Source organism: Bombina bombina, chromosome 3 (assembly GCF_027579735.1).
Source record: "Bombina bombina isolate aBomBom1 chromosome 3, aBomBom1.pri, whole genome shotgun sequence".
Taxonomy (NCBI): Eukaryota; Metazoa; Chordata; class Amphibia; order Anura; family Bombinatoridae; genus Bombina; species Bombina bombina.
The window spans coordinates 552,601,913-552,674,001 of NC_069501.1; positions in this window are offsets into that span (position 1 = coordinate 552,601,913).

Consider the following 72,089-nt stretch of genomic DNA (forward strand, 5'->3'; position numbering starts at 1 on the left):
AATAAAAACCAAATGCTCTAGGCAGTTTTTGGGTTCTAAAGTTGGTGGCAGTGGGGTGTGAAAATAAAACGGCAAGGAAAACTGCCTTTACATTGCGGTCTATGGGAGCTGTGTGTTCCCTGTAAATATATAAATATAAATGTATATGAATATATATATATATATTTATATATATATATATATTTGTGTTAATATGTGTATATACACATATTAACACACAAATATATATTAAATAGTCATATATATTTAAAAATACTGCCCATTGTTGCGCTACTTAACCCTTTGCTGCGCTAGGTTTAGATGCCGTCTGTGACGGCATCAGAACGAGGCTCCCATAGGATCCTATAGAAGTGGGCTCTCATGAGCAATGTTCACCTTGCGATTTTACTTGTATTACCAGCGCACATTATCATGCGCTGGTATTACAAGGTTGAGCACTAGTATCGCTTGCTTGGAAGCGATATTTAGCGCTCCACTTGTAATCTGGCCCATTATTTTGTATGTTTTTGGTAACACTACTGAAAACATTTGTTCAATTTTAGATGCCATAAAAACCAGCTTATCCAGACATTTTCAATGCTGAGGGAGAATTGAAGTCCGCTTCTGATCCAGTTTAGAAGCATGTATGTTCTCACTCCTCCTTCCAAAATAAAGCCTCTGAGACGGTAGAATCTGAATTGTTTTAGAGTGCATATAAGCCAAAACAGATCCATGATTATATATATCAAAATAGGCATGGTCTGCAGACATTCCTGCGTTTGGAGTTCAGCACCACCTCACCTTAAGCAAAAGATACAATGCAAAAGTTCTCATCTGACTCAAGCATTACAGATGAAGGCAGGAATCAATACCCTATGAAGAATATTTAGAAATTGAGCCTTATACAGTCATATATAATGAGTGTAAAAAATAATGTGTGGAGTACTAAAGTTACATATATGCTTTATAAACAGTATGGCATTCCTTGTGCATTCTCCATTAAGAAAAACAAAGTTTGTATTAGCAATGTTCAAACTAGAAATTTCATAACTGCAGTCGGACAGTGTACAGAGTGCAAAGCAGCCGTGTATGTTTCTGTAGAAGAGGAGCCTGTTCTTGGGCACCCTCTAATCCTTCATATTAGAGCTACTGACGCAAGACCCATAATACATTTAAAGAAAAGTCATCTGAGAGGTGAGAAAAGAAGGATAATCAGTGAATAAATGTTACAAATTCTATAGTGCAACTGGAGACGAGAAAAACCTAATAAGGAAATTACATTTGAGGAAAGAGAGCCAACCAACATACCATCTTTAAGGATTTGTAGAGATGCAAGACAAGAAGCAATGCACAGAATGTTTGGTAGACCAAAGTTAAATGATCCTATTTTGTCGCTTGCAAAAATGAAAAGTACTCTAAAATATATAGGAGAATTTATATTATCTCTGATGATAATTTTTTTGGTGCATTATTGGTCAAAGGAACAAATATCAATTACAAAAGGTATTGCTCAAAATACTCTTTCCCCAAAATTGAAGTAGATGCCATGGGAGGTTTGCTACTAAAACGGGCAAATGGATTGTCTGCTCTTATTTTTTTTTTTATATGCGATTGTGATCAATTCTGGGATTACTCAATTTAGTGTTTCTCAAATATTGAGTGAATCTCAGGATAACCCAACTATAACTTTTTGGCTAGAGAAAATGCTAAAAGATTTACAGAAATTTCCTAAAGAATGTATCTGTGACTTTTCTCTGATCTTACTTGGTGCATTATGCCGAGCATTGAATGACTGCAGCATTAATATATATATCAGGAAGTCAATATCACTCCTAATTGACATAAATACTTTAAAATGCAAGCGCTATCCAAAAAAGGCAACACTTGTTAGAAAATTCTTCATTCGATGTGTTGGACTTATGATCAATTGTGCGTCATTTGACATTCTGAAACACCTTGTTCTCAGTACCCTTATCCTTGCCAAATTTGAGACAACAGGTAAAAATTATTGATGATGATGAAAAACTCACAGATAAAGAGGAAATAAATTATCCTCAGTCACTGTCCAAATGGCTAAATGACTTTCAGCTAGATTATGAGTTTGGCGTTAAAATAGCAGCGTTGTGGCCAATAACGCATCATTTTCCCTAACGCAGCCATTACAAGTCTTGTCAGTATAGCTGTACCGCAAGCCTTTTAGCCTGTAACGCAACGTCAGTACTGCACTCTTAAAAATGATTTTTTTCATGGGATTCCAATACTGGTATTAACACCCATAAACTACCTATTTACCCCTAAACAGAGTCCCTCCCGCATCGCAAACACTATAATAAATGTATTAACCCCTAATCTGCCGCTCCCGATATCACCACCACTCTATTTCGCTGCTCCCCGACATCGTCGCCACTATAATAGTTATTCACCCCTAAACTGCCGCCCTCCTGCATCACAAACACTGTACTAAAGTTATTAAGCCTTACACCGCCGCCACTATAATAAAACCATTAACCCCTTAACCGAATGCCCCCCCACAACAAAATATAATAAATTAAACTATTAACCCCTAAACTGAAACCCCCCACATCGCAATAAACTAAATTAAACTAGTAACTGCTAAACCTTACGCCCCCCCAAACGTTATATTAAAATTACAATTTCCCTATCTTAAATTAAATTAAAACTTACCTGTCAAATTAAAAAAATAAGTTTAAACTAACAATTAAACTTATATTAACCCTAAATTAAACTAACTACCAATTAAATAAAACTAAACTACACATTAAAAAAATCCTAACAGTACTCTAAAAATTAAAAAGTATCTAATTACAAAAAAAAGACTAAATTACAAAAAAAAAAAACACTTAATTACGGAAAATAACAAACGAAAGTATCAAAAATAAAAAAGAATTACACCTAATCTAATAGCCTTATCAAAATAAAAAGCCCACCCAAAATAAAAAAAAACCTAGCCTACAATACTACCAATGGCCCTTAAAAGGGCCTTTTGTGTGGCATTGCCCCAAAGATAATAGCTCTTTTACCTGTAAAAAAAAAATACAAAGACCCCTCCAACAGTAAAACCCACCACCCAACCATCCCCCAAAATAAAAAACCTAAATCTAAAAAAAACTAAGCTACCCATTGCCCTGAAAAGGACATTTAGCTCTTTTACTGCCCAAACCCTAATCTAATAATAAAACCCACCCCAAAAACCTAACACTAACCCCAAGACGATCCACATACAGTTTTTGAAGTCCCGCTTGAACGATCTTCATCCAGGCGGCCTCTTCAATCTTCATCCCGGAGGATAAGTCCTCATCCGAGCAGCGAGAAGTCCTCATCCGAGCGGCGAGAAGTCTTCATCCAGGCGGCCTCTTCAATCATGATCCCAACAGAGCGGATCCATCCTGAAGACATCCGGGGCAAAAAATCCTCTTCATACGGTTGCCACCGTATACTGAATCTTCAATGCAAGGTACACAATTCAAAATGGCATCCCTTGCATTCCTATTGGCTGAAAGATTTGAATCAGCCAATAGAATGAGAGATGCTAAAATCCTATTGGCTGTTCAAATCAGCTGATGCAATCAGCCAATAGGATTGAACTTGCATTCTATTGGCTGTTCCAATCAGCCAATAGAATGTGAGCTTAATCCTATTGGCTGATTGCATCAGCCAATAGGATTTTTTCACCTTTAATTCCGATTGGCTGATATAATTCTATCAGCCAATCGGAATTCAAGGGACACCATCTTGGATGACGTCATTTAAAGGAACCTTCATTCATCTTTAGTCGTCCGCGCCAGATGTCTTGAAGATGGACACGCTCCGCGTCTGTTGGATGAAGATAGAAGATGCCGTCTGGAGGACCACTTCTGCCGGCTTCGATGAAGACTTCTCCCGGCTTCATTGAGGACTTCTTGCCGCTTCGCTGAGGACTTCTCCCGGCTTCGTTGCGGATGGATGTCAGCTCTTCAAAACTTTAAGTGGATCTTCAGGGGTTAGTGTTAGGTTTTTTTAAGGGTTTATTGGGTGGGTTTTAGTTTTAGATTAGGCTTTGGGCAATTGAAAAAGAGCTAAATGCCCATCCAAATGCCCTTTTCAGGACAATGGGGAGCTTAGGTTTTTTTAGTTAGGATTTTATTTGGGGGGTTGGTTGTGTGGGGGGTGGGTTTTACTGTTGCGGGGGTTGTTTGTATTTTTTTTTACACGTAAAATAGCTGATTTCTTTTTAAATAGTTTAAATTTAGTTTTAAATAGGAATTATTTAGGTAATGATAGTAGATTTTATTTAGATTTATTTTAATTATATTTAAGTTAGGGGGTGTTAGGTTTAGGGGTTAATAAATTTAGTATAGTGGCGGCGATGTTAGGGGCGGCAGATTAAGGGTTAATAATATTTAACTAGTGTTTGCGATGCGGGAGTGTGGCGGTTTAGGGGTTAATATGTTTATTATAGTGGTGGCGACGTTGGGGGCGGCAGATTAGGGGTTAATAAATATAATGTAGGTGTCGGCGATGTCCGAAGTGGCAGATTAGGGGTTAATAAGTATAAGATTAGGGGTGTTTAGACTCGGGGTTCATGTTAGGGTGTTAGGTGTAAACATAAAATTTGTTTCCCCATAGGAATCAATGGGGCTGCTTTATTGCATGTGTTAGGCTTTTTTTCAGCCGGCTCTCCCCATTGATGTCTATGGGGAAATCGTGCACAAGCACGTAAAATCAGCTCACCGCTGACTTAAGCAGCGCTGGTATTGGAGTGCGGTATGGAGCTCAGTTTTGCTCTACGCTCACTTCTTGCCTAATAACGCCGGGTTTAGGAAAACCTGTAATACCAGCGCTGTGGGTAAGTGAGCAGTGACAATAACGTGCAAGTTAGCACCGCACCCCTCATAACGCAAAACTCGTAATCTAGCTGTAAGATAGCTACAATATAACTATTAGTTATATTGTAGCTAGCTTAGGTTTTATTTCATAGGTAAGTATGTATTTAGTTTTAAATAGGTATTATTTAGTTAATAATTGTAAGTTTAATTTAGATCTATTTTAATTATGTTAAAGTTATGGGGTGTTAGGGTTAATAGTTCAATTTAGGTTGTTGCAATGTGGGGGGCTGGCATTTTAGGGGTTAATAGGTTTATTTAGTGGTAGTGATGTGGAAGGCTAGAGGTTTAAGGGTTAATAGCTTTATTTAGGTGGCGGCGATACCGGGAGCAGCAGATTAGGGGTTAATAACTGTAGGCAGGCGTCAGTGATATCGGGGGCAGCAGATTAGGGGTGTTTAGAATTGGGGTTTATGTTAGGGTGTTAGGTTTAAACTAGGGCTGCAACTAACGATTATTTTCATAATTGATTAGTTGGTCGATTATTTTTTCGATTAATTGGATAAAAAAGGAAAATAAAAACACTGTACAATATACCATTTAATGGTTTAACAGAGTATTAAAACAAACTGCCTTTCTGCAGAAATACAAATAGTTAAACTTTTTTATCTTACCAAGTTCACTGTACAACTGTACACAACAAAAACTAATTTAAATTACACAACTTAACTTACAAACTTTTAAAAACTTAGCAGAGCAAATGTTGAAAAGAGGTGGAGTATCTCTGTTCCAGAAACGTTGCATTAGAATATAAAAATGTTAACATGTCCACGTGATCTGGACTAAGGCTGGCTCTCTTTTTAGAAGTTATGTTGCCTGCTACAGAGAAGAGTTGCTCTGATGGTGTGGAGGTGCCTGGTATGCACAATTTCGCTAGTTTTGCCAAGGCAGGATATTTTTCTTGGTTACCTTTCCACCAACTCAAAGGGTTTCCTTCCTTGGCAAGGGGCTTCTCCGCAAAATAAGTTTGGACTTCATTCCTAACTTGTATATTAATGTCCTCTCATGTTGCCCCTCAATAGTCTCCTCTTCACTGCTGCCCCCAGACTCAAGGAGTGAGTCAAGTAGAGATGCTGCAGATGTTGAGGGCTCAGCAACTGTACTTCCAGGCGTAGCTGGCGCACCATCTCTCTTCTTACAGCAAGCGCCTCTGTCTGCACTTTTACATGTACAGTTATAATTTGCTCTGTCGTTAAAAATTTCAGTCGGCTAAATCTTGGGTCCAGGGCAGAGGCAAGGATTACTGAATTTGGGACCTGTTCAAAAAGGATCCCCTTCCATCTGGTTTGGAGCTGGTCTGCTGCAGTGGCTTTGAAGCTCTTCAGTGCATGCAACTCAAAAGAAGCACCCTCATTGGACCACAAAAGCCCCTTCACAAGTGCAGGCACAGAAGACAGAGTGACATATTCTTGGCCACTCATGTATACGGTAGCACACTCAAATGGCTTGAGAGCAGTGGAGAGTTCTTCTAGAATACTCCACTGATCAGGTTTTAAGTCCAGATAGTGTTTGTCTCTTTGAGTGACTGATGGATCTGATAGAGCTGCTGTTACCGGCCACCTTGACCATATAGTAAGTGCTATTCCACCTTGTGCTAACATCTTGAAGAAGCTTGTGCTCAGATGTTCCCATTTGCTTCTGCTGGCGAGTTCACTTTTTAAAAAATGTTCTACTAGTCCTCTTGCAGCACTGACGGCTCTCTCAATTCCAGAATTCTTTAATGCAGCATTGATGACCAGCTGCAAGGTGTGACCAGTGCAGCGGATACTGGTCCATCCATGCTTGCAGCAACCACAATATTTAAATCATTGTCATGCACAATGGCAATAATTTTTTGTGCTGGAATTTCAAATTTTGCAGCAACCTCCTCCAACCATTCTGCAATGTTTTTTGCAGTATGCCTTTCTTCTAAAGGCATGGTAGTGAGGCAGATAGAATGCATTTTTCATTCAGCCCCAATGTAATGCCAAGGTAAGCCTCAGTTGCTATGTTTGTCCATATGTCCGCAGTTAGGGCAATTCTGCTTTCATTAGCGGCAGCGCTGATGGCACCCTTTACATTTTTAAGTGCCTCCTGGTACTTCCTTTCCACCAGTTTTATAAAATGAGTTCTTGACGGAAGCGTATATCCAGGGTTTAGTACACTGACCATGTTTTTAAAACCTTTGTCTTCGACCATGGACAATGGCCGCATGTCAGTAACTAGCATTTTCAAAACAGAGTCTGTTATAATTGATGCTTATTGTGGAGTGCACGGGGGGTTTCTCTGCACAAACTCTGTCATGGTGCGCTGTTTCTTTCTGAAAAGAAAGAAGATAGATATGATCAGATATGATCATCATCATGATTATTGACTCAGTTGACTGTCAGTGTCTATTCTAATTTCTAGAAAAAGCTAGTTCAACCTAGTTGGGTTCTGTCATTGTGTAACTATAACTCAATCAATTACTCAAATATATCATTTTGGTATAACTTACTGTCCTGATATTTCGCCTTCCTCAGTGAAACCCATGTGTTTTCTTTTCATGTGTTCATGCATCACTGTGGTGCTTCCGTGCCACATAAGCTCTGTTTTGCAAATTCTGCAGGTGACCACCTTCTTTGCTGCATTAAACGTAAAATGCTCCCATGCTTTAGAGGACTTGGGTCGCACACTTCTTTCCACTGTCACAGCACACTCTGCCATAATGTGGGTTTTTTTTGGGCAGCTGGAGGAAAAAAAGTAAAGTAAGTGAAGTTGAACTTGAAGCGAAGTCAGTGTGTGGTCAGGTCGGTGTACAATTTAATTAAGAATAATAAATAATAATATTAAAGGGACACTAAAGTAAAAAGTAAACAAAGTTAGTAAACTTAACTTTATGATAGAGCATGCTAAGAGTGCCATAAAACATGTAGAGATCTTTGCATATCCTAAAAGGGCTAATTAAATAAAATACTAGTTTCAACTCAAGTTTACAATTGCATATATAATAATGTTTAAAAATTGTTGGGATGGGAAGTAAATTAAAATAATTTTCAAAAATAAGCAAAAAAATATATACTGAAAAATAGGCTAGCCATGCTGTCTGGACAGTGTGCTCCACTCCTCTTATCAGTGACTGTTGACACAGGCATTGTATATAATTCAACTAGTTTAGGCATGTGCTGTAGAAGATAATCCCTTCATTTGTGTGTACCAAAAGTCCAAAACAATAGCAAAGCAATACTGAAAAACTAAAATAGTAGATAATACCGCCACAAAAGGAATTGTGTGGGGTGGAGGGGAGTTAGAGGCTAGAGCTGTATTCAGATTGAAAATTAAAAGAAAGGGTTATGGCAACTTGGCGAGGCACGATAACATTTGCAGCGCAGGTAAAGTAATTATTCATTAATTTATATGTGTGTATAAACTATTACACAGAGTGCAGTCACAATGTCATATTTTATTTCTCTATCCCATTCCCAACTTCTTTGTTTATGTCCCTTTAAGACACTTATTTGAGGTTTGTTTTCGTGTACTGTTCTATTAAACACTTTCACACTTTCTGTGGAACAAAATCCCACTGACAATGAATGTGGGCAGGTGGGCACTGGGTAGGAGTAGGTGTTTAATTAATTAAATAGTCATGACTGTAGGGTGGGAGGGATTTAAAAATTATTGGATGAGATTCAAATTTAGACTTTTTTTTTGTTGTTGGTTGGTTCAGAACTTCATAGTTACATAACCTCTGGTGGTCTCACTGTTTGATTTTACAACCCTTCCTGTGACTGCTTCTGTACTGGTGTTAGGAAGGATAGCAGTGACAGGGGTGTGAGGACTGAGGAGATCGTGGGCACCGGGTCAGGGAAGGGACTAAGGTGAGGGTCTGACTCTGTCTGGAATCTGGATCAAGTAAAAAAACTTGCTAAAATAAATTATAATAATAACCTCTGGTGGTCTTACTGTTTTATTTTACAACACACTCCTTCCTGTGACTGCTAGTAGCTTCTATAACTGTTAGGAAGGATAGCACACAGGGGTGTGAGGAATGAGGAGAAGGAGATCGCGGGCACCGGGTGGCATGGAAGGGGAGGAGCTAAGGTGAGGGTCCGAAATCCGGATCAAGTAACTTGCTGGGATGCGGAGCCAAGAGGATTAAGACATAAACTCTGGTCTCAGTGTTTTTGTATGCTTGCGCTTCTCTTGGCTAAGTTGGCTAAGCTTTGAGTTAGTTAGATAAAAAAAAAAACACACACTGAGAACAGAGATTATTTCTGTTATCTCCCCTTGGCTCCCAGCAAGATCCAATTCCAGACCCTCACATTAGCCCCTCCCCTTCCATGCGACCCGGTGCCGCGATCTCCTCACAGCTCACACCCCTGTGCTATCCTTAACAGTTACTGAAGCTAGCAATCACAGGAAGTAGTGTTGTAAATTAAAACAGTAAGACCACCAGAGGTTATATATTATAATTATTTTAGCAAGTTTTACTTCATCCAGAGTCGGACCCTCACCTTAGCCCCTCCCCTTCCATGACCCGGTGCCCGCGATCTCCTCACAACCCTGTGCTATCCTTGAATCCTTCCTAACACTAAGAAGCAGTAACAGGAAGGAGTGTTCTGTACAAATAGTGAGACCACCAGACCAGAGCTTATGTCTAAATCCCCTTGGCTCCCAGCAAGTTACTAACTTGAATTGATCATTCCGAACCCTCACCTTAGCCCCTCCCCTTCCATGCGACCGGTGCCGCGATCTCCTCACACCTCTGTTCTATCCTAATCCTTCCTAACAGAAGTAGTCACAGTGACAGCAGCAGTGATCTTTTCTTTTTAATATTAAAAGCTGTTGTCTGTTAAGGGTGTGAGGAGATCGCGGGCACCAGGTTGCATGGAAGGGGAGGGGCTAAGGTGAGGGTGCGGATCAAGTAACTTGCTGGGAGCCAAGGGCAGACAAGACGTCACATAAGCTCTGGTGGTCTCACTCTCGGTCTGACTCTTTACAATTACTGTTAGCTACTCTGAAAAACATTAAAGCAAAGAAAAAGTCACGTGCAAGCATAAAACAGGCAAAAACACATTATGATTATTCATTCAAACAGCTGCCTGTAATAAAAAACTTTAAGTCAAGTAGCAGCCAGTCGATAATATCTCCCTCCTCCATCGCCCCCCTCATTTGTCTGCGCTAGTACTAGTTATTAGTAACCCAACCCACCTTGAAGTTAGCAGATGAAGTCAGAAGCTCAGAACAGTCTATCGCGGTTGCACTTTTTTTTACACTTCCCTCTCTTCCCACACATCTTCTCTGATCTTCTCTTCTCAATGCTCAGAAATAGACACGCCTTCTCTAGTGTGGCTGCAGCAAGCAGCCCAACTAATCGATAGAACAACTAATTGATAATGGAAATCGTTGACAACTATTTCCATTATCGATTATTATCGACTTTATCGATTAGTTGTTGCAGCCCTAGTTTAAACTTTATTTTCTTTTTCCCCATAGACATCAATAGGGCTGCGTTACGGAGCTTTTCTTTCCACGAACGCAGGTGTTAGGTTTTTTTCTGACCCGCTCTCCCCATTGATGTCTATGGGGAAAGTGTGCACAAGCACGTCAAATCAGCGCTTGTTTTTGGTGCGGTATGGAGCTTAAAAACCCCATATCGCCTGCACAAGCCTGTTTTTTTTTAAACTTGTAATGGCAGTGCTATAGGGGATTAAATAACACCACTTTTGTTGCGTTCATTAATTTCCCTATAGTGCTCAAAACTCTTAATCTAGGCGATTGTTAAGGAAGTAGAAGAAATAAGCAGAGAACAAGGTGACCAACCAAACCCTTATTTCTGTCTGGACTTCTCTCAGAAACTAGTGCATTCGATGAAGTATTTCCCAATCTGGACATCTGTAATGCAACTACTATTTCAATCTCCTAATAAAACAGCCTTTTCTGCCTCAATTCGAGTTGACAGGTTTGTTGCATGTCATTTAACAGCTCTTTCTGGAAGCTCTAAAATAGCTGCTGTACTTATTCCTACAACAATTCGCTCAAAAACTAAACAAAAGGAAGATGTCTTCAACAAGTATGGACCAAACAAATGTTGGCAAGAAGATAAATGGATTATTTCTGAAGAAGAAAAAGAGGTATGTCCACAGTCACAGAGATTAAAGGTTACCTGTCAAACTCTGGAAGAACATGTAAAAAAAAAAACTATTTTAGATACCAAGCAGAAATAAGAGAATGTGCTGGAGCTTATGCAGCAGGAGTGTTGGAGGGGGGAAAATAAAAATCTTTCTGAATCAGAAAATTAATTAAATTAATCGTTTAAGTCCAAGGATTCTGTTGCCCAGTTTAAAAACCGCTTAAAGAAGACAGACATATTTAGCTCCATATTCAAATATTTATCAAATAATTGACAATCCTTTCTTGAGAAAGTCACTAGGTGTCCTGAGGAATGTAATTGTCTTAAACCCCATCAAAATAAATAATGGCATATATAACTTAAATAACACTTGCCCATTTGATGTTCTGCATCTCCATCTGTATTGATTATGAATTGTACAAAAACTTCATAAACAATTAAAAAAATCCTTTTCTAAATGTTAAATATTTTGTTGAAAATGGCCCTAATCAAAATATGTACAGAATTACCCACACTTCAAACTTCCTAGTGGAATTTTTATCTTAAATGCAGATTATATTGGCAACACTGTTCAACTTTAAAAAAAAAAAAAATATTCCAAGTGCAGTCGAAACATCAATTTGCGAAAATGCAGCAAAGTAAAAATGACCTGAAACATGGCTTTGAGTATGCATTGCAAAGTAACTTTTCTGCTCAGACAGCACTTTAAAGAAACCAACATATGTTTAAAACATCATAGAAAATAATGAGTATAACACAGAAACCAATGAAAACAAAGCTTGAGAAGTTAGAGAAAAAGTGACCAATCAGAGGTGTCCAAATAGCCATATAGTGACCAATATGTAGCAATTTCTCTTTGCTGCTCAGAGAGATAAGTATTTTTGGTTTACTCATCCATTGTTATTGAATATTATTATATTATTAGTTTTTCTTTCAATTGCACTTTATTTTTTCTTCAAATGTATTATTTGAATTTATTTTAGATTCCCTTATTGGATTCTTATTTCCATTTGTTTATTTCTTTTATATATATATATATATATATATATATATATATATATATATATATATATATATATATATATATATATATATATATATATATATATATATTATTTCACTTCTTTTATTATTTTCCCTTAATTCCCTTATTTCATTTTTATTCCATAGTTTTTTCTTCTATTCTTTTTCTTTCCCAGTTCCTTTTTTTTTTATTAGTTTTTTTTATTAATTATTTTTCTTCTAGTTTTCTATTGTTTATATCTTATGTTACACTTTCAGTAACGTTTTTATTTCCAGTTCTCTGCTTTCTTCTATTTGCTTTTTATTGCCTCCATTTAGCTTCCGCCATCTTGGATATCTGTCGCTGCCTAGTCATTACCGACCTTTTCCACGCCCATTCCTCTCAGTCAGGAGAGATTGTTACACAGCTGTTTTTGTCTCATAAACTCTCTCCTTTTAGCAACATTGTTTAAGGGTTTTTTTCCTTGCAAAATTGCTTTCTTTTTTTGCTGGCTATTTAATTTGTATCAACATAGTTATTTCTCCTCAGTAGTATAGTTTAACTTTGACTTTTAGTTTATAACGTTCAGTTGTTTGTTAAGCAATAATTTTTATAATTTATTAATTTATTATTGATTTATTATAACATGTCTGAAGAAAATAGAGGCATTATTTCAGAGAAAGTACAGACTATGATTAATAACTCATTTGAGCCTACTACAAATAATTTAAATAATCAGCAGTCTATTCCCAGAAAAGCCTTGCGTAAAACTAAACATTTCATTACCTTTAGATAAGGATGTTAATATTTTTTCTGACAAACATAAATATTTACGTCAGCACCGTTTTGAAATTTTCAGGCCTGCTCTGCACTGCACTACCATACAACCCTCTGACTCAGACTCTGATTCTGAATTTCCCAGAACTAAAAAATGTTCTCATAACCATAAACTACCTTTAGATTCGGATTCACATTCTGAATCTGAAAAGGGGGTTCTCTAGAGAGAAAACACAAAACAGAGCGCATCCACGATCTAAGTGTAGTTAGACAAGTCACACTTTATTATTATTAATAAAACAACAAATGCACACTCACAAAGGTGCCCTCAAACACATGAGGTATGTCTGTTCATTTAGAGATTTTACTCCAAAACTCCCTCCAGCGATATTGCGGTCTTCCTTTGGTCTCCCTCTGTGTATTCAGTACCAGTAGATTTTATTATATTGGCTCTGCAGGGGATATTGCTACCAAACACGATTATAAATACTGATTATAAAGGAGATCGTGTGATTATACAATTACACTTGAGCAATATTAGCCGGCTTTTTTTTTTTTGCTCACATTCACTTCTCCTAGGATTATGGGCGTGGCCTTGCGCGTTTTGCGGGCTCCTCCCGCTTCGTCAGAGGCTATGCCCATCCTATCCATAATCCGCCTTTTTGTTTGGTTTAGCTATACACGCCCTACTGCTTCTATTGGTTAGGTCTGGGGGCGTGTAACGGAGAGGAGTTAGATACTCCTCTCCGTTACACGCCCCCAGACCTAACCAATAGAATGTGAACTCAATCTGGTGGGTGCTGCTCTCGGTAAACATCTCTTCACCATATTGTCCAGTAGGTGGGTGCGCTTTGTCGATTTACTGAAAAACGTGGCCATTCCCTCAAGTGTTGAAAAAAAAATACTGACACTCTTGTATAGATTTAGCTGAATTAGAGAGCACCAGGTTTAACTTGTGGGCATAACAATGGATAAAAGTTGCTTGAGGTACTTTTTCTTTAATCTTGGCTTGCACCCCATTAATAGCTGATGCCATCACAGAGGCTCCGATGTAATAGAAAATGGGACGCTACAGAGGATATCATTTTGCCCTCTTCGAGATCTTTAGAGGCATTCTTGATGTTTCTTATATGTTCTTGGAGTCTGACATGTAATTTTCTGCTAGTCATCCCTACATAGATTTTAGAACAGCTGCAATGTAGTGTATATATTACATTTTCGGTAGAGCAGCTGATGTAATTTCTCATTTTGTGTATCTGGCCGAAACGATCATGCATGATGTTAGTTTTTTTAATGTAATGACATGTGGAGCAGGTACCGCATGGGAAGGAACCCGGCACTACAGCTGTTTTGGTTTTCCTCACTTGATAATGACTGCTGGATACCTTATCTTTAATATTTTGTGTTCTCCGAAAGCCAATCTGCACCTTGTCACCAATTATTGGTTTTAAATCGTCATCCATCTTTAATAGGTGCCAATTTTTGTTCATGATTTCACTTATTAAGTGGATTTGTGGATTGAATGTTAGTATTAGTCTGTTTACAAATAGACTTAAGTCACAGAAGTATGCTTCTATACACTGTTAGAGAAAATCATTTCCCTCAATGAATCAACACAGTGAATGAAAAAAAATGGGTTTAAAATTTAGCTTTTATTATGTTAGTATAAAAATGACAGCTTAGTTTATCTGTAAACTGCTGCCTTCACATACAATTAAAAACACTTCTCCAAAATGTTAATTATTGCTTACAATCTAAAGTGGTGTGGAGAACAACACACATGAGATTACTGTTTGATTGTATTTTCACACCAGTTGATGAATAATTAGTCTTAGCCTTATTATGGCTTGCTTGATACAACTGTGTTCAATCTTATATTATTTTAGTCCCAATAAAGTTTGTTTACTCTCCCGGAACTATTTAAGCTCTTGGCAGAGTTCTCGGCAGTGTCCTATTATAAGCTAAACTACACTAAAACAGAGGCGTATGCTTTAGGGCTGACCGCCCATAGGCTGGAACTCCTGAGAGAACAGTACCCCTTTAAATGGTCCACAGACAGTCTGAGACACTTGGGGATAGAACTGTCCCACGATCTCAAAGTCATTATAAAGAAAAATTATGAACCCCTCCTGCAAGAGTTTAGGAGGACCGCAGCAAACTGGAATGGACTGGAAGTATCCTGGACGGGCCGCACGGTTGCCCTAAAGATGATGCTACTTCCTAAACTGACATACTTCTTTCGATGCTTACCTGTAGCAGTTCCCACTTACTTGCTCAATCACTTCCAGTCAGTTTTCACCAGGTTTATCTGGAAGGGCCACCCTCCCAGAATCTCTCTATCACAATTACAGAAGCCGAAAGAATGCGGAGGTCTCTCTGTTCCAAATGTAACTCTCTACTATAAGGGAGCCATGCTATCGCACATTGCAGCCTGGGGAGTAAGACCTAATACCTCACAATGGTACCAGATTGAACAGGCGTCACTGCCTGCGGGGATCGAGCTGGCTGATCTAATTTGGATACCTGACCACGCTGATGTCCTTAAAGGAATCTATAGCTCCACCATAAAAACATGTCTGAGAAGCTGGAGAGAACTCCGCTCTCACAAATCAATAGCACCTCATCCTTCACCTATACATTCTATGAAGGCCATACTGCAATGCCTCTCTGATTCAAGGCCTAGACGCTGGGAAAACCTAGAAATTAAGCAGGTCTCAGACCTTTATAGAGGAGACCGCCTCATGTTACCGCCGGCCAACTTTCCGGTGGATGACTTCCCTAGGGATCTGCGATTTGAATATCTGAGAGTGACTTCTTTACTTCTCTCCTGGGGATTCCCCAAGGCACGACTGCGGACTCTTACGCTATGGGAGAGACGCTGGATGGCGGGCAGATCTATCAGAGGCTCTCTGTCCTTCCATTATAAGCTCCTCTTAGACTCCCGACATTTTGTCAAACCAGGGGCTGTGAAGGACTGGGAGAGGGATCTGGGGGTGGTGCACCGGGATGCAGTCTGGCAACGAGCCTTCCGAGATGTACAAATAGCAGTTCGCTGTTCAAACCTTTTTGAGCTATATATAAAATTAACCCTGCGCTGGCACTGGGTCCCGACCAGGTTACATAGAGTGTTCCCCCTAAGGAGCGCAGATTGCTGGAGAGGGTGTGGGCAGAGGGGCACCCATCTCCATGTTTGGTGGGACTGCCCCAAGCTGAGTGCTTTTTGGAATTCTGTCGCGGATTTGCTCCGCCAGCTTCAGCTGTTACAACAGTTGTCTGGAGAAGTTGCGCTCTTTCACCTGGGGCTTCATACACTCCAAAAACCCTCTAGAATCTTATGCATCATTATTCTGCTATCGGCCAAACTAACCATAGCTAGACAGTGGGCTAAGGACTCCCCCTTAACTCTGACCCCGGTCCTAGAAACGCTAGAATATCTGCAAAGGATGGAAGAGTATTCCCTGAGGGCAGAGGCACGATCTGATTTTTACTCCTCAGTTTGGAGCCCATGGGACGAGTATCAGAGAAACAGCTCATAACTGGGAAGTAGTCACCCTAATACTCTAGGCACACACATCGCCCTGGGGTGATTTGATAGAACTCCCAACATCATACAACAGCCCCCTACCCAAGGCCCCCCTACCTACCTCCCCCTCACCTTCCTTTTTCCATTCACTTTACCTTCCCCCTTCTCAATTTTTTTTTTTTTTTTTTTTTTCCCCCTTCCCTCCCTTCCTCCTTTACCACACCTGATGGCTTATAGAGAAGCTCCTCGGACCCTGCAACCAGTAACATTTCCTATGTGAATTCATTAAAGCAAAACCACATATATTCCCCCCTCCCTTGTCATTTTGCGACTCCTGAATTCCATTACCAATACACTGCTGTACATCGGGGGGCAAACACTTTGCTCCCCCGTGCACACTTAATAATTCTATGTGTTTACCTTGAAATGTATATCTGACTTCAAATAATTTTTTTTACTTGTTTTACGATGACTGTTAAGATGTTTGCCCATTGCATTGCACACTGTGCCTTACGACTTCCTTTTAATCTTAACGGAGGTCTTGGTCCCACAGTTGGATCTGTCTTGCATAGAGGTCAGTGCTTATTCAATAATAACAAAATGAGGTGATCTAAAATGTTCATACATGTCAGCCTGTTGTATATTGTACTGTGTTTAATCTCACAATATAATGTTAGTCTTCCCTGTACCTGTATTGCACTGTATGTCGACTGATATGTATTGTTTTTTTTGTTATTGCTTACCACCTCAATAAAAACAACTTTTAAAATAAAATAAAGTTTGTTTAACCACAGTGTATTGTGTAACTTTATGATACTCAGCTGAGATATATTGAATCTAACACAAAAGCTTAAATAGTCAAAACGTGACTTGTGATAACTTCAGTCAAATTACATAGGGCTGGCTATCTACTGATACCGTAATTGTTTAAGTTTAGGTGCCTTTGTATTATGTCATAGTTTATATCTGTTAATACCAGATACAAATATTCTTGCTACAATTGCCATTGATTGCCACTGCAGCCTGTGTGCTACGGTGACTACTAGTACCAGGTTATATCAGATGTTATCATCACTGAAAATCTAAACAGTAAATACCTGTTAATACCAGCTGGGCAATATCTTAGCTATGGTACCTGTTTATTCCTGCTATAAATATAATTCACTTACTCATTAAGTTCATAATAGGTAAACTGTGTATTCTACGGTAACACCATATACCGTTAATAGTATCCCCTGTCACTATGGAGAGGGCAAGTATCCTTATTTGTTACCAATTAATACAGTAATGATTGCAGTTTCTACCGTATATCAATGAGTTAGTCTTAATGCCTGTTAATACCGGGGTCAAGTTACAATAGCTAAGGTTACCTTTTATTACCAATGATGCCTAGGTGGCTGAATTAGCTGATATTACTAATTGTTGCCAGTAAGAAAATATATTTACTTTTAGTTACCGCTATGAATCTAGGTTGCTATCAATTGAAGTTAGTTCTGATGCAGCGTGTATAGATTATGGTAGCAGGATTGTTGTAGCTAGTATTGTCCTCTGTTTCTTTACAGAAGTCACGTTACCTATTAATACCATGGATTGAAATCTCTGCCCCGTTAGATTACACCGCTGATTATACCTGTTAATACCACATGTTGCTAACTCTTTAGTTGCGTATACTGATCGATCACTTAGATAGCAACACTAAATTCCTTTACTATGTTACCTTGTTTGTTACCGCTAAGAATTATTAAGAATTGTTGCCTATTTTGTGACCCGTTATACTGATCAAGTCTATTTTGCCCGTTTATAACTAAATATCACTGCTGTGTCTCAGTGATATTAAGCAGCTATTAAGCAGCTCGATACAATATATCTAATGTTTGGCTAGATTGTGCCATATTGATTATCATTCATTGTTGAGTACCTTTTAAATACCACCATTTACTTAGTGACTCGTAATACTATTACAACATTACTGGAGAGCAAGTTTAAAAATGTGGAACCCCTGACGCCACATTTCCCATACGCTTCCTCAGAGGGGGTTACGCGAGGCAGCAGATGAGCGTGTTTTTATTTCCGTTGAGAACACACCTCTTGTTTTCATTGGATGCAAGTGTTTGCAAGATTATTGGATCCGCTAACTGTCAATCCGGATCCTGATGCGATAGCAGTATTTTGAGTTTCCGTTATTCCTTAGCCGATGTCATAACAGGAATGTATCTGCTATTAATCATATTGGATAAGGATACTACATGTCTTTTAATAGGTCTATGTTAATTCTATTATTGAGTACCATCTTTTTTGGGAAAAGTCAACAAATTGTTTAAAAGATGAATTTATTACCGAATATTTTGTATATACTTAAATATTAATAAACACTCTTGTAATAAAAATGTTGAAACATAAAATAATAAATTGGCATAATTCACAGACTGACTTATATTATGAATTAAAGGTCAGTAAATAATAAAAGATTCAAATGAATAAATCGAACCAAAAAATTACAACTGAGGCATATTAATTGATATCATGCCTACTGAATGGATTCTAGATGTATTTGTTGGTTCATAAATTCCAGTTCTTGGACCTTTGAATAGTGCAGATATATGAGTGAGCAACAAATATACTTTATATATCATAACAATTTATTCTATTAGATTTAAAATATTTTTATATTTAGGAACTTTTTGTTAGGTGGAAAGAAATCTATGTGATGTTAAATGTGACCTTGATTTACAAGGAATAAAAAGAGTGGGGGGTGAGACAAACACTGATAAGTTAATTTATTGTGAGCAAAAATCATAATTTAGTGATAATTAAGGGGAATCTAATTACAATATTTCAAAAAAGTGAATATATATGGTGCATGTTTATATTTAGTGCACTATATGGTGCATATTATTAGCATTGAGTAACTATTGTGTGTGCAGTGCTAGGCTATTAGTGAGTGAAAACAAAACAATTTTAATGTTGTAACGTGTAGTGTGCTACTTGAAAAAAACTTAACCCAGTATGAACAAAATCAAAACAATTTTGACGTGAATTTATTGTCCTATGAATATATATATACAATATTATGCACTCTCCATTGAACCTCATTTTCAAGTAAAGTTAGTGATCCTTCGTTAAATTCTATTCTGTGATCTTATTACTTGGTTAATATAGGAACATTATTCACTTCGCCAGAAAATATTTGTTGTTACTTTTTCATCATAATGTTTCACCTTTTATGTTATTACTTATTTTGGTCTAGTTTTTGTTGTTATTCATAGTCCATATGTTAGACTTAAAATTGTGTTATTAATATAGATTATTGTATTATTTGTTATTTTACAGGTATACATTGTAATTATTGTTGTCATTCAGACCATATGGTTTAGTACTTTGTAGTAAATGTATCCATTTACATTCCATTTTTAGAAGGGTTTGTTCTATATTCCCTCCTCTTATTCCTAAGGTGGACTTTTGTAATACTGCAAATTTTAACAATTGATCATGACTGTTATGTTTTACAAAAAATGTTTAGCCACACTTGTAATTGTTTTGTCATTTTCTTGATCTTTTTTGGCGTTACGAATGTTCCTGCTGTGTTCCATGACTCTTGTCCTGACTTGTCTTTTCGTCATCCCAACGTAATAAAATTGACATGGGCACTGTAAGACATAAATCACACCTATTGATGTGCATGAAAAATGTTCTGAAAAGGTGTGTTTGTTGCCATATTTGTCTTTATCTCTTTTATTTTCCAAACTTTAGAACAAGTGTTACATGTTCCACAGGGAAACATCACTGGTGAGCTACTTGTCTTTTTTGGCTTGTGAATGTAGTGGCTTTTGACCAATGTGTCCTTTAAATTTTTAGGTCTTTTATATCCCACAGACACTCGTTCTCCAATTTGGGTGGCTAGAAGAGGATCATTAAGAAGGATATGCCAGTTTTCATTAATTATTTTTGTGATCTGATTCATTTGTGGATTATATGTAGTTATTAGTCGTGGTTGGTTATCCAATTTTTTAACCCGTGGTTTTACTAGGGTTTGTCGGTCCATTTTTGTCACCAATGTGTTGGCCTTTTTTATAGAGTGTTTGCTGTAGCCTCTTGAAGTCTCTCGCTTAGTTGTTTTGCTTGTTGTTTATATACAGATATATCAGAACAATTGCGTCTGAGCCATATGAATTCACCTTTTGGAATTGCTCTCAGAGTACTGGGGGCATGTGCACTGCTATGATGTAGCAGCGTGTTTGTGGCTGTATGTTTTCTATATAGCGTTGTACTTATTTTTCCCTGTTCGTCTATTTGAATCTCTAAATTCAGAAAGTTGACTTTTTAATAACTATGTTCATACGTTAATTTTAAATTTAAGTTGTTAGTATTGATCTTGTTCATAAATTCTTGAAGTTTGTCAATTGGTCCTTCCCATACAAACAGGATATCGTCTATATAGTGAATCCATAATGGGATGTGTTGCATGTATGTATCATTTGTGTCGGAGAACACTGTTTGGTTCTCCCACCATCCCAGAAATAGATTTGCGTATGTTGGTGCACACGCTGTACCCATAGCGGTACCCTGGGTTTGTAAGTAGAATTGCTCTTTAAAAGTAAAATAATTATGATGTAAGACAAATTTTAATAATTGTTTGATGAATAGGTTATGATCCTGATTATCTGTTTCATTTGTTGAGAGAAAATATGAGCTAGCCTGTTGTCCCAAGTTATGTTTAATATTGGTGTAGAGGGATTCTACATCAGCTGTTGCTAAGGTTGAATTTGGGAGTAATTGTAAATTATCCAATTTTTGAAGTACCTCCATGGTGTCTTTAACGTAGGATGGTAATGTGTACAAGTATTTTCGTAGTCTTTGATCTATGTATTGACTAGGTTTTTCCGTAAGGCTATTATTCCCAGAGACAATAGGTCGGCCAGGAGGTTTATGTATGTCTTTATGTATTTTTGGAATCAGGTAAAATGTAGCTGTGGTTGGATGTTGTTAAGTCAAAAATTGCTTTTCCGTTTGGTTTATAATTTGATCTTTATATGCTGTATCTATCATTTTCTAGATACATTTGGGTGGGATTCCCCAGCAATTTTTATAGCATTGTGTATTACCCAATTGTTTATTGGCTTCTTCCAAATACAAGTCTTTGTCCCAGAGGACTATATTGCCACCTTTGTCTGATGTTTTGATGATTGTATCTTGCCATGACTGAATTTCTTGTAAAGCACTTTGTTCTTGTCTAGACAGATTGGAGGTACCTCTAAATTGTGGTAACCTTTCAATTTTTTGGCATACAACTTCATTGAAGACTTGTATTTGTGGGGACAGATTATTGGGGGGGACATATTTGGATTTGTTTTTTATAGATTGTCTCCAATCAGCATCTATTTCCATATTTTGTGTATTCTCCTGTAAGGCTGATTGGTCTGTTGGTGTCCATTCTTCCCCTAATTCTTTTTTGGCATATAATTTTTTAAGTAGTAACTTTCTAGTAAATAAATTGACATCCTTAACTACTTAAAATTTGTTCAACATATTTGTGGGACAAAAACTTAAGCCTTTTGACAAGCTAGAAATATGATCTTGATTGAGATTATGATGAGTAAGGTTAATTATTTTTAGGTTCCCATTCTTATCTTGGAGAATGGGCTTGGTGGACGTCTCCTTGTTTCTCCTTGGGGCGCTGTTTGAGGTTTCCGTTTGTTTGGTCTTGATTCCTGAATCACATTGTGTATGTGTGACGTGTTTTGAGTGTTTATCCCTGATCCTAAAAAAGATCCTTTTGAGGTTGACAGGCTATCTTTGTTGCTATTTTCTAATGCCTGTGATTGAGACCTTGTGTATGTTCTAGGTTGTATGTTGATATCAGAAATAGTGTTATCTATGGAGGTGTCAGAGTCTGATGCTTCTATTTCACTATCATTGAATTGAATCAAATTTTATGGTTTATTAATATGGTGAGATCTAGTATGATATCTCCTTTGCCACTTATATACTTTCTTATTACGGTAATCTTCTTGATCTCTTTGATATTTCTCCTTCTTACTTTTTATTAATTCATTTTCCAAAGTATCCAATTCAGCCTGGTACTGTTTGTAAAGGTCATTAAATTTATCTAAATTTTCACATACTTTAAAATTCTCACTTTGTGTTTTGATTGTATCTTCTAACAATTTCACTTCATCCTGATCTGCTTCGATTAAAATTTGAATTAATGTCAGAGAGCATGTAGTGAGGGCTTTTTCCCATCTGTCTATGTGTTCCCCTTGGTATCATGTTTTCTTGTTTGTATTTCTGAAAAAAATGTAAATTCCACAATATTTTTGAATGCTTGTATAGTGTTTTGTGAGACTGGCATAATAAGTTGTTTATTTGGTCATCTCCTAGGTTTTGTGACTGTTCATCGGAAACATTGAATATAGTATTGAAGTCTTGTAGTCTTTTTTGCTGTCTAGTTAATAAATCATTATGTAAATTCATTTTTATGATTTCATTTGATATTTATTGTTTCTCAGAAAACCTAGTGTAGCCTAGGTATATATACTACAAATTGGAGCCAAGTTGGAGAAACAATTATCAAAAAAGAAAAAAAAAATTTAACTGTTTTTTGATATATACAGTTCAATTCTCCTTTGAGACCTTGACTTATTATGGTGCTTATTTTTGGGGTCTACTTCAGGAGCACTGCTTAAGCATAAAATAAACAATTTACAAATAGACTTAGGTCACTTGTATGTGAACTAAGTCACAGAAGTATGCTTCTATACACTGTTAGAGAAAATCATTTCCCTCAATGAATCAACACAGTGAATGAAAAAAAAAAAAAAAAGGGTTTAAAATTTAGCTTTTATTATGTTTGTATAAAAATGACAGCTTAGTTTATCTGTAAACTGCTGCCTACACATACAATTAAAAACACTTCTCCAAAATGTTAATTATTGCTTACAATCTAAGGTGGTGTGGAGAACAACACACATGGGATTACTGTTTGATTGTTTTTTCACACCAGTTGATGAATAATTAGTCTTAGCCTTATTATGGCTTGCTTGATACAACAACTGTGTTCAATCTTATATTATTTTAGTCCCAATAAAGTTTGTTTAACCACAGTGTATTGTGTAACTTTATGATACTCAGCTGAGATATATTGAATCTAACACAAAAGCTTAAATAGTCAAAACGTGACTTGTGATAACTTCAGTCAAATTACATAGGGCTGGCTATCTACTGATGCCGTAATTGTTTAAGTTTAGGTGCCTTTGTATTATGTCATAGTTTATATCTGTTAATACCAGATACAAATATTCTTGCTACAATTGCCATTGATTGCCACTGCAGCCTGTGTGCTACGATAACTACTAGTACCAGGTTATATCAGATGTTATCATCACTGAAAATCTAAACAGTAAATACCTGTTAATACCAGCTGGGCAATATCTTAGCTATGGTACCTGTTTATTCCTGCTATAAATATAATTCACTTACTCATTAAATTCATAATAGGTAAACTGTGTATTCTACGGTAACACCATATACCGTTAATAGTATCCCCTGTCACTATGGAGAGGGCAAGTATCCTTATTTGTTACCAATTAATACCGTAATGATTGCAGTTTGTCTTAATGCCTGTTAATACCGGGGTCAAGTTACAACAGCTAAGGTTACCTTTTTTTACCGTATATCAATGAGTTAGTCTTAATACCTGTTAATACCGGGGTCAAGTTACAACAGCTAAGGTTACCTTTTATTACCAACTAGTCCTAAAGCCCATTCACACAGGCCATTTTTTGCAGGGTACAGCGCTCCCACCCCTTGCGCTCTCTCCCTCCCCCTCTCTTTTGCTCTCTCTCCCCCCTCTCTTTTGCTCTCTCTCCCCCCTCTCTTTTGCTCTCTCTCCCCCCTCTCTTTTGCTCTCTCTCTCCCCTCTCTTTTGCTCTCTCTCTCCCCCCTCTCTTTTGCTCTCTCTCTCCCCCTCTCTTTTGAGCTCTCTCTCTCCCCCTCTTTTGCGCTCTCTCTCTCCCTCTCTTTTGCGCTCTCTCTCCCCCCTCTTTTGCGCTCTCTCTCGCCCCCCTCTTTTGCGCTCTCTCTCGCCCCCCTCTTTTGCGCTCTCTCCCCCCTCTTTTGCGCTCTCTCTCTCCCCCCTCTTTTGCGCTCTCTCTCTCCCCCCTCTTTTGCGCTCTCTCTCTCCCCCCCCTCTTTTGCGCTCTCTCTCTCCCCCCCTCTTTTGCACTCTCTCCCCCCCTCTTTTGCACTCTCTCTCTCCCCCCCCCCTCTTTTGCGCTCTCTCTCTCTCCCCCCCTCTTTTGCGCTCTCTCTCTCTCCCCCCCCCTCTTTTGCGCTCTCTCTCTCTCCCCCCCTCTTTTGCGCTCTCTCTCTCTCCCCCCCTCTTTTGCGCTCTCTCTCTCTCCCCCCCCTCTTTTGCGCTCTCTCTCCCCCTCTCTTTTGCGCTCTCTCTCCCCCTCTCTTTTGCGCTCTCTCTCCCCCTCTCTTTTGCGCTCTCTCTCCCCCTCTCTTTTGCGCTCTCTCTCCCCCTCTCTTTTGCGCTCTCTCTCCCCCTCTCATTTGCGCTCTCTCTCACCCCTCTCTCTTACGCTCTCTCTCACCCCTCTCTCTTACGCTCTCTCTCACCCCTCTCTTTTGCGTGCTCTCTCTCCCCCCCTATCTATCTCTCTCTCTCCTCTCTCCCCCTCCCCTCTCTCTCCCCCCCTCCCCTCTCTCTCCCCCCCTCCCCTCTCTCTCTCCCCCCCTCCCCTCTCTCTCTCCCCCCCTCCCCTCTCTCTCTCCCCCTCCCCTCTCTCTCTCCCCCCCTCCCCTCTCTCTCTCCCCCCCTCCCCTCTCTCTCTCCCCCCCCTCCCCTCTCTCTCTCCCCCCCTCCCCTCTCTCTCTCCCCCCCCTCCCCTCTCTCTCTCCCCCCCTCCCCTCTCTCTCTCCCCCCCTCCCCTCTCAATCTCCCCCTCCCCTCTCTCTCTCCCCTCTCTCCCCCCCTCTCTCCCCTCTCTCCCCCCCTCCCCCTCTCTCTCCCCCTCCCCCTCTCTCTCCCCTCTCTCCCCCCCCTCCCCCTCTCTCTCCCCCCTCTCTCCCCCCCCCCTCCCCCTCTCTCTCCCCCCCTCCCCCTCTCTCTCCCCCCCCCTCCCCCTCTCTCTCCCCCCCCTCCCTCTCCCCTCCCTCTCCCCTCCCCTCCCTCCCTCTCCCCTCCCTCCCTCTCCCCCTCCCCTCCCCCTCTCTCTCCCCTCCCCCTCTTTCCATTCACTGTGTTGATTAATTGAGGGAAATTATTTTTTCTACCAGTGTATAGAAGCATACTTCTGTGACTTAGTTCACATACAAGTGACCTAAGTCTATTTGTAATTTAGTATTAGTCTGGTTTGTTCATCCTTCTTCTTGACCTTTTTCTGTAGTAGGTCTGTACGGTTCGTATGTAGAGCACGGGATTTGGCTTTTTTGATACTTCTTCTGCTATATCCACTCTCCAATAGTCTATTTTCTAATTCTTTGGCTTGTGATTTGAATAATTGTATTGTACTACAATTCCTCCTAGTTCTAAGGAATTTGCCTACTGGAAGGGATTTAGTAGTAGCAGGTGCATGTGCACTGGTTTTATGTAGTAAACTGTTGGTAGCTGTTTCTTTCCTGTATAAGTTGGTTTGAATTTTGCCTTTGAGATCTTTGAATATAATTAAATCCAGGAAGTTTATCTCTGTTTGGCTCACTGTGTATGTCAGTTTGATATTTAGGTGGTTATTATTGAGTTCTTGAAGAAATCTCTCTAGATCATCTCTACTGCCTTCCCATAGAAATAGGATATCGTCTATGTAACGAATCCATAGTGGTATTTGATCTATTTCTGCATTATGGGTATCTGAGAAGACAATTTGTTTTTCCCACCATCCTAAAAACATATTGGCATACGTGGGAGCACATGCTGTGCCCATGGCGGTTCCCTGTACTTGTAAATAGAACTGATTAGCGAAGGTGAAAAAGTTAAATTTGAGGATAAATTCCAACAGTTGAAGAATACATTTATCATGATCTGGACTTTCTTGGGCTCCTTGCTCTAAAAAGAATTGTACAGCTCTAAGGCCTTTGTTGTGTTCTATGGATGTATAAAGTGATTCAACATCCACCGTTACCAGCCAGCGTTATCCAATCTTTGAAGTACATCCATAGTATCCTTGACGAATGATGGTAACATTTCTACAAATCCCCTCAGTCTGTGGTCCACATATTGACTGGCATGTTCAGATAAACTCTCATTCCCTGATACGATAGGTCTACCTGGAGGAGTGTCAATATTTTTGTGGATTTTCGGGATGAGATAAAAGGTTGCAATTTTCGGCTCTTTAATTGATAGGAATTTTATTTCATCCGAGTTAATTATTCCCTTGCTAGCAGCTTCTTTGAATAGGTTGTTGTAAATCATGCTGTAAGATTCACTCGGGTTGTTAAACAGTTTTTGATAGCACCGTTTATCTTTCAATTGCTTCTCAACCTGTTTGATATACATGGTTTTGGGCCAAAGAACTATATTGCCCCCCTTATCGGCCTCTCTAATTATCACATCATCCCATTCTTGAATTTCTTTCAAGGCCTTTTTCTCGTTGTAACTTAAATTTTGTGGCTGAGGTTTAATTTGTAGTTGTGAAATTTCCTTGCAGACTACTTGATTAAATATCTCCAATTGTGGTGACAGGTTATATTTGGGTACAAATGTCGAGGTTGCTTTAAATTTTTCTCTCCATGGTTTTGATTCTGTTTCATTTTCCTGCATTAGACTCTCCAAGTTTTCTAGTGCTAATTTATCCTCATTAGACATAGTGGGATCAGACTTTTTAGCAAATAATTTTTTAAGGCCTAGTTTACGCAAATAAAGTTGGATGTCTTTGATGGCTTCAAATTTATTAAATTGTCCTGTCGGACAAAAGGATAATCCTTTTGATAGTACTGATATGTGTGCGTTGGACAAAACATGAGTAGATAAATTTATGATTTTTAATGAGTTAGTCTCATTTGTGAGAACGGGCTGGGTGCCCTCCCCGGTGGGGTGCTCTTGAGTGGCCTCTTGTTCTGGTGGGCCTTTTGCTGATAATTTTCCCCCCGTCTGGAGGTTCTACCTCTTCTGACGTGCCCTCGTCTATGAGAAGGCAGACGTAGAAGGTTTAGGTGCAGTCATATTGGTTTCACTGTCCTCACCGTCTGAATCAGATATATCGCTCTGAATTATATTTGACTGTGCAGCCCTAGAAATATTTCTGTAGAAATTCCTTTTTCTCCATTTATATACTCTTTTTTTCTTTATAATCATGGATGTCCCTCGATAATTTGCCTTTTTTTGTGTCTCTCAATTCGTTGATGTACTGATCAAGTTCTTTTTGATAGCTTGTATACATTTGTTCAAAATCAGAATGTGTTTCGAATGTTTTTAATTGGTTATATTGTTCCTGAATTAATATTTCCAGTTTGTCATATTTCTCCTTGTCATGCCTGACTAGGATATTCATAAGCTTGGTTGAACATTCCGACAGGGCAGTTTCCCATTCCTCTGTCAGTGTCTGATTTTCGAATTCAAATGCGGGAAATAATTGGATTCTTAATCCCCTAGGTATTAGTTTTTGTTCTATGTATTTGCCAAAGAATTGTTGGTCCCACCAGACCTTTTCCTGTTTAAACATGTTTTTATGTACTTCTTTAAAGGGACAGTCAAGTCCAAAAAATGTTTTCATGTTTCAAATAGGGCATGCAATTTTAAACAACTTCCCAATTTACTTTTATCACCAATTTTGCTTTGTTCTCTTGGTATTCTTAGTTGAAAGCTAAAACTAGGAGGTTCATATGCTAATTTCTTAGACCTTGAAGACTGCCTCTAATCTGAATACATTTTGGGCATTAGATCACATGTTTCATATAGATAACATTGAGCTCATGCACGTAAAGTGACCTAGGAGTGAGCACTGATTGGCTAAACTGCATGTCTGTAAAAAGAACTGAAATAAGGGGGCAGTCTGCAGAAGCTTAGATACAAGATAATTACAGAGGTAAAACATGTATTATTATAACTGTGTTGGTTATGCAAAAGTGGGGAATGGGTAATAAAGGGATTATCTTTCTTTTTAAACAACAAAACTTCTGGTGTTGACTGTCCCTTTAACTATAGATTCAAGAGACATAATCGGGGTAAAATTCTCTGTTGTATTGCCTTTAAACATATTGTCTAAATCGTTTGTTCTCTTGCCGATCGGTCTTTCCCAAAATTATCTGCCATCTTAAATGTAGGATTTACTTATATTGATCTTTAGGACTAACTCCTAGGTATGGTTAAATTCAGCAATTGAATAAGATAAATGAAATATCAATATCTGTGTGTATCGATAAATATTTGTATTATCTGTGTGCTCTATCGTTATAGAAAACTGTTGGATCAACAGTAAATTGTAACAACCAAAAACAAAAAAAGGAAACCGATGGCACTACTCGTGTTGCCCTCTAAATGCGATTCATGCCTATAGTATAAATGACCAGGGTTAATATAGAAGGGTAATAGGGGCTAGGGGTGCTGTACACAAACTAGAAACAGAGACTAAAAGGTAATTTCACAATGCAAGGCAAAGGAAAAATGTGTGTACATAAATAGCACTCCACAGCACATAAACCACTGAACTAGAGGTTCCCAAAGGACAAAGAAAAAGAAAATCCCCCAGTACTAGGGGTAAAACTTAACTTATTATATAAAAATTAAAATAATGTGGTGTATTAAAAACACAGATGAGTAACACTGAGGCTTCAATATGGGGTAGGATCCTCCAGCACACACGGATAAACTCAATAGTTTGTGTGGATTACTGGGGATAGTAAACTGTATTGTGTCGTGCTGGTAGGATTAATGGTCAGGGGGGGCAAAATTGTGCCAGAGGTGGCTAATAATTGTAACCACGATAAGATAAAGAATTCTCAAGCTAAGTGAGAGAGTATATTGATTACCAATGGATTCAATGCAACACTATATGAGGGGGGAGCACTATGGTAAAATAGTGCACAGGTAACATATGTTTCTGTGTGTTTATTGGTGTCCTAGGTATATATACTGAAGTAGCCTGAAATAGCTGGATAATTAGGACCAATAGTAAGAGTAGCGTTCTATAGCTCTCACATCTCATTATCAGACGGAGATATCTGTAGTTTAAACCGACCGTAGTATTACTATACAGTAGAATTCTAACTTACAGTACTACTATTATTCCGTTGTGACAGTGGGAGAGTGTGTTATACATATGACCAATTTTACATACCATTTAGTAGCTGTGCAATATAGCTTTAGTAAATCTGATAACTGGAGAACATTTAGTATAACTATTTTCTACCCCAAGTCATTTTTTTCCACACCAAAATCGTAACTATTTATTGCCCCAAGGAACCGTGTATAACAAAATATGATATCCAATGATATGACCACACGTAACAACTAGTCATACGTTGTTGAATCATAACTGCTAAAGCTGGTATTATTATAAAGCGAATGTCACTCCATGATATTACATTTGCCCTATTTAAATGATGATGTTATATTCGCATAATAATATATCATAACAGTGAACATAGTTGTTGTAAAATAATATTTTATTATACCATTATTCACTCAGGCTCCTGGCAGTCAATACCATTATAGTGTCAGCAGGCAATATACTTATGTTAGAAAATGACCGCACCTCTGGGAGAGCTATAGAACGCTACTCTTACAATTGGTCCTAATTATCCAGCTATTTCAGGCTACTTTAGTATATACCTGGGACACTCACCAATAAACACACAGAAACACATGTTACTTGTGTACTATTTTACTATAGTGCTCCCCCTCATATAGTGGCGCACTATATGGTTTTAAAATATGAACCATTTATTGCCCAAGGAACTATGTATAAGAAAATATGACATCCAATGATATGGCCACACGCAACAACTAGTCATACGCTGTTGAATTATAACGGCCAAAGCTGGTATTATTATAAAGCAAATATTACTCCATGATATTATTGGCAACTTACATTTGCCTTATTTAAATGATGATGTTATATTCCCCAAAAAATATATCTTATCAGTGGACACAGTTGTTGTAAAATAACAATTTATTATACAATTATTCTCTCAGGTTCCTGACAGTCCATACCATTATAGTGTCAATAGGCAATATACTTATGTTAAATAATGACCGCACCTCTGGGAGAGCTATAGAATGCTACTCTTACTATTGGTCCTAATTATCCAGCTATTTCAGGCTACTTCAGTATATACCTAGAACACCAATAAACACACAGAAACATATGTTACCTGTGCACTATTTTACCATAGTGCTCCCCCCTCATATAGTGGTGCATTGAATCCATTGGTAAACAATATACTCTCTCACTTAGCTTGAGAATTCTTTATCTTATCGTGGTTATAATTATTAGCCACCTCTGGTACAATTTTGTCCCCCTGACCATTAATCCTACCAGCACGACACAATACAGTTTACTATCCCCAGTAATCCACACATCACTATTGAGTTTATCCGTGTTTGCTGGAGGATCCTACCCCATATTGAAGCCTCAGTGTTACTCATCTGTGTTTTTAATACACCACATTATTTTAATTTTTATCTAATAAAAGTTAAGTTTTACCCCTAGTACTGGGTGTCATGAATTTTTCATGACAGAACAGACTCCATGTTGTTTTTTTTGTTTTAAGCTTAACCAGGGCTCAGCTATTATTACATTGAATTTTGTTTTCCTCACTCTTGCTGACTGAGAAGTTTCATATCAATATTTCTTTCATGTAATTAGCAAGAGTCCATGAGCTAGTGACGTATGGGATATACATTCCTACCAGGAGGGGCAAAGTTTCCCAAACCTTAAAATGCCTATAAATACACCCCTCACCACACCCACAATTCAGTTTTACAAACTTTGCCTCCGATGGAGGCGGTGAAGTAAGTTTGTGCTAGATTCTACGTTGATATGCGCTCCACAGCAGGTTGGAGCCCGGTTTTCCTCTCAGCGTGCAGTGAATGTCAGAGGAAAGTGAGGAGAGTATTGCCTGTTTGAATTCAATGATCTCCTTCTACGGGGTCTATTTCATAGGTTCTCTGTTATCGGTCGTAGAGATTCATCTCTTACCTCCCTTTTCAGATCGACGATATACTCTTATATATACCATTACCTCTGCTGATTCTCGTTTCAGTACTGGTTTGGCTTTCTACAACATGTAGATGAGTGTCCTGGGGTAAGTAAATCTTATTTTCTGTGACACTCTAAGCTATGGTTGGGCACTTTGTTTATAAAGTTCTAAATATATGTATTCAAACATTTATTTGCCTTGACTCAGAATGTTCAACTTTCCTTATTTTTCAGACAGTCAGTTTCATATTTGGGATAATGCATTTGAATTAATCATTTTTTTCTTACCTTCAAAAATTTGACTCTTTTTTCCCTGTGGGCTGTTAGGCTCGCGGGGGCTGAAAATGCTTCATTTTATTGCGTCATTCTTGGCGCGGATTTTTTTGGCGCAAAAATTATTTTCCGTTTCCGGCGTCATACGTGTCGCCGGAAGTTGCGTCATTTTTTTTACGTTATTTTGCGCCAAAAATGTCGGCGTTCCGGATGTGGCGTCATTTTTGGCGCCAAAAGGCATTTCGGCGCCAAATAATGTGGGCGTCGCTTTTGTCTCCACATTATTTAAGTCTCATTATTTATTGCTTCTGGTTGCTAGAAGCTTGTTCAATGGCATTTTTTTCCCATTCCTGAAACTGTCATTTAAGGATTTTGATCAATTTGCTTTATATGTTGTTTTTTCTATTACATATTGCAAGATGTTCCACGTTGCAACTGAGTCAGAAGTTACTTGAGGAAAATCACTGCCCGGGGCTGGAGCTACCAAGCTAAGTGTATCTGCTATAAATTTTTGGTACCTGTTTCTCCAGCTGTTGTTTGTATTGCATGTCATGACAAACTTTTTAATGCAGATAAAATTTCCTTTAGTACTGTTATATTACCTGTTGCTGTTTCGTCAACATTTAATTTTCAGAGTGTTCCTGTTAAACATAAGAGATTTTATTTTTTAAATCCATTTAGAAGGCTATGTCTGTTATTTCTCCTTCTAGTTTACATAAAAGTCTTTTAAAAACTTCTCTTTTTTCAGATTAATTTTTAAATGAACATCATCGTTCTGATACTGATAATGGTTCTTCTGGTTCAGAAGTTTCTGTCTCAGAGGTTGATGCTGTTAAATCTTTTTATTTGTTCAAGATGGAATTTATTCGTTCTTTATTTAAAGACGTATTAATTGCTTTAGATATAGAGGATTCTGGTCCTCTTGATACTAAATCTAAACGTTTAAATAGGGTTTTTTAAATCTCCTGTATTTATTCCAGAAGTGTTTAATCTCCCTGATGCTTTTTCTGAAGTAATTTCCAGGGAATGGAATAATTTGGGTAATTCTTTTACTCCTTCTAAACGTTTAAGCAATTATATTCTGTGCCATCTGACAGATTAGAGTTTTTTGGGACAAAATCCCTAAGGTTTGGGGCTGTCTCTATTTCTGCTAAAATGTACTACTATTCTTACGGCAGATAGTACTAAATTTAAGGATCCTTTAGATAAGAAAATGGAATCCTTTCTAAGAAAAGTTTACTTATGTTTAGGTAATCTTCTTAGACCTGCTATATTTTTACCGGATGTTGCTGCAGCTTCATCTTTTTGGTTAGAAGTTTTAGCGCAACAAGTAACAGATCATAATTTTATAGCATTATTTTTATTCTATAACATGCTAATAATTTTATTGGTGATACCATCTTTTGATATCATTTGAGTTGATGTCAGGTATATGTCTCTAGCTATTTTAGCTAGAAAAGCTTTATGGATTTAACTTGGAATGCTGATATGTCTTCTAAGTTAACTTTGTTTTTCCCTTTCTTTCCAGGGTAATAATAATTTTTTCGTTCTTTTTCTCATAATAAGGAACAAAAGCCTGATCCTTCATCCTCAGGAGCGGTTTCAGTTTGGAAACTATTTCCAGTTTGGAATATATCCAAGCCTTATAGAAACCTATAGTCAGCTCCTAAGTACCCATGAAGGTGCGGCCCTTTTTTCCAGTTCAGCTGGTATGGGGCAGATTACGTTTTATTCAAAGGAGTTTGGATCAATTCCGTTCTCAATCTCTGGTTTCAGAACATTGTTTCAGAAAGGTACAGAATTGGCTCCAGTTAAGGCCTCCTGCTAAGAGATTTTTTTTTTTTTTTTTCTTCCCGTGTCCCAGTTAACACAGCAAGGCTCAGCATTTCTGAAATGTGTTTCAGATCTAGAGTTGGCTGGAGTAATTATGCCAGTTCCAGTTCTGGAACAGGGGCTAGGGTTTTATTTTATCTCTTCATTGTACCAAAGAAGGTCAATTCCTTCAGACCAGTTCCGGATCTATCAATATTGAATCGTTATGTATACCAACATTCAAGATGGTTACTGTAGGTCTATTCTGCCTTTTGTTTAGCAAGGGCATTTTATGTCTACAATAGTTTTGCAGGATGTGTATCTGCATATTCCGATTCATTTAGATCACTTTTAGTGTTTGAGATTCTCTTTTTAGACGAGCATTACCAGTTTTGTGGCTCTACTGTTTGGCCTAGCCTCAGTTCCAAGAATTTTTTTCAAAGATTCTAGGTGCCCTTCTTTCTGTATTCAGAGAACAGGGTTTTGGTATTTCCTTATTTGGACGATTATCTTGGTATTTGCTCAGTCTTCTCATTCGAAGAATCTCATGCGATTCGACTTGTGTTGTTTCTTCAAGATCATGGTTGGAGGATCAATTTACCAAAAAGTTCATTGATTCCTCAGTCAAGGGTAACCTTTCTGGGTTTCCAGATAGATTCAGTGTCCATGACTCTGTCTTTAACAGACAAGAGACGTCTAAATTGTTTTCAGCTTGTCGAAACCTTCAGTCACAATCATTCCCTTCGGTAACCTTATGCATGGAAATTCTAGGTCTTATGACTGCTGCATTGGACGCAATTCCCTTTGCTTGTTTTTCACATGCGACCTCTTCAGCTCTGTATGCTGAATCAATGGTGCAAGGATTACATAAAGATATTTCAATTTATATCTTTAAAACCGATTGTTCGACACTCTCTAACGTGGTGGACAGATCACCATCGTTTAATTCAGGGGGCTTCTTTTGTGCTTCCGACCTGGACTGTAATTTCAACAGATACAAGTCTCACAGGTTGGGGAGCTGTGTGGGGATCTCTGTCGGCACAAGGAGTTTGGGAATCTCAGGAGGTGAGATTACCGATAAATATTTTGGAACTCCGTGCAATTTACAGAGCTCTTCAGTTTTGGCCTCTTCTGTAGAGAGAATCGTTCATTTGTTTTAAGACAGACAATGTCACAACTGTGGCATACATCATCAAGGAGCGACTCACAGTCCTCTGGCTATGAAAGAAGTATCTCGAATTTTTTTGGTTTGGGCGGACTCCAGCTCCTGTCTAATCTCTGCGGTTCATATCCCAGGTGTAGACAATTGGGAAGCGGATTATCTCAGTCGCCAAACGTTGCATCCGGGCGAATGGTTTCTTCACCCAGAGGTATTTCTTCAGGTTGTTCAAATGTGGGAACTTCCAGAAATAGATCTGATGGCGTCTCATCTAAACAAGAAACTTCCCAGATATCTGTCCAGATCCTGGGATCCTTAGGCGGAGGCAGTGGATGCATTATCACTTCCTTGGAAGTATCATCCTGTCTATATCTTTCCGCCTCTAGTTCTTCTTCCAAGAGTAATCTCCAAGATTCTGAAGGAATGCTCGTTTGTTCTGCTGGTAGCTCCGGCATGGCCTTACAGGTTTGGTATGCGGATCTTATCCGGATGGCCTCTTGCCAGCCGTGGACTCTTCCGTTAGACCAGACCTTCTGTCACAAGGTCCTTTTTTTCCATCAGGATCTGAAATCTTTCAATTTAAAGGTATGGCGATTGAACGCTTGATTCTTGGTCAAAGAGGTTTCTCTGACTCTGTGATTAATACTATGTTACAGGCTCGTAAATCTGTATCTAGAGAGATATATTATAGAGTCTGGAAGACTTATATTTTTTGGTGTCTTTCTCATCTTTTTTCTTGGCATTCTTTTAGAATACCGAGAATGTTACAGTTTCTTCAGGATGGTTTAGATAAGGGTTTGTCTGCAAGTTCCTTGAAAGGACAAATCTCTGCTCTTTCTGTTCTTTTTCACAGAAAGATTGCTATTCTTCCTGATATTTATTGTTTTGTACAAGCTTTGGTTCGTATAAAACCTGTCATTAAGTCAATTTCTCCTCCTTGGAGTTTGAATTTGGTTCTGGGAGCTCTTCAAGCTCCTCCCTTTGAACCTATGCATTCATTGGTCATTAAATTACTTTCTTGGAAAGTTTTGTTCCTTTTGGCCATCTCTTCTGCCAGAAGAGTTTCTGAATTATCTGCTCTTTCTTGTGAGTCTCCTTTTCTGATTTTTCATCAGGATGAGGCGGTGTTGCGAACTTCTTTTGAATTTTTACCTAAAGTTGTGAATTCCAACAACATTAGTAGAGAAATTGTGGTTCCTTCATTATGTCCTAATCCTAAGAATTCTAAGGAGAAATCATTGCATTCTTTGGATGTTGTTAGAGCTTTGAAATATTATGTTGAAGCTACTAAGTCTTTCCGAAAGACTTCTAGTCTATTTGTTATCTTTTCCGGTTCTAGAAAAGGCCAGAAAGCTTCTGCCATTTCTTTGGCATCTTGGTTGAAATCTTTAATTCATCTTGCCTATGTTGAGTCGGGTAAAACTCCGCCTCAGAGGATTACAGCTCATTCTACCAGGTCAGTTTCTACTTCCTGGGCGTTTAGGAATGAAGCTTCGGTTGATCACATTTGCAAAGTTGCAATTTGGTCCTCTTTGCATATTTTTACTAAATTCTACCATTTTGATGTATTTTCTTCTTCTGAAGCAGTTTTTGGTAGAAAAGTATTTCAGGAAGCAGTTTCAGTCTGAATCTTCTGCTTATGTTTTTTATTAAACTTTATTTTGGGTGTGGATTATTTTCAGCAGGAATTGGCTGTCTTTATTTTATCCCTCCCTCTCTAGTGACTCTTGTGTGGAAAGATCCACATCTTGGGTAGTCATTATCCCATACGTCACTAGCTCATGGACTCTTGCTAATTACATGAAAGAAAACATAATTTATGTAAGAACTTACCTGATAAATTCATTTCTTTCATATTAGCAAGAGTCCATGAGGCCCACCCTTTTTGTGGTGGTTATGATTTTTTTGTATAAAGCACAATTATTCCAATTCCTTATTTTATATGCTTTCGCACTTTTTTATCACCCCACTTCTTGGCTATTCGTTAAACTGAATTGTGGGTGTGGTGAGGGGTGTATTTATAGGCATTTTAAGGTTTGGGAAACTTTGCCCCTCCTGGTAGGAATGTATATCCCATACGTCACTAGCTCATGGACTCTTGCTTATATGAAAGAAATGAATTTATCAGGTAAGTTCTTACATAAATTATGTTTTTACCAGTAAAATCCTGGCACTTGGCATGATCAACCTGGTCAGGGTATGCTAAGAAACCTTTTTTAACCTCGATTGTAGTCTAGGAATGTTGGGGTAAACAGAAATATAATAAGTATTTTTCTAATATTTTTACCCTATATGCGAGAGCCATCTACTGTTAGAACAATAATATTTCATCTAGTTAATTTTATGTTAATGATTAAAATATTATAATTAATGACTCCTCCTAGATGAGAGAATGGGAATATATAGGGTCTAGCCCAATGGGAGGGGGTCGTTTTCCTGTGCTTGGGAACTGGTCACATAAGATATGGAGTTGGTAATTTGCTAATCAACTACAGAGGTCCGAGATTATTGGATTATAACTGCTGAGGCTAATTTAGCCCACTCGGACAGACCTACGACCTGACAGTTTGATTCCTGTCTGAAAAGGGGGAATGTATTTACTTTGGTGATGTATGAAATTGAGTCACTATAAATGTTAATGCCATTAAGATTTACACTTTACATTTATATAAAATACCTTTGTTTATTTGATCAGGTAAATTAATTAATTGTTTTATAGCCTGGTGTTTCGTTTTAAAAATTCCTACCACCTGGTCTTATTTGTCGACAATAACATTGGGTGAAACAGGAATTATGATAAATTATTATCTGACGGTTGTCATAATTATTAATTTACCTGAGTCTCTGCAATTACCTTAGAGGGTTTATAATCAAATATTTGGTGCCTATCATCTTGCCAATTTTGTGTTGTTTTGAAAGTATAATTCAATAATCTTTATAGTTTTATCTATGCATTATTCTGTTTTCCTTGCTATTTGGAGTTATGTTATCGCGTTAGTGATTATTATAGAACTGTAGTTTATATCTCTGTAATATTTTGATTGCTTAAGTTTCTATTAAATGGTAATTATTTTTAACAAAATACTTTAATAAAGCTAATTTTTGTTATGCATCTGGTGTCGGTATAATTAATAGACTGATAGCAACTAAAAGGATTCAGATTTGTTTATTACCTTTCATAAGTTATAGAAAAATGTGTCATTAAAAATTGCACCATTTCACATAATATACTTTTATAGATAAAGGTAATATTCATAACATCTTGGGGGCACTAGCAGAGAGTTGAAATAGTTTATTGATTGCCGATATTGCTGTTTACTTGTGGAAATAATTAGTATTAATTACTTATTTTCTTGCAATTGTATTTCTCCTTTAAGTGAAAAGCAGACTTGAGTTTGTTTTGCTGTCCTTGTGTTGTTTTGAGAATAGATAACATTTTGGCTGTTGTCCCGGATAGGAAAATTGTATTTTGCAGTTAAAGCTACAGTGGTTTATTTGAGCATTTGATTTAAAAAATGTCTGTGTTTGGGGATGTTTCTGGTCATGATAGTAGGTCCCTTTTGGGTAATTCTCATTCTATATCTGATACTGATACAGCGGAAGTTGTGCGAAATAGAGTTTTACATCAACTCTTTCATAAAGTGAAATCAAAGGATTCTTTTGATAATTGGTATCTGGGTTTAAAGTCAATGATTCGTGACCCAAAATATATTTTGTGTGATAACCCTGATGGTTATATGGCAAAATTGTTAGAATTGGCAAATGCTAAGGGCTCTAATGAGATAAATAAATTGATATATAGTACATGGCCAATATTGTTTCTTTTGCAAGAATTTTGGGCTGACAAATATGTCCAGCAGAATGCTGAATTTACTATTGTATCAGCTGAGGTGGATATGTTGAGTAAAAAATTGTCTGAAAGCGAAAATAAGGTTTGCTGCCAGGAAAAGACAGAACAGGAGTTGCAGGTTAAAATAAATGACTTAGAATACAGAGTTAGCGCTCTTAAAGACAGATTGACATCCTCTAATCGTGAAAATGATGCTTTAACACATGTTAATAGCATTCTTGATAAACAAGTAATGTATGCTGAAAAGGAGTTGGAGAAACTCAAGGAAGGTCAATCTGAGCTCTGTGTTCAACCTGAGATTAAGTTTTCAACTCCCGCTCATGTTGATTTTTCCTCAAAGGAAAAGAAAGATTTGGATCACAGAATTAAAACGTTAATACATTCTGATTGTGATGTGTCAGAATCGGGAGAGGCACAGGAATTTTCTGATAGCGCTGAAAGTATTGATTATAAAACATTGCCAAATAAAAGGAAACAAGTAAAACAATTGAATGTTAGACATAATGATGTGAAAATCATAACGTTTCTTAAGGAAACTATTCAACCATTTGATGAATGTAGTAAAACATCAATTGTTGATCATATAGATTTATTTGAACGTACTCTGGAGTTGCTGGAGGTGACAGATAACAGTTCTAAGATACTTAATTTACCTTGGACTTTTGTTATTAAGCATTTTGGATTTTTCAAATGTCTTGAGGAAGAGGGGGTTAAACAGTGGGGTGATATAAAGGATGAACTGTATACAGCCTTTTCCCCTCTTAAATCTGTCTTTGTATAGTATGCAATGTGCAGATGATCAGAGCCCTCGTGATTTTCTGGCTTGACTCAAACGCTTTTATTGTGAGTGTGAAGCCGCGGCAGATTGTAATTGCCCAGAATTTAAACAATTGTATTTTTATGCATTACCTGCATACATACGCCAAAATCTGGTTAGAGATTTTAACCCGACAGTGTCATTAAATTGGCTTGTTAAAGAATGTACCAAAGTTTATGAAATTCACCAACTTGAGTTAAAGGGTGTTTCTAAAACAAAGAGTTATTCAGGCCAAGTAGCAGAAATTAGTGTTGCTTCTGAGCATCCATTACAGCCCAGTCAGAATTCTCAGACAGAAAAATGTTCAGGAGAGGGGGGGCCGAGACAGAACACACAGGGTCCTGCAAATGCTAATACTGATTATTTTGGTTGAGGGAGCTATTATAATAATAGGTTTCCTGGCAGAGGATCTGCAAATACTAATCCTACAGCAACAGCTGTAACACAACCTGCCCCTTCCAGTCCAAAGGAGGGAACTTCTAAGAAAGCTCCTCAAAAGTCTGAAGACTATGGTAGGCTGGAAAAACAGGTTAAGGAGTTAAGCTTGCAGATGAGCCAGTTGATGTCAATGTTGTCCCAGCCAAACGTAAAATCAGGAAAGAACCCCTTTTCTACCTGCCAGCCTAGTACTAGTCAGGTAAATTGACTAATTGATACCCCAAAGCAAACTCCAGGATTTGATGTGATTAATGAATCTAATGTACACGTGTTGTCTGATGTAAATAGTAATCTAGAGAATATTATTGCTCATGGTACTAATGTTTCCTCAGGTGAAAATGTGGTAAAGCTTCAATTTAATCAAAAAATTATTTTAAGTAATCATGTAAGCTCTAATGAATGCAAAAATGCTTCTCTCCCTTTAACAGGACAGACTGAGAATGTGTTATGTGTCACTCCTGATCCTGCTCATATGGGGTTAAGAGATAACATGTTACTTGAAAACTGTAGTCATATACAGGATGTTATTAAATCCCATGAGACTACGGCAGTCCTGCAAGCTTTACCTGAAGGTGGTGGTAATGGGTTGATATTGGATACCCCTACCATTAATACTGATAATTCACCTAAAATTTTCACAATACAATGGTTAGGTGTTTCAGACCTGGAGGGGGACAATATTACCAAATGTAAACAATGGAAGAATGCTAACATGTTGGAGCATTCTCATTTTCTCTGTGAAATGCAAGAAAGAAATCAGAGGTATTATATACCCCTCAACATCCAGAACATTATGGGACAGGTCATGAGCCTGATTGATACTGGTTCTCAAATTACTGTCATGTCAGAAAATATTTTTAGGCAAATCATGGACATAGCTCCAGAGGAGTTAAAGTTAAAAACTTACACTGATATCTTGCAAAATTTTAATGGAAAACCTATTAAAGTTATAGGTTATGTATGGCTTAAAATCCAAATTGGGAAAATGTCCCTGCAACATCCAGTTGTTGTGGTTAAAGCAGCTGAAGAACAATTTCTTATTGGGAATGATTTGCTTAGACGTTTTAATCCTATAATTGATTGCATAAATGGTGTTGTATGGTCACAGGTGAATACACCAATCAATTATCAACAGGTTAAATATTATACTAACCCAAAGTGTTGTCATATAATTGAGCATAGAGAGGATTCTGTTGAAATTTATTTTCAGAAAAGTCAAGTACCTGAGATGACAATCCTACAAAATAAGGATGTTGGCATGCAGTTATATATGTGTGACAATGTCATTCAAGTTAATCCAAAAGAGATTGCAGGTACTTTGGTGGAAGGTGATGTACTTACTATTTCTTTTCTTCAGAAGAATGGTAAGTCATCTGATTTAAAGAATCATACTCAGTTTTTAACTGAGCTAAAAGAAATAGATCATTAATTGTTTATTCCTCTTCAAATTAATGATATTGGAAGGGTAAAACATGCAAAACTTGCCCTTAATAGAGAGCATAATTACATTAGTAGTTGCTTATTAAGACAATTGGAGAATCCAATGATAATTAGGAATCTTCCACCTTATGATCAGTGGGTGCATGATATTGATGGTGATGTAACAGATGAAGCTGTTGTAGCTAAATTGCTTGTTGTCTGTCTCTCTTGGAAATAAGACTGCCAGACATTTATTTTTGGTTTTGGATGAGCCAAAATATCAAATGTATATTGGAAATGATTTGTTACATTGCTTTGCTGTTCAAATTGATTTTACTAACTATATTTTATGGTCAAGATTAAAGAGTAACCCTCTAAACTATATGGATGACATAAAGGTTTTGAGATCTGCTCAACAATTGCCATATGCAATGATTGTGCAAATTCAAAATAATGTAACTATTCCAGGGGGTGGAAATCAATTTCCCCTTTCTCTAGAGGTTAAAAGGGGGCAAGAAATTCAAGGCTCTGATAAATATATCCACCACAAAAGAAAAACATAGAGCGCTAGCGTATATATAAAACATAACCTTTATTTTGGTTATTTAAAAACAGGACATATAGTCAGTCAAAAGGACAGAGATGGGATACCTCTGGCTGGCAGGCTTACGCGTTTCGGCAAAGCCGTAATCATGCCGTATGATTACGGCTTTGCCGAAACGCGTAAGCCTGCCAGCCAGAGGTATCCCATCTCTGTCCTTTTGACTGACTATATGTCCTGTTTTTAAATAACCAAAATAAAGGTTATGTTTTATATATACGCTAGCGCTCTATGTTTTTCTTTTGTGGTGGATTTCCTTGCCCTGAGAGCGCTAGTGTCCCTGCATTGCATGCTGCAAATTATCCCCAGAGCATACAATAATACCACTACGCTGAACGCTGAGCATTAAACGCTGAAAAACCAGTGGAGCCCCAGTATTGGTCCGTACAAAGAGGCGCAACGAAAGGCAGCCTGAGGATTGGAGGATTCCGAGTGGAGGCGTTTTTAGTGATGGCGCACGTGGTACCTGTCTAAGCTATCCGGTTGGAGGGTCATCTGTTGTAACTTGGACACGCCCCCTGGTGGGCGCGGAAGCACGGTGCCTCTGGAAAAGTGCCGGGTAGCGGTGGACGAGATACGGAGATACAGATTAAGGTGGAGGTGTATATGATACCGGCTCTACTAACAAAGGATCCTGCTGAAATTTAGAAGCTCCCCGGGTGGAAGTCAGCAGAGGTGAGACTGTATCTTTTGATTATCTCTACTGCATACAGATTGAAATGTACACTTGCTCTGGATACGCTGTAGCTTAAGTTGCTGCGGTGTATGAAAGGAAAAAAGTTTCTTTGCATCATCTACCTTGTTTATGTAACTGACTCTCTCATTTTGCTTTTGGTATTGTGTATCTGATAAATATATGTCAGAAGATCCAACAATTGGGCATAACTGTTACTCATATGCCATTGGTTAATATTCACCAGATGCCATTTACCATTTTGGTAAATAATGTGATGCCGCATAGTATATGTTTGGAGAGGAGTACTATAGTGGGGTTTGCAATAGATTCTGAGTATTTTACCTCTGATCCCACTAATTCTGTTATAGGTCTTATCCCTGATGGATATTAAACAGAAGAGCAGATAGTGGAGCAATGTTTCCATTCCCAACCTGATGGATTGTTCACAGTGCAATCTGTATACCCTTTCAAGGAAAAGGAAGGCATATGTAAGATAATCTGAGATTATCTTTTATCAAAAGCTCTCTGATGATAAATCAGAAGGGTATGCAAAGGAAGAGAAGAAGAGGGTAAATATGATTACAAAGGACCTATCCATACAGCTCGAAGAGACATATGAGATAGGTAAACCTGAAATTTTTCCTGGATTTAATGAAATGGTGGAGGAACAGATTTCTTTGGCAGATGGGTATTCTAATGAAAGGGAATGCCAACAATTAAGAGAAATCTTAATGGAATTTCAGGAGATATTTGCCAAAGATTCTTATGACTGTGGTTCAACAGATCTACATACTCTTAGAGTTCCAACTGATCCTAAAGCACCTCCAGTATATGTGAGACAGTATCGTCTGCCATTGGCCTCCTATGAATCTTTAGCAGATATTATTAAGAACTTGGAATCGAGAGGTATTATTAAACCAATACATAGTCCCTTTAATACTCCTTTTCTGGGAGTGTTGAAACCAAATGGGCAATGGAAGTTGTTTGCTGACTTGAGACAGCTTAATAAGCGTGTGCCTATGTCAGGATGGCCAGTCCCATACATAGATCAATGTCTTGCACAGATACAAGGTTCTAAAATTTTTACGACCTTAGACTGTGCGCAAGGTTACTGGACTGTCAAGGTGTGTGTGGAGGATCAACTTAAACTTGCATTTTCATTTGGTAGAGAACAGTTTACCTGGGTCAGGATGCCTTTTGGATATATTAATTCGGGACAGGAGTTTGGTATTTGTATGCATAAGGCTATGCCTGATGCTGCTGAGAGGGGGACATTATGCTATGTGGATGATATATTAATCAAAAGCTCTACTTTTGATGAACACTTGGAAGAAGTCAGGCATGTACTTAATCAATTGAAAAGGGCAGGTGTAAAACTCTCAATTCAAAAAGCTCAATGGTTTAGAACTAAGGTGAATTTCCTTGGTCATGAAATAACTGCTGATGGTTTGAATCCCCAGAAAAAGAAAGTTGAAGCTTTATTGAAAACAAAGAGTCCAACAAGTATTAAAGAACTAAGATCCTTCCTAGGTATAACAAATTACTCTAGGAAATTTATTGACAACTATGCTGAAATTACTAAACCTTTGATTAGACTGTTAAAGAAAGGGGAGCCTTGGACTTGGACAGTAGAACAAGACCAGGCAGTTCAAGAGTTAAAGCTAAGGCTTACTCAAGCCCCTTGTTTAGCCTATCCAGTAAAGGGAGATCCATTTTACTTGGAGACAGGATATACAGATCTTACCTTGAGTGCGGTTCTTTATCAGCAACATGATAAGCAGAATAAGATCATTGCATATGCAAGCAGTGCCTTATCTCCAGTGGAGATCACATTTAATGATTGTGAAAAAGCATTGTTTTCAACAGTTTGGGCCTTACAATATTTTCGGAGTTATATCCAAGGCGAAAAAATTATTGTGGAAACTGCTCATCAGTCTTTACAGCATTTACAGAGTAATAAAATAAAGGCAGGAAATCTATCTAACAGTCGCATTACATCCTGGACCTTGTCTTTGCAGGGTTGGCCTTTGGAGGTTCATTATGCACAGAATAAGAAAAATTATGTTGCACAAGGACTAGCTGAACTTCATGATTGCTCTGAACAGGATATAAAGGAGGAAATTTGTGAAGATGATTATATGGATGATTACATATTCTCACGACATAAGGTTTATGAGGAAATGTATTGTCAACCACTACCTAAGGTATATGTTGATGGTTGTGCTTTTCATACCACTGAAAATGGTGAAATGAAACATGTAGCTGGAGCAGGTATTGTGTTGGGTAGTGATTATCACATACAACCTGTTGGTTATTGTTTGGGCCCAAAAAGTAGCCAAATGGCTGAATTAAGCGCTGTGTATAAGGATTTAAAGAATTTGTTATCATTACAGATTCAGATTATGTCCGTAACAGTTTTGTTGAATACCTTCCTGTGTGGAAGCGTAATCGGATGATGAGAGCCCGTAACAAGCCAGTTAAACATGGAAAGATGATACTTGCAATTGATGATATTGTTATCTCTAATGACTTGATTCTCTTTTGGAAGAAGACAAAGGGTCATTCAAAGATGCATGGTATTGACAAGGAAGGAAATGATTTAGCTGATACAATGGCTAAACAAGGTGCCCTAGAGGGGAAAATGTTTGACATTGAACACCTTCTTGGTGCATGTCAAATTGCAGTAGTAACCCGTCAGCAAATAAAGAAGGATCAAGAACTATCTGCAGTGCAATGGAGTCAGGATGCACCTAACGAGGATTTGATTACCAGTCAGAAAGAGGATCCTGTTGTGGGTAAATTTTACCTTTTTTAAGGAGAATCCTATAGGGTATCCAATCCAGGAGAAAGATTGCACTGAAAATGAGGACCTTAGGATCTTATTTAAGTATAAGTCTAAATTTAGCCTTAAAGATGGTTTATTAGTTCGGACAACTAATAATGGATCTATACAGTGGGTTGTTCCTACTTCTTTTAGAGGTCTTATGCTGCAGCATGCCCATGATGCACCAACATCAGGTCATCGTGGGGAGAGAATTACTTATGAAGTATTGCGTGATTATGCATATTGGCCACATATGATGAAAGATGTTCAGACTTATTGTCAGGGGTGTTTGGTTTGTCCACAGTTTCAACAAATTCTCCAACCCACAGGGCACCTTTACAAAAAACATAATTTAAGCTTACCTGATAAATTTATTTCTCTTGTAGTGTATCCAGTCCACGGATCATCCATTACTTATGGGATATTAACTCCTCCCCAACAGGAAGTGCAAGAGGATTCACCCAGCAGAGCTGCTATATAGCTCCTCCCCTAACTGCCATTACCAGTCATTCGACCGAAAACATGCAGAGAATGGAAAACCATAGGGTGCAGTGGTGACTGTAGTTTAATGGAAAAATTACCTGCCTTAAAGTGACAGGGCGGGCCGTGTACTGGATACACTACAAGAGAAATAAATTTATCAGGTAAGCATAAATTATGTTTTCTCTTGTTAAGTGTATCCAGTCCACGGATCATCCATTACTTATGGGATACCAATACCAAAGCTAAAGTACACGGATGACGGGAGGGACAGGCAGGCTCTTTATACGGAAGGAACCACTGCCTGAAGAACCTTTCTCCCAAAAACAGCCTCCGAAGAAGCAAAAGTGTCAAATTTGTAAAATTTGGAAAAAGTATGAAGAGAAGACCAAGTTGCAGCCTTGCAAATCTGTTCAACAGAAGCCTCATTCTTAAAGGCCCAAGTGGAAGCCACAGCTCTAGTAGAATGTGCTGTAATTCTTTCAGGAGGCTGCTGTCCAGCAGTCTCATAGGCTAACCGTATTATGCTACGAAGCCAAAAGGAGAGAGAGGTAGCCGAAGCTTTTTGACCTCTCCTCTGACCAGAATAAACGACAAACAGGGAAGACGTTTGTCGAAAATCCTTAGTTGCCTGTAGATAAAATTTCAGGGCACGGACTACATCTAGATTGTGTAGCAGACGTTCCTTTTTCGAAGAAGGATTAGGACACAAAGATGGAACCACAATCTCTTGATTGATATTCCTGTTAGTGACCACCTTAGGTAGGAACCCAGGTTTAGTACGCAGAACTACCTTGTCTGAATGAAAAATCAGATAAGGAGAATCACAATGTAAGGCAGATAACTCAGAGACTCTTCGAGCCGAGGAAATCGCCATTAAAAACAGAACTTTCCAAGATAACAACTTGATATCAATGGAATGAAGGGGTTCAAACGGAACCCCCTGTAAAACATTAAGAACTAAGTTCAAACTCCATGGTGGAGCAACAGTTTTAAACACAGGCTTGATCCTAGCTAAAGCCTGACAAAAAGCTTGAACGTCCGGAACTTCTGACAGACGTTTGTGTAAAAGAATGGACAGAGCTGAAATCTGTCCCTTTAAGGAACTAGCGGATAAACCCTTTTCTAAACCTTCTTGTAGAAAAGACAATATCCTCGGAATCCTAACCTTACTCCATGAGTAACTCTTGGATTCGCACCAATATAAGTATTTGCGCCATATCTTATGGTAAATCTTTCTGGTAACAGGCTTCCTAGCCTGTATTAAGGTATCAATAACTGACTCAGAAAAACCACGTTTTGATAAAATCAAGCGTTCAATTTCCAAGCAGTCAGCTTCAGAGAAATTAGATTTTGATGTTTGAAGGGACCCTGGATCAGAAGGTCCTGTTTCAGAGGTAGCGACCAAGGTGGACAGGATGACATGTCCACTAGATCTGCATACCAAGTCCTGCGTGGCCATGCAGGCGCTATTAGAATCACTGATGCTCTCTCCTGTTTGATTCTGGCAATCAATCGAGGAAGCATCGGGAAGGGTGGAAACACAAAAGCCATCCCGAAGGTCCAAGGTGCTGTCAAAGCATCTATCAGAACCGCTCCCGGATACCTGGATCTGGACCCGTAACGAGGAAGCTTGGCGTTCTGTCGAGACGCCATGAGATCTATCTCTGGTTTGCCCCAACGTCGAAGTATTTGGGCAAAGACCTCCGGATGAAGTTCCCACTCCCCCGGATGAAAAGTCTGACGACTTAAGAAATCCGCCTCCCAGTTCTCCACTCCCGGGATGTGGATTGCTGACAGGTGGCAAGAGTGAGACTCTGCCCAGCGAATTATCTTTGATACTTCCATCATTGCTAGGGAGCTTCTTGTCCCTCCCTGATGGTTGATGTAAGCTACAGTCGTGATGTTGTCCGACTGAAACCTGATGAACCCCCGAGTTGTTAACTGGGGCCAAGCCAGAAGGGCATTGAGAACTGCTCTCAATTCCAGAATGTTTATTGGTAGGAGACTCTCCTCCTGATTCCATTGTCCCTGAGCCTTCAGAGAATTCCAGACAGCGCCCCAACCTAGTAGGCTGGCGTCTGTTGTTACAATTGTCCAGTCCGGCCTGCTGAATGGCATCCCCCTGGACAGATGTGGCCGAGAAAGCCACCATAGAAGAGAATTTCTGGTCTCTTGATCCAGATTCAGAGTAGGGGACAAGTCTGAGTAATCCCCATTCCACTGACTTAGCATGCACAATTGCAGCGGTCTGAGATGTAGGCGTGCAAAGGGTACTATGTCCATTGCTGCTACCATTAAGCCGATCACCTCCATGCATTGAGCTACTGACGGGTGTTGAATGGAATGAAGGACACGGCATGCATTTTGAAGCTTTGTTAACCTGTCTTCTGTCAGGTAAATCTTCATTTCTACAGAATCTATAAGAGTCCCCAAGAAGGGAACTCTTGTGAGTGGAAAGAGAGAACTCTTCTTTTCGTTCACCTTCCATCCATGCGACCTTAGAAATGCCAGTACTAACTCTGTATGAGACTTGGCAGTTTGAAAGCTTGAAGCTTGTATCAGAATGTCGTCTAGGTACGGAGCTACCGCAATTCCTTGCGGTCTTAGTACCGCCAGAAGAGCACCCAGAACCTTTGTGAAGATTCTCGGAGCCGTAGCCAATCCGAATGGAAGAGCTACAAACTGGTAATGCCTGTCTAGAAAGGCAAACCTTAGATACCGGTAATGATTTGTGAATCGGTATGTGAAGGTAAGCATCCTTTAAATCCACTGTGGTCATGTACTGACCCTTTTGGATCATGGGTAAAATTGTCCGAATAGTCTCCATTTTGAACGATGGAACTCTTAGGAATTTGTTTAGGATCTTTAAATCCAGGATTGGCCTGAAAGTTCCCTCTTTTTTGGGAACCACAAACAGATTTGAGTAAAACCCTTGTCCCTGTTCCGACCGTGGAACTGGATGGATTACTCCCATTAATAAAAGCTCTTGTACGCAGCGTAGAAACGCCTCTTTCTTTATTTGGTTTGTTGACAACCTTGACAGATGAAATCTCTCTCTTGGGGGGGGAGAGTCCAGAAGGTATCCCTGAGATATTATCTCTAGCGCCCAGGGATCCTGGACATCTCTTGCCCAAGCCTGGGCGAAGAGAGAAAGCCTGCCCCCCACTAGATCCGTTCCCGGATCGGGGGCCCTCAATTCATGCTGTTTTAGGGGCACCAGCAGGTTTCCTGGCCTGCTTGCCCTTGTTCCAGGACTGGTTAGGTCTCCAGCCTTGTCTGTAGCGAGCAACAGATCCTTCTTGTTTTGGAGCAGAGGAAGTTGATGCTGCTCCTGCTTTGAAATTCCGAAAGGAACGAAAATTAGATTGTCTAGCCTTAGGTTTGGCTCTGTCTTGAGGCAGGGCATGGCCTTTACCTCCTGTAATGTCAGCGATAATTTCTTTCAATCCGGGCCCGAATAAGGTCTGCCCTTTGAAAGGTATATTAAGTAATTTAGACTTAGAAGTAACGTCAGCTGACCAGGATTTTAGCCACAGTGCTCTGCGCGCCTGAATGGCGAATCCGGAATTCTTAGCCGTAAGCTTAGTTAAATGTGCTACGGCATCTGAAATAAATGAGTTAGCTAACTTAAGAGCTTTAAGCCTGTGTGTAATCTCATCTAATGGAGCTGATTCACGTGTCCCTTCCAGAGACTCAAACCAAAATGCTGCTGCAGCCGTGACAGGCGCAATGCATGCAAGGGGTTGCAATATAAAACCTTGTTGAACAAACATTTTCTTAAGGTAACCCTCTAACTTTTTATCCATTGGATCTGAAAAGGCACAGCTATCCTCCACCGGGATAGTGGTACGCTTAGCTAAAGTAGAAACTGCTCCCTCCACCTTAGGGACCGTTTGCCATAAGTCCCGTGTGGTGGCGTCTATTGGAAACATCTTTCTAAATATCGGAGGGGGTGAGAACGGCACACCGGGTCTATCCCACTCCTTAGTAATAATTTCAGTTAGTCTCTTAGGTATAGGAAAAACGTCAGTACTTGTTGGTACAGCAAAATATTTATCCAACCTACACATTTTCTCTGGTATTGCAACTGTGTTACAATCATTCAGGGCCGCTAACACCTCCCCTAGTAAAACACGGAGGTTTTCCAGCTTAAATTTAAAATTTGAAATATCTGAATCCAATCTGTTTGGATCAGAACCGTCAGCCGCAGAATGAAGCTCTCCGTCCTCATGTTCTGCAAGTTGTGACGCAGTATCTGACATGGCCCTAACATTATCAGCGCACTCTGTTCTCACCCCAGAGTGATCACGCTTACCTCTTAGTTCTGGTAATTTAGCCAAAACTTCAGTCATAACAGTAGCCATATCCTGTAATGTGATTTGTAATGGCCGCCCAGATGTACTCGGCGCCACAATATCACGCACCCCCCGAGCGGGAGATGCAGGTACTGACACGTGAGGCGAGTTAGTCGGCATAACTCTCCCCTCGTTGTTTGGTGAAATGTGTTCAATTTGTACAGATTGACTTTTATTTAAAGTAGCATCAATACAGTTAGTACATAAATTTCTATTGGGCTCCACTTTGGCATTAGCACATATAGCACAGATGTCTTCCTCTGAATCAGACATGTTTAACACACTAGCAAATAAACTAGCAACTTGGAAATACTTTTCAAGTAATTTACTATAATATGAAAACGTACTGTGCCTATACGAAGCACAGAAAGAGTTATGACAGTTGAAAGTTAATAAACTGAAAGGTTATAGCATCAAATCTTTGTAAAAAACACAATTTTAGCAAAGGCTTGTTCCCATTAGCGAAGGATAACTAACCCTGATAGCAGAAAAAAAAGTTACAGAAATAAACGTTTTTTATCACAGTCAACTACAATCTCACAGCTCTGCTGTGAATGATTACCTCCCTCAAAACAAGTTTTGAAGACCCCTGAGTTCTGTAGAGATGAACCGGATCATGCAGGAAATACAATGAGCTTCTGACTGAATTTTTTGACCTCCCCCTCACACACAACAGTGAGAGAGATCAGTAAACTGTCATAAATTAAATAAAACAACTGCCAAGTGGAAAAAATAATGCCCAAAACATTTTATTCACCCAGTACCTCAGAAAATGAAATGATTTTACATGCCAGCAAAAAACGTTTAACATAAATTAAGTGTTATTAAAGAGCCTGTTGCCAGTCCCTGCAAATTAGGCTAAAGTCTTATGCACACAGTATAATTCCAGTGAAGTGCCATTCCCCAGAATACTGAAGTGTAAAATATACATACATGACAGCCTGATACCAGTTGCTGCTACTGCATTTAAGGCTGAGTTTACATTATATCGGTATGGCAGAATTTTCTCATCAATTCCATTGTCAGAAAATAATAAGCTGCTACATACCTCTTTGCAGATTAATCTGCCCGCTGATCTGAAGTTTACCTCTCCTCAGATGGCCGAGAAACAGCAATATGATCTTAACTACGCCGGCTAAAATCATAGTAAAAACTCAGGTAGATTCTTCTTCAAATTCTACCAGAGAAGGAATAACACACTCCGGTGCTATTATAAAATAACAAACTTTTGATTGAAGGTATAAAACTAAATATAATCACCATAGTCCTCTCACACATCCTATCGAGTCGTTGGGTGCAAGAGAATGACTGGTAATGGCAGTTAGGGGAGGAGCTATATAGCAGCTCTGCTGGGTGAATCCTCTTGCACTTCCTGTTGGGGAGGAGTTAATATCCCATAAGTAATGGATGATCCGTGGACTGGATACACTTAACAAGAGAAAAGAGGTATGTCTCTCCCATGGTCTGATCTACAAATTGTCTTTGTAGGACCACTTACAAAGACATCACGGGGCAATCAATACATGTTAACCGTTACATGTATGTTTACCAAATGGGTGGAGTGTCTTCCATCCCCTAATTGTAGGTCTGAAACAGCTGCTGCTTTATTAATCAATCATGTTTTCTAGGGTTGCACCAATACCGATACTAGTATCGGTACCGATACCAAGTATTTGCATGACTACTTGTACTCGTGCAAATGCAACGATACTTAAACAGATACCTCCACTTCCTACCCATATGCTATCTTTTCAAACTGCATGTTCCCATTTAATTTTCAACTGGAGTGGAGACTAAACTAAAAATTGTTTACTACTGTTCTGCCAATACAAATTGCTGTTATTTGTATTATTGTAGGAGAGATCACTGTACCTCGTTCAGACAAACCCCTGAAGTACTGGGCAGTTAATAAACAGATTTCCAGCTCTGGCTAAAATGGGCCAAAAATATTTTTCTGCCCCATGCAGTAGTGTGTAAAGTGAAAGACTGTTCAACTTAGAGTCAAACCTCCATACAAATGTCAGATTGATGTTATATAACAGCCCTACAACCCAATTGCATCACCCCTTTAAATGTAATATTTTATTGTAATATTTTTTATTTATAAACATGTTCAGTGAACTTTGTGACAAATAAAACTTATTATTTTATAATGTCTTTTGAATTACAGTCCTTTATAATTATAAAGAAGGAATCTTAAATAATTAGTCTGTATTGTGCTTGGCTAACTGTCACATGACATTAAAAAAAAAGTATCGGTAATTAGTATCGGCGAGTATTTGAAAACAAGTATCGGTACTTGTACTCGTTCATAAAAAAATGGTATCGGTGCAACCCTAATGTTTTCTCTAGGTTTGGACTTCCTCAGAGGGTTGAGTCAAATAGAGGTACTCATTTCACAAGTGAAGTGATGAGAAGAATGTGGTCTATTCTGGGTGTGAAAAGGAAATTACATATTTCCTACCGTGCTGCCTCGAGTGGTGGAGTTGAACGGTATAATCAGTCAGTTGTAAATATCCTGAAAAAGTTTGTGAAGGAATCAGGGAAAGATTGGGATATTAAGTTGCCTTTGGTGTTGATGGCTATTAGATCCACTCCTAGTACTGCGACAAAAATGTCTCCTTTTGAACTAATGACAGTTAGAAGGATGGTACTTCCACAGCATTTGTTGTATCGTACTCAGGATCAGAGTTTGATCAATGCAACAACAACCTATCAATATGTTGAGAATTTAAGAAAGCATTTGCAACAAGCATTTGCTTTTGCTCAGAAAAATCTTGAGAAAGCCGCAATATGTGCTAAAACATATTATGACATGAAAACCACAAAGAAAGAATATGAGGTAAATGATCAAGTTTATCTTTACAATTTTCTTCGAAATCAAGTTAGAGAGAAGTTTCTCCCATCATGGAAAGGGCCGTATATCATTATTGACAAACTTTCACTTGTGGCATACAAGATTTTGATTCCCACAAGTGGGAAGTCAATAGAAAAGTGGGTACACTTTAACCAATTGCATGCTTGTCACCCTAGGTCAAAGTTAAAACTAGAGGGGGAGAATAATCCATATATAGAAGAATAATCACTATGATTATTAAAATGGTTTCTTTAGGATAAAGGTGTATATTTTGTACTGAATATGTTTTTTCCCCCTATTACAGATAAATATCACCTTCCAGTTGGGTTTGGATTGATGAGATCCAGGATGTTGGCAGTCATCTGGACCATCCTGTTCCTGTGCCAGGGTGTCTCGGTTGAGATTCATGTACAACCTGTGATAGAACCTGGTCCATCTTCTGGGATCATGCTTGAGGAATCGCCCGGTTTCCTGATTACCAACCGGAAAGTTTTCTCCCAAAAGATATTCATCAGTCTGGATCCTAAGGTTACTATTGCAAAATATTTTGATGTTTCCAAAGTTGAATCACCAGAAATTAAATCTTGGTATCAAGAACATGTTAAAAGGATCCAGTCTACTACTAAGGAAATGTTGGGGCAGTTGCAGAAGTCTTTTCCTGGTGGATCTTACAATGTGCAATCACGTACCAAACGTTCACCTGGAGTTATTGCTGGACTAGTTGCGACATCCATCATCGGTTTTTCAGCTGTTACTGCCGCAGCTGTGTCTAATTCAATTTCCATCAGTAATTTGAATAATGATAGGTTTACCTTTAATAACGTTACAGAGGTACAAGAATATATTTCTTCTATGAATAAATAGATGTGATAGAGTGATTCATATTATTTATCTGCTGTGTGATGTTTATATACTTAAAGATATCCTATGTATATATTATTAGAGGTAAAGTTTTGTGTATTATTACAAAGGTTGAGTATAATTTGTCCAAGCCAGATACTGTATAATGACAAGGATATGTTTTGTACGTTTTTTTCTTAAATGGTCCTTATGGCGGTACCCACGTTGTTTAGACGATGCTGGGATTTTATGGGTTTTTTTTTTGGTTTTTTTTCCTCTCCTCCTTATCCCGCCCCTCCCTTTTGCCCCCTCTCCATGATTTATTTGTTTGATATTGATAGTAAAACTGCTAGATAAAATAGAGGAGAGAAGATGAGTTTTAATCAGAGTAGAAATGTGAACTTCTTGTCATGGAATGTTGGTGGTGTATAGTCTCCAAGGAAGTGTAAACTTATAATTAAATGCTTAGCCAAACATAAACCGGATGTGGTATTTCTGCAAGAACTACATCTTTCTGAAGTAGAATTACCTAAACTTAAGATGAGATGGGTGGGAGATCTAGTAGCTACACCTGTTAGAAATAGGAAAGCTGGAGTAGCAATTTTATTCCACAAAGAATTAGATGTTAAAATTATCAAAACAGAACTGGATACAGAAGCTAGATACATTATTGTGTTCACCTTGTACTATGCAATCTCTATGGTCCTAATATACATAGCCCATTATTCTGGGAAAAATTAAAAAGTAAAATTATATCCCTTTAAGGGACAAAATCTCATAATTGGAGGTGATTTTAACATGTCCCCTGTTCCGGAGCTGGATAGTTTATCAAAGAAAAAGTTGTACGATTATAATAGAATTGCAAAAACGTTTAAATCTTTTCTCTCCAAATATCAAACATCTTGAGTTTAGAGGATTAATAATCCAGATGCTAAGGTCTACTCATGTGAATCCAAGTCTCATAAAACGTTTTCCCGGATTGACTTTTTATTTGTTTCATAATCACTTTCTATTATGAATATAATTCCGCTGATAAACAATATAGAAATATCTGATCATGCAATTATTTCTTTAACATTTCCGGCCCTGATAAGAACAAAAAATGGCTCCCAAAACTTTGTCTTTCCATGCTTCTGGGTGAATAATCCTAGATTTAGTCTCTGGCTGAAGCAGAAATGGAAAGATTTTGTCTCTTTTAATATTGCTAGCTTTAATAAAATTGAGACTTTCTGGGAGGCTTCTAAAGCCGTGCTAAGAAGGGAAATCAAGGCGTATTTATATGCCTGGAATAAAAAAAATAGGGCAAGTGAAATTCAAACTGCTAATAGGATAAGGAATGCTTATAGAAAATTTTGCAATGAGAGATCTAAAGGGAATTTGGAAATATATTGTGCAGCCCGAAATGACCGTGATATTATGCTAAAGCAAAAATCTTATCGGGAGGAGGTAAAACTTAATATTCAATTTAAAGGTTCATTTGGTTGCTCAGCTAAGCATCTAGCTAGGCTAGTTAAAAATAGAAAGAGCCGGAATTTTATACCCGCAATCAAAACAGAAGTAAATAGACATCTAGATACGGAAAACAGAAGTCAAGCTTTTCATGCATTTTATAATAAGGTTGATATCAATATGGATAATTTAGAAAATTCTGGACAAAGATAAAATTGCCTATAATCCCGCCTGAATATCTTAAAATTTTAAATGCACCGATATCAGGCGAAGAAATTCTTAAAGCAATAGAAAAAATGAAAAAGAAGAAAGCTGCGGGTCCGGATTTTTTACCCGCAGAATATTATATAATCTTAGCAGATGAAATAAAAACGTTGTTGGAAAAATTATATAATGACTATTTCTGTTCTAATAATCCTATGTCTAAATATTTTGCGGCGGCAAATATTTCTTTAATTTTGAAGAAAAATAAAGATGCGGAAAATCCGGCCTCTTATAGACCGATTTCGGTACTTAATAGTGATTATAAGATTTTAACTTCTATTATTGGGACTAGACTTGCTAAGGGGCTAGAACATATTATACATCCCGATCAGACCGGATTTATGACTGCCAGAAATTCATTAAAAAATATTCGTAAGGTTACTTTATTATTAGATTATTTCTGGAATCTGGAAAAGAGTAAATTGAACAAGAGGTCTACAGATCTAGCGTTACTTACGCTTGACGCAGAAAAAGCGTTTGATTCGATCATTTGGTGTTATCTATTCCAGGCTATGGAAAAATTCGGCTTAAAGGACCAATTTATGCTCTTTGTCCGCAAAATATATAACTCCCCAATATCTTATTTAATAATTAATGGTATTCAGTCACCAAAATTAACTCTTGAAAGAGGTACAAGGCAGGGATGCCCATTATCCCCTCTCCTATTTAATATTGCACTTGAACCGCTTTCAATTTGGTTGAGGGATAATCTATCGGGGGTTTCTTTTGGCTCTCATACGATGAAAGTATTACTGTATGCGGATGACCTGCTATTAGTTTGCGAGAATACCCCACAGACTATTCCATTAATCCAATACATGTTAGCTGAATTTAAAAAAGTGAACTTATGTGGGTAAATAAATTAAGGGCAAGCTGTCAATCTCATCCTTTTAAAATAGTAGAATCCTTTAGATATTTAGGTATTATGTTGCATAATAATCCTCAAAAATGGTATAATCTAAATTTCTGTCCAATTCTAGAGAAGGCAAAGAAAGATCTTGAGCTTTGGGCCTCTTTTCCTCTATCTATTTCCGCTCAAATTAATTTAATCAAATCAATTGTATTTCCACGTATCCTATATCCATTACAGAATTTACCTCTGTTGCTTACCAATAGAGATATACAGTGTTTTCAAAGATCTGTATCTAGGTTTATATGGGGGGGGAAAAACCTCGTATCTCTTTAAATCAACTAATGCAGAAGCATAACGCGGCAGGTCTAGCACTTCCCAATCTTCGATTCTATAATCTGGCTACTTTAGTTAAAATAGCGCTAGATTGGATTACGGACTCTAATAATTTTGCAACTATTGATCTAGAAAGTTTTCTTATACAACCTTTTGCTTTAAAAGCTATGTTACATTGTACCTTAAAGTTACATACATCTAAGGTTAGATCAATGATTACAATTAAAAATATTGTTATAGCTTGGCAAAGGTTTTGCAATATTATGCAAATTGATCAACATTTTTCAAATATCTCCAGTTATCTCATTTTTACTATAAACAGAGTTCCTCTGTGGACGCGATGGATAAATGGGTAGACCTTGACATCTGTATTAATAAATTTAGGAATGGTAATACATCTATCTCTTTATTATATGATCTTTTGTTGGCTAAACAAAGCTTGCCTATGTTAGAGAATTTATGCAATAGTTGGATAAAGATATTTCCTGGGTGCGAGGCGGATACCATTAAGCATAGTTTTGATTCTCTGGATAAATGTGTTATCCCTACAAATTGGAAAGAGTCACATTTTAAACTTGTTAATAATTATTATTTGACACCTTTCAAGATGTCACGACTTTTTCCTAACCAGTCTTTTGTTTGTAATCGCTGCCGGTATCCTAATGCGGATATATTGCATATCTTTTGGCATTGTCCTAAAATATTTCAGTTATGGCAAAAAATTCAGTATTGGATTACCCAGATATTTAAAGAACCATGGCAAATATCTCCAGAGCAGATATTTTTCTTAGAATTATCTAAAGATATGGCAGTGCATTTTCAATACGTGGTTAAAATTTCTATATTAATAGCAAGATTTCTTATTATTAAAAATTGGTTGGCCCATGTAGCGCCCTCTATGGGAGCATTTCTTAACCCCTTAATGACCGAGGACGTGCAGGGTACGTCCTCAAAAAAAAGGCAGTTAATGCCTGAGGACGTACCCTGCACGTCCTCTGTGTGGAAAGCAACTGGAAGCGATCCTGATCGCTTCCAGCTGCTTTCCGGTTATTGCAGTGATGCCTCGATATGGAGGCATCCTGCAATAACCTTACATGGCCTTCCGGTGCAGAGAGAGCCACTCTGTGGCCCTCTCTGCACCGGACATCGATGGCCGGTATCGTTGGTGGGTGGGAGCCGGCTTGGGAGGCGGGTGGGCGGCCATCGTTGGGTGCCGTGAAGTCAAGGGGGGCGGGATCGGGGGCGGGAACGTTAGGGGGCGCGCGCGCGTGCACGGAGGGTGGCGGGCCGGCTGCGTGCACGGGCGGGAGCGGGTGGGAACCGCTACACTACGGCAAATATATTTAATAAAAAATACCCAAATCTTGTTTGTGCAAAAGCACAAAAAGAGATCGTGGAGGGGTGGGGGTTGGTTTGGTGTGGGGGGAAGCTACACTACAGAAAAAATTAGTAAAAATTTAAAAAAAGCATGTTTTTCTTCTAAACTGGGTACTGGCAGACAGCTGCCAGTACCCAAGATGGCGCAGATTAAGTTAGAGTGGGAGGGTTATAGAGCTGTTTGGGGGGGATCAGTGAGGTTAGGGGATAAGGGGGGATAGTACACAGCAGCATATGTAAATATGCCTTTTTAAAAACACACAAAAAAAACAAATATAGCTTTTATTTTAGTACTGGCAGACTTTCTGCCAGTACTTAAGATGGCGGGGACAATTGTGGGGTGGGGGAGGGAAGAGAGCTGTTTGGGAGGGATCAGGGGGTCTGATGTTTCAGGTGGGAGGCTGAGCTCTACTCTAAATGTGATATTAACCCTGCAAGCTCCCTACAAGCTACCTAATTAACCCCTTCACTGCTAGCTATAATACACGTGTGATGCGCAGCGGCATTTAGCGGCCTTCTAAATACCAAAAAGCAACGCCAAAGCCATATATGTCTGCTATTTCTGAACAAAGGGGATCCCAGAGAAGCATTTACAACCATTTGTGCCATAACTGCACAAGCTGTTTGTAAATGATTTCAGTGAGAAACCTAAAATTGTGAAAAATGTTACGTTTTTTTTAATTTGATCGCATTTGGCGGTGAAATGGTGGCATGAAATATACCAAAATGGGCCTAGATCAATACTTGGGGTTGTCTACTACACTACACTAAAGCTAAAATTACCCCAAAAAGCTCCCTAATTAACCCCTTCACTGCTGGGCATAATACACGTGTGGTGCGCAGTGGCATTTAGTGGCATTCTAATTACCAAAAAGCAACACCAAAGCCATATAAGTCTGCTATTTCTGAACAAAGGGGATCCCAGAGAACAATTTACAACCATTTGTGCCATAATTGCACAAGCTGTTTGTAAATAATTTCAGTGAGAAACCTAAAGTTTGTGAAAAAATTTGTGAAAAAGTGAACAATTTTTTTTTATTTGATCGCATTTGGCGGTGAAATGGTGGCATGAAATATACAAAAATGGGCCTAGATCAATACTTTGGGATGTCTACTAAAAAAAAATATATATATGTCAATAGATATTCAGAGATTCTTGAAAGATATTAGTGTTCTAATGTAACTAGCGCTAATTTTGAAAAAAAATGGTTTGGAAATATTTGTATTTATTGCCCTATAACTTGCAAAAAAAGTAAAGAACATGTAAACATTGGGTATTTCTAAACTCAGGACAAAATTTAGAAACTATTTAGCATGGGTGTTTTTTGGTGGTTGTAGATGTGTAACAGATTTTGGGGGTCAAAGTTAGAAAAAGTGTATTTTTTTTCAATTTTTCCTCATATTTTATATTTTTTTTATATTAAATTATAAGATATGATGAAAATAATGGTATCTTTAGAAAGTCCATTTAATGGCGAGAAAAACGGTATATAATATGTGGGGGTACGGTAAATGAGTAAGAGGAAAATTACAGTTAAACACAAACACCACAGAAATGTAAAAATAGCCTTGGTCCCAAACGGACAGAAAATGGAAAAGTGCTATGGTCATTAAGGGGTTAAAGAGATACAAACACATATAATATTTGAATCTTTCTACAAAAGATTAGCTTCCGAAAAAAAAATAGCAAAATGTATTTATACGTGGTTACCAATAATTAAATCTTATCCGCTTGCTATACAAAAAAATATTCTTAACCCATTTCTTAGCTCCAAATGCTTTGCGGATTTGGTAGTCCTGAATGAGTTTCCACCGATGTGGGTTTCTAACTTTACAGAGGTAGGGTAGGGGATGGTAGGCTGCTGAGAGAGAGGAAGAACTTCCTTTTTTTTTTCTTTTTGTGATGTTTGTCTTGTTTTGTGCTGTTTTGTTGTATTTGTTTTATTAATTAGAAAATATCTCAACTCTCATTATAGAAGGTCATGTAGTATTTATAATTATATAATAGGGTTTAAATTTTGACATATAGACAAATATGTTTTATGTTATTTTTGCAAGATATGCATCAAAGTTATGTTTATGTCTCTTTTTTTCCTGTCATTATGCTGTTGACCTCCATATTTGATGATTATTGTATATGATTTTTGTGTGAGAATAAATAAAGTCTAAAAAAAAAAAAAAAAGTAATTTGAATAATGAAATGTCAATTTTTCGTGAACAGATGGCAACCATGATGGAGGTTTTAAAGAAACAAAAGGAGAGTTTGTCAGATATGATGGAGATCGTTAATGATACTGTTGTGACCACTAATTTGCATTCAGGTCTTTCCATCCAAGCGATAAAGGTCCAATATAAACACTAACTAATTCAGAATGAACTGTTAAGTTTTTGGACCCAGTGGTGTATTTTACAGGAAACTGGTTACGAGAGATTCAAAGTGGAATTGAGAGTCTTGTTGAGGGACGTATTCCATTATATTTTGTCAACAAGGACATTATAAAAACAATGCTCTTAAGAGCTTATGGAAAGGATGTTGATGAAATGCAAATAAACATTGCTTTTGATGCTGGTTCTGCTTTGCCACTCTACATTGATCCCCAAAACATGGAACTTTGTTTTCTAATAAAGGTGCCACATATGTCATTTAATGACATTTATCAATTGAAAGTTGTACATAATGTGGGTACTTGGAAAAATAATATACATGTACAAATCCAAACCCCAAGTGTGGTGGCATATCAATCCCGTAAATCTAGTCCGTATTTGGTTCCCAAACTTGAAACTTGTGTTAAATTTAAGGATCATAATTATTTATGCCCTGGTAAACCTTTCTTAAATGATGCTTCAAAGGCACTATGTGGTGTCAGGTTTATGTCACAGGTTCAGGAACAATGTGAAGTGACTATGACTAAGACTGATGACTTGGCTCAAACTAGAGCTGTGTTGGTAAAAGATAAGTGGTTAGCGAGTACAAATCTGAAGAATATGACTGTTACTTACATAATACATGGTGGGGTTTATACAATACCAATACCCTATTGATGCTCATACAAGTACCTAAAGATCACCTTGTTACCATTGGTGATATTACTCTTTTTTTTATATTGAGTCTTAAGTATTAGATGGTGAAGTAGAAGTGGTAGATGCCTTCCAAGGTCGTGAGATACCTATAGATGCTGAGTTAATGTATCTCCTTAATAATAAACCTAATCATACTGTAAAGATAAACATCCGCAAGGATGACTTAACTATTTCTGATTTCATGTATCCTACATTTAGTGGCTGGATGTCTCCTTTTAACATTTGAAACCAGAAGATAGGGGCAATTATATCCATTTTTTATATATTTATTGTAATTTGGAATTGTGGATTAACCCTCCTCCTCTTAGTCTTCGGATGGTTGACCATAATAATCGCCCATATAAGACAGTGATCTAGACTAATCTCATCCATCATAGTCGGGGTAAAATAGTCTAGATGAGGGGGAATATGTCATGAATTATTCATGACAGAACAGACTCCATGTTGTTTTTTTTTGTTTTACGCTTAACCAGGGCTCAGCTATTATTACATTGAATTTTGTTTTCCTCAGTCTTGCTGACTGAGAAGTTTCATATCAATATGTTTTCCATTATTCAAGGTAGTTTACTTGCTTAGGCCCCAGCTAGTCGCTTATTTCTGTAAATAAGTGCAGTTTATACCCTTGATTGTAGTCTAGGAATGTTGGGGTAAACATAAATATAATAAGTATTTTTACCCTATATGCGAGAGCCATCTACTGTTAGAACAATAATATTTAATCTAGTTAATTTTATGTTAATGATTAAAATATTATAATTAATGACTCCTCCTAGATGAGAGAATGGAAATATATAGGGTCTAGCCCAATGGGAGGGGGTCGTTTTCCTGTGCTTGGGAACTGGTCACATAAGATATGGAGTTGGTAATTTGCTAATCAACTACAGAGGTCCGAGATTATTGGATTATAACTGCTGAGGCTAATTTAGCCCACTCGGACAGACCTACGACCTGACAGTTTGATTCCTGTCTGAAAAGGGGGAATGTATTTACTTTGGTGATGTATGAAATTGAGTCACTATAAATGTTAATGCCATTAAGATTTACACTTTACATTTATATAAAATACCTTTGTTTATTTGATCAGGTAAATTAATTAATTGTTTTATAGCCTGGTGTTTCGTTTTAAAAATTCCTACCACCTGGTCTTATTTGTCGACAATAACATTGGGTGAAACAGGAATTATGATAAATTATTATCTGACGGTTTGTCATAATTATTAATTTACCTGAGTCTCTGCAATTACCTTAGAGGGTTTATAATTAAATATTTGGTGCCTATCATCTTGCCAATTTTTGTGTTGTTTTGAAAGTATAATTCAATCATCTTTATAGTTTTATCTATGCATTATTCTGTTTTCCTTGCTATTTGGAGTTATGTTATCGCGTTAGTGATTATTATAGAACTGTAGTTTATATCTCTGTAATATTTTGATTGCTTAAGTTTCTATTAAATGCTAATTATTTTTAACAAAATACTTTAATAAAGCTAATTTTTGTTATTCATCTGGTGTCAGTATAATTAATAGACTGATAGCAACTAAAACGATTCAGATTTGTTTATTACCTTTCATAAGTTATAGAAAAATGTGTCATTAAAAAACAGAATTTATGTTTACCTGATAAATTCCTTTCTCCTACGGTGTATCCGGGTCCACGGCTTCATCCTTACTTGTGGGATATTCTCATTCCCTACAGGAAGTGGCAAAGAGAACACACATCAGAGCTGTCCATATAGCTCCCCTTAGGCTCCGCCCCCCCAGTCATTCGACCGACGGTTAGGAGAAAAAGGAGAACTATAGGGTGCAGTGGTGACTGTAGTTTTGAAAAATAAATTTAAACCTGACCAAATGCGAGGGTGGGCCGTGGACCGGATACACCGTAGGAGAAAGGAATTTATCAGGTAAACATAAATTCTGTTTTCTCCTACATTGGTGTATCCGGTCCACGGCTTCATCCTTACTTGAGGGAACCAATACCAAAGCTCTAGGACACGGATGAAGGGAGGGAACAAGTCAGGTAACCTAAACGGAAGGCACCACTGCTTGTAAAACCTTTCTCCCAAAAATAGCCTCCGAAGAAGAAAAGTATCGAATTTGTAAAATTTGGTAATGTATGCAGTGAAGACCAAGTTGCTGCCTTACAAATCTGTTCAACAGAAGCCTCATTCTTGAAAGCCCATGAGGAAGCCACAGCTCTGGTAGAATGAGCTGTAATTCGTCCAGCAGTCTCATAAGCCAATCTGATGATGCTTTTCAGCCAGAAGGAAAGAGAGGTAGCAGTCGCTTTCTGACCTCTCCTCTTACCAGAATAGACAACAAACAAGGATGATGTTTGTCTGAAATCTTTAGTTGCTTGTAAATAGAATTTTAAAGCACGAACCACATCAAGATTGTGTAACAGTCGTTCCTTCTTAGAAGCTGGATTAGGGCACAGAGAAGGAACAATGATTTCCTGGTTAATATTCTTAATAGAAACCACTTTTGGAAGAAAACCAGGTTTGGTACGCAAAACAACCTTATCTGCATGGAACACCAGATAAGGTGAATTACACTGCAAAGCAGACAATTCAGAAACTCTTCTAGCAGAAGAAATAGCTACCAAAAACAAAACTTTCCAAGATAGTAACTTAATATCTATGGAATGTAGAGGTTCAAACGGAACCCCTTGAAGAACTGAAAGAACTAAATTTAGACTCCATGGAGGAGACACAGGTCTGCAGACAGGCTTGATTCTGACTAAAGCCTGTACAAACGCCTGAACATCTGGCACGGCTGCCAGACGCTTGTGTAACAAAACAGACAGAGCAGATATCTGTCCATTTAAAGAACTAGCTGATAGACCTTTCTCCAATCCTTCTTGGAGAAAAGATAGTATCCTTGGAATGCTAATCTTACTCCATGAGTAACCCTTGGATTCGCACCAGCAAAGATATTTCTGCCATATCTTATGGTAAATTGTCCTGGTGACAGGCTTTCTAGCCTGGATCAGAGTATCTATAACTGATTCTGAAAATCCACGCTTAGCTAGAATCAAGCGTTCAATCTCCAAGCAGTCAGTTGCAGAGAAACTAGGTTTGGATGTTCGAATGGACCTTGAATTAGAAGGTCCTGCCTCAAAGGTAGCTTCCATGGTGGAACCGATGACATGTTCACCAAGTCCGCATACCAAGTCCTGCGTGGCCACGCAGGAGCTATCAGAATTACCGAAGCCTTCTCCTGTTTGATCCTGGCTACTAGCCGGGGGAGAAGAGGAAACGGTGGAAAGACATAAGCTAGATTGAACGACCAAGGCGCCACTAAGGCATCTACCAATGTCGCCTTGGGATACCTGGACCCGTAACGTGGAACTTTGGAGTTCTGACGTGACGCCATCAGATCCAGATCTGGAATGCCCCATAGTGGAGTTAACTGGGCAAAAACCTCCGGGTGAAGTTCCCACTCCCCCGGATGGAAAGTCTGACGACTCAGATAATCCGCTTCCCAGTTGTCCACTCCTGGGATGTGAATTGCTGATAGATGGCAGGAGTGATTCTCTGCCCATTTGATGATCTTGGATACCTCCCTCATCGCCAGGGAACTCTTTGTTCCCCCCTGATGATTGATGTACGCTACAGTCGTCATGTTGTCCGACTGAAATCTGATGAATTTGGCCTCCGCTAGTTGAGGCCATGCCTGGAGCGCATTGAATTCCAAAATGTTTATCGGGAGAAGAGATTCTTCCCGAGACCATAGACCCTGAGCTTTCAGGGACTCCCAGACCGCACCCCAGCCTAAGAGGCTGGCGTCGGTCGTGACAATGATCCACTCCGGTCTGCGGAAACTCATTCCCTGAGACAGGTGATCCTGAGACAACCACCAGAGGAGTGAGTCTCTGGTTTTCTGGTCCATTTGTATCTGGGGAGACAAATCTGCATAGTCCCCATTCCACTGTTTGAGCATGCACAGTTGCAATGGTCGTAAATGAATTCGAGCAAAGGGGACCACGTCCATTGCCGCAACCATTAGTTCTATTGCCTCCATGCACTGAGCTATGGAGGGTTGAGGAATGGATTGAAGAACTCGACAAGTGTTCAAAAGTTTTAACTTCCTGACCTCCGTCAGAAAGATCTTCATTTCTACCGAGTCTATTATTGTTCCCAGGAAGGGAACCCTTGTGAACAGGGACAGAGAACTCTCTTCTATGTTCACCTTCCACCCGTGAGACCTTAGAAAGGCTAGAACAATGTCCATATGAGCCTTTGCTTTGAGAAAGGACGACGCTTGTATTAAAATGTCGTCTAGGTAAGGTGCTACTGCAATGCCCCTTGGCTTTAGCACCGCTATAAGGGACCCTAGCACCTTTGTGAAAATTCTGGGAGCAGTGGCCAATCCGAAAGGAAGAGCCACGAACTGGTAATGCTTGTCCAGAAAGGCGAACCTCAGGAACTGATGGTGATCTTTGTGGATAGGAATATGCAGGTACGCATCCTTTAAGTCCACGGTAGTGATATATTGACCCTCCTGGATCATTGGTAAAATTGTCCGAATGGTTTCCATTTTGAATGATGGGAATTTGTTTAGGATTTTTAAATCCAGAATTGGTCTGAAAGTTCCTTCCTTTTTGGGAACTACAAACAGGTTTGAGTAAAAACCCAGTCCTTGTTCTGCTGTCGGAACTGGGTGTATCACTCCCATTTTTAAAAGATCTTCTACGCAATGTAAGAATGCCTGTCTCTTTATCTGGTCTAAAGATAAGCGAGACATGTGGAACCTTCCCTTTGGAGGAAAGTCCTTGAATTCTAGAAGATACCCCTGAGAGACAATTTCTAGTGCCCAGGGGTCCGGAACATCTCTTGACCAAGCCTGAGCAAAGAGAGAAAATCTGCCCCCTACTAGATCCGGTCCCGGATCGGGGGCTAACCTTTCATGCTGTCTTGGTAGCAGCAGCAGGCTTCTTGGCCTGTTTACCTTTGTTCCAGCCTTGCAATGGTTTCCATGCTGGTTTGGGCTGGGATGCGTTACCCTCTTGCCTAGTGGCTGTAGAGGTAGAAGCAGGTCCGTTCCTGAAGTTGCAAAAGGAACGAAAATTAGACTTATTTTTAGCTTTGAAAGGTCTATCTTGTGGGAGGGCATGGCCCTTTCCTCCAGTGATATCCGAAATAATTTCGTTCAACTCTGGCCCGAATAGGGTCTTACCCTTGAAAGGAATATTAAGCAATTTTGTTTTGGACGACACATCCGCCGACCAAGATTTTAGCCAAAGCGCGCTGCGCGCCATGATTGCAAAACTTGAATTTTTCGCCGCTAACTGAAAAGCGGCATCTGTAATGAAGGCATTAGCCAACTTCAGAGCGTGAATTCTGTCCATGACTTCATCATAAGAAGTCTCCTTCTGGAGCGAGTTTTCTAATTTCTCAAACCAAAAAGACGCTGCCGTGGTTACAGGAATAATGCAAGAAATTGGTTGAAGAAGAAAACCTTGTTGGACAAAAATTTTCTTAAGCAAACCTAATTTTTTATCCATAGCATCTTTGAAAGCGCAACTATCTTCTATTGGTATAGTCGTGCGTTTAGCTAGTGTTGAAACTGCCCCCTCTACCTTAGGGACCGTCTGCCACGTGTCCTTTCTGGGGTCAACAATGGGGAACATTTTCTTAAATATAGGGGGGGGGGAACAAAAGGTACACCTGGTCTCTCCCACTCCCTAGTCACTATATCCGTCACCCTCTTAGGTATCGGAAACGCATCAGTGTGTACTGGGACCTCTAAGAATTTGTCTATTTTACACAATTTTTCTGGGACCACCAAAGGGTCACAATCATCAAGTGTAGCTAGGACCTCCTTAAGTAGGGCGCGGAGGTGTTCTAGCTTAAATTGAAATGCTATGGTATCAGGCTCTGCCTGCTGAGAAACTTTTCCTGTGTCAGAAATTTCTCCCTCAGACAGGCCCTCCCTCACCGCCAAGTCAGATTGATGTGAGGGCACTACAGATAAATTATTTGCTCATTTGCTGTATTTAAAACTGAGCAATCGCGCTTCCTTGGAAAAGCTGGCAGTTTGTATAAAAATGCTGCGAGAGAATTATCCATTACTGCTGCTAACTGTTGCATAGTAATAGCAATTGGTGCGCTAGATGTACTGGGCATCGCTTGCGCGGGCATAGCTGGTGTTGACACAGAAGGAGGGGATAGCGGGCTATCCTCACTACCTTCAGCTAAACAATCATCTTGGGCTATATTTTTAAGCGTGATTGTATGGCCCTTAAGCTGTTTGGACGCTATGGCACAACTACCTTGGCCTTTACACATACAGAACATAGGCTATCTGAAGGGTCAGACATGTTTGACAGACTTAAACTGAACTTCAATGCAATAAAAATTATTTTTGACAAAAACGTTACTGTGTCTTTAAATAATAAAAGTGCACACTTTATTACTGAAACATCAAAAAACCATCAAGGAAACATCCGATTTTAATGCATTGAAAAGATTGCACACAAATTTTCAAACCAATTAACCCCTTAATGCCCAAACCGGAGCTATAACATCAATTAACCGGTTAAAAAACACTACAGTACAATGCCACAGCCTCCACTGTGGCTTTTACCTTCCTTAGGGATTATTTAAGTAAGAAATAAGCCTCTCTGAAGTCCTTTCTGATGTCTCTGGACTCCCCACGTGAAGCTGCATGAACTGCCTAGTCAAAACGACTGCCCAATTGAGGCACGAAAATGAGGCCTCCTTCCTCTTCATTCCACAGTGGAGGGGCCTTTCTGACTAACTTAGGTGCCCAAATAAGTGCTAGGCGCAAATTAAACCCCAAAAAGTGTTTTAAAGTCTTAAAAACACCTTATTTATACTGAGAACATGCTAAAAAGCAATCGATTAAGCCCACAATAGTGTCAACCAGCATAGAGCCCTTAATATAAGCCATCATTTTATACAGAGTCTAAGAAAAATGGCTTACTTATCCCTGAGGGAATTTGACAGTCTTCTAGCATTACATGGTCTTGTTAGAAAAATGACTGATCATACCTGAAGCAGTTAAGCCTGCAAACTGTTCCCCCCAACTGATGTTCTCTGGTATTCAACAGTCCTGCGTGGGAACAGCAATTGATTTTAGTTATTGGTGCTAAAATCATATTCCTCTCAGCAGAAATCTGCTTCAGAGTAACTAGTACAAGCCGGCACTATTTTAAAATAACAAACTCTTGATAGAAGAAATAAAAAACTACAACTAACACCACATACTCTTCACCACCCCCGTGGAGATGCTACTAGTTAGAGCGGCAAAGAGAATGACTGGGGGGGCGGAGCCTAAGTGGAGCTATATGGACAGCTCTGCCACTTCCTGTAGGGGATGAGAATATCCCACAAGTAAGGATGAAGCCGTGGACCGGATACACCAATGTAGGAGAAATTGCACCATTTCACATAATATACTTTTATAGATAAAGGTAATATTCATATATTATCTTAGTTACAATTATTAGCCACCTCTGGCACAATTTTGTCCCCCTGACCATTAATCCTACCAGCACGACAATACAGTTTACTATCCCCAGTAATCCACACAAACTATTGAGTTTATCCGTGTGTGCTTGATGATCCTACCCCATATTGAAGCCTCAGTGTTACTCATCTGTGTTTTTAATACACCACATTATTTTAATTTTTATCTAATAAAAGTTAAGTTTTACCCCTAGTACTGGGGATTTTCTTTTTCGTAGTCCTTTGGGAACTCCTAGTTCAGTGGTTTACGTGTTGTGGAGTGCTATTTATGTAGACACATTTTTGCTCTGCCTTGCATTGTGAAATTACCTTTTAAGCTGCTGGGAACTGTTTGGGTGTACTGAGAAGCACAATGCAATCAGACCCTTTACTAGTCAACACAGACTTAGCCGTCTAACACTGGCAATGTACCTAAAACAGAGCGTGTGCTCAAACCAAGCGCCGCCCATCGTGGACGTTACTGCTATCGATCTCCCGGTCTCCATTGTCATATTAAGTTAAAAATAGCTACCGGGAAAAACTTAGGCTCTATAAAGAACGTGAGTGAAAATAGTACTACCGCTGACAGGTAGCATCTTAGCCCAAAGACAAACAGATTGGGATGTAATCAACTGAACCAGCCACAAAACACTTTACCCTCCTGAGTTCTCTATACTCAGTTATAGATATAAGCCCTTAGCCCAGTGCCTGCATACTATTTGCTGTCACAGGGTCCTCCTTCTTACAGAAATTAAGCTATGTCCCCTGAAATATAATAAAGTGCTCCACTCCTCTGAGATCTTCCCAGACCCAGAATAAAAAGTTAGCACTTACCTTGAACTCTACCTGACAGCAGGGCAGCTCAGCAGGTTTAGGAGGTCCTCTCCCTCCCATAGCCCTGTGGAAAAAGGATAAAGCCTGAGTAATCTTGCTTAGGCTATCAGGATTAGGGCAGCATAAATATATGGGAGGCACAGTGAGAATTATGTCCCATTGCTCTAAAGCCACCAAAAGCTCTACTGAAGAGACTGATATGGACTATGGCTACACCCCAGGGTAAAGTAGCACACTCTGGCACTACTTTAAAAATAATAAACTCTTGATTGAAGAATCTATACTAGCACCTCACTTTACCTCTTCCTATCACTAACACAGGCAAAGAGAATGACTGGGGTGGGAGGGAAGGGAGGAGCTATTTAACAGCTCTGCTGTGGTGCTCTTTGCCTCCTGCTGACCAGGAGGTGAATATCCCATTAGTAATTAAGATGATCCGTGGACTCATGTCTTAAAAAAGAAACTGGCATGAAAATTTACATTCACTTTAAATATAAATAAAACTTACTAAAATGTGCAACTAAGGTCCCATTTATAAATGTAGGATTTTTTTTTAAAGGGCTGAATTTTAATAAGGTAATATAAAATTAAACAGTATCAGCTGTAAACTTCCTATTAATGCCCAGTTAGTAGAAAGTTTACAACTGACAAAGCTGTTTGTTTAATTTTTTTTAAAAAGGCCATAGTAGAGCATTTTCTTATTGCAGGATTACTTGCATATAACCGTTTAACCCTTGCAAAATGTATTAATAGGGGCAGTCAAGTCCAAAAAAAACTTTCATGATTCAAATATGTTTTAAAACGCCAGTCCTCAGGGCACACCAAGAGCCCAAATGTTTATATCTGAACTAGAGCACAGGTGAAGTCAGCTGATGGGTGAAAGCAGGTTATTTAGCGTAGTTGCTGAACAGCCTATTTTATCTTTGCTCCAGTTCAGATGATTTGAAAATCTAGTTCATTGGTGTGCCCTGAGGTCTGGAGTTATACACCGGAATATACATTCCCACTATTTTGTTTAATAAATGTTTTGCCTGCAAGCCTCACATTTACACCCAGCTAAAAATCCCATCAGTGTTCAAAAACTACTGCCTGGCAATGGTGTTTGTGCTTTATATTTTAGGCTGCACTTTTAAAACTATTTTTTGTAAATACCTTTGAGTCTATATCTCACCATACCAAGAAGACAATCTCTCTGAACTATACTGCCCTAAAATCTTTCACACGAAACATTACGATCTTGGGGACTTAAAGGGACATTAAACCCAATTTTCTTTCTTTCATGATTCAGATAGAGAATACCATTTTAAACAACTTTCTAATTTACTTCCATCATCTAATTTGCTTCATTCTCTTGATATTCTTTCCTGAAAAGCATATCTAGATAGGCTCAGTAGCTTCTGATTGGTGGCTGCACATATTTCCCTTATGTGATTGGCTCACCGATGTGCATTGCTTTTTCTTTAACAAAGGATATCTAAAGAATGAAACAAATTAGATTATAAAAGTAAATTGGAATGTTGCTTAAAGGGACATTAAACACTTTGAGATGGTAATATGATAAATTGTAACTCATTATTTATTTTGTCCTCTGCCTGTAATTCTATTATGAAATTGTGAGCTGTTAAGTTCCTGTTATAAATGGAAGTGCAGAACACTTAAATCCAGCACAACCATTGGCTGCAAACTCTAGTGACCTATTTATAACTGACCCTAATTGGCCACAGCAGAGAAGGTAACACAAGTTACAACATGGCAGCTCCCAGTGTTTTATAGACACTAAAACTTTACACTTATTTTGTCACTTTTTAAACAACTAATGAAACTTTAAAAAATACATCTACATGTTAGTCATGGACTAATCTTTTCTTTGAATGCATCATTCTATCTAGCATGTATTTAGTGTTTAATGTCCCTTTAAAACTGTATGCTCAATCTGAATCATGAAAGACATTTTTTGAGTTTAATGTCCCTTTAAAACCCTCTTGTGGTTTGGGAAAGTTAATGCAATCAAATTGATCATACTTCCAAAGATCATGTACCTTTTCCAGACTGCCTATTCCCCTGCCGGATAACACAATATTCAATTTACAAAAACAATTCTTTTATATGGTCACATAAGCAACCCTGAATTGTCACGAACACTTTATACCGCCCCAAAGAAATGGGAGGAACAGGTGCTCCTAATCTATTAATTTATAGGACAGGCTGCCTTTTCTTACAAGGATTGGTGCAAACATGCAGCAGATAAAGAATGGGTGCTGTTGGAACACTCACTTTCCAGCAACAGCCACCTGGGAGGAAATTGTTGGATTTCTCCAACTCAGCGCCACTTTAAAACCCCACCACCCAAGACTATGATAGAAACATTTAAAATAGGGGACAAAACCATTAAGCATACTTCACTCTCCACTATGAACTCTCTAACTCCCTTAGGGAATATTCCTTTCCACTACGCACCTAAATCCCACACTACCATCATTGCCCAGCATACAAGGCTCACTACCATACTACCTTTTACTCCAGGATGGTAAATTAAAACCTCACGGACATTGGCAACTTGATAGGACCATAATTCCAAAACTGGTACATATATATGCAATTATCACACCTTTCTAACACATCCCTTCAGATCA